Genomic DNA, 71,829 nt, shown 5'->3' on the forward strand with positions numbered 1-71,829 from the left:
ATTGTAAGTGTGTTGGAGTTACCCATCATTCAACACAGACCACAGTTCTCAGAACGTGGCTATGCCGATGAGTTCACTTAAATTTTAATGAAAGGTGCAACTGAACTCCTGGTTTTCCCTTGATCAATGTTTATCACTTTACCAACTTCGTACAGCAGTTTGACTCCACTAGAACACCAAAGTCAAATTTTTCTGAAAAACTCTTGAGATCCTGTTCACCTACCTCAGCAGCCTCTTTTTCAAACTTCTCAATAGTTCTTTTATCAATTCCTCCACATTTATAGATGAGATGACCAGTGGTGGTTGACTTTCCAGAATCAACATGGCCAATGACCACAATGTTGATGTGGATCTTCTCTTTCCCCATGATGACACAGGGCAGGAAGAAAGGATGGGAACGGGTGGAGCTTTCTTCTGTCTACAGTCGTAGCAAGCGAGGCAAAGAACATTTGTACACAAAGACACAAACATACTTTCATCTTGGAACACAATTCAGTATTAGACAGTCTTCACAGCAAAGCAAAGCCATCCAAGGTAATTTCTGACCAACATAACATATGACCGATGACTATTTGATCTCATTAAATGAGATCAATAGTTTACCAAGAGATAACAACCTTGCAAAATTACAATCTCAAAACATTTTTTTATTATTATTCAGACCAAAGAATCCTAAAATACCATCTCCTATCATTTTATTTATCAAGTAAATAAATATGGACATATCCTTGGTTCTCAAGATATATTTCTGCATCTACAACAATTATTGTCAAGCAGGGTGTTTTAAATCACACCATTGTGGGGAAGAACTCAAATGTGCAGAATACGCAAATAACTTTCAGGCTTCTTGTCAAAAACAGAGGGTAGCTTCACTGCTAAGGACAAACTGGGGACTCATGCGCAACTATCACAAAAGCCGACAGTCTTAGATGCTGAAGGAAACAACATGAAATTAAGATGCAAGGGTATGTGAACTTTTGAACAGAATGTGTCAATTCTGTTATTCATGTCTTGTGGATTACATATATCAAATGACAAGTAAACATCATGTCAAATAGCTTCATCAGTTAAGTACAAAATAAAAACACAGAACAGAAAAAAAGCTGTCATCTGTTATGAGTATAGTTAAAGTCTATCAGCAGGAAGATGTTTGTGGCCTCTTACCTGCAGTTGACAGACGGACCCTGTTCTCCTCTCAGCAAACTGACAGTCTGTGCTCCTGTAAAGGTGGCGGCACAGTCCAAGTCCGTGTGCGTAATCAACTCACCCCACTTTGATACAGCAATGCGGCACTCAAAGTGGGGGGGGGAGGCTGGTGGTGATGAGGGACTGCAGTGAGACGGCTGCAACAGCAGCAGAAACGAGCTGAGAGGAAGAGCAGGAGAGATGGAGGAGGAACACACTGGAATAGAGCAGTGTTCCGTGACTCAGCATGATATCCTGAATTATCTCCTGCTGGAGAAGAATCGGATTGGTTTACTGTGTGGGTCTGAATGTGCGTCTGAAATATGACACGTCCATACAAATTCATAATATAATTTTGTTTGTATTATCATTGAAAATGTTTATTACCCATTATTCTAGAGGGAACACCATTAAAACGATTTCAATGATTAGTTACAACAACATCTGAAATTGTATGTCCATGTATATTTATCATAAGGGTCTGATCAGTTTCCTAGTCTGTCCTTGAGACTTTCTGAATCTGATAATTTCATACTAAACCTCAATCATGAAAACAGTTGCACTGCTTAATATTTGTGGAAACTTTGATATTTTTCAGGATTCTTTGATGGATTAAAAACAGCATTATTTGAATTCGAAATATGTTGTACTTGTAACAATGTAAAAGTCTTCACTGTCAATTTTTTGTGTTCCCTTGCCGAATAAAAGTCTTAATTTCATTAAAAAAAAACAAAAAAAACTTTTGAATGGTAGTTTAAGTATCATCTGTTGACAGGAAAGAGAAGCCAATGTTCCTTGAAGCACCACCAGATAGTTAAAAAAATAAAAATAAACTTCTGTGGCATCATGAGTTAAGATTTTTTTCTATATGGCATCAGGCTGAGAAATGGGAATTAATAATTCAAATCAGACCAACATTGTTCAGTCAATTTTTTTAATCAGGGACAAACTCCTGATGCGCTCAACACACATACGGTCAAATAATTAAATCAAGCATGACTCAGAAACAGTGTAAATATCCATAACTATTTCCAAAGCATTTGATCAATGACCGTCTAATAGAATCAGCTTATTTCTTACAGTTAATAACAGACGTTTAGCTCAACTTATTTGCAGTGCAAGTCCTAATACATCACACAACAAACTAGTTGATTCTCAGGTCCATCTCAAAAAACGTTGGCTTGGACAAAAATAAAATAAAGCTACCACTTAAAATTCCCAGAAACGTTTTTTTTTTTTTTCCTTTAAAAAAAAAAAAGTTGCTGTTATGTTTCCAAACTCAGCAGAGGAAAGCTTATTAGTTTATCATACTTTCCCCATCAGTCTAGTCTGATCCTACACAACCACCAAAGACTGTCCTTCCTCTATATTTCTGCCGTCTCTGTCTGTGAACAGCTCAGAACGCTTAAAGCACAGGAACGCCTCGCAGTGAACCCCTGGACTGCAGATAACGCACAAGAACATACCACATCCCCTGCACGTCATGTCATTTCACTTTGACTCTAGCGCGACCGATATTAGCTACGCCTTTCTCAGTCAGTTCTTTTCAAACATCTGATGTCCCAAGTCCTCCTGCTGCAAGCTGCGGCTACGTCCTGCGGCGCTTGGCTCCTCCAGGGCTGGAGGGGTTGCTGGAGTTCATCACCTTCTCCACGGCTCGGCTCCTCTTTCTCTTTTCCCCGGCTGATTCTTTCGACCCGCTGCCCGTCTCACCGGAGCCCCCCCTCTCGGCCCGCTCTCTCTCTTTCTCGCGCCCGCTGCCCGACCTCTCCGACATCTTCACGGAGGAATTGCTGCCTGACGAAGGGAGAAGGGAAGGATGAAACGGGGAAAAAAAAAAGGATGGGATAATGGAACACAAAGAAAAAACAGATTAATAACATTACAAAAGAAAAAAGGTTACACTTTGTTTTACGGTGTCCTTGTAACACGTCACATGTACTTGCTGTAGTTATAACAGTAAATTATGCATAATTACATGCAGCTACCCTAAACCAAACCCTAATCCTAACCCTACAGAAAGTGCATGTAGTTAATTATTATTACCAAGTACTTAAATGTATAATTACACTGTAATAAGGACACCTTAAAATAAAGTGAAACCAAATAAAAGTTATTTCAACTTTCTATCCTAATTAAAAAAAAGTGTTGTATGTAATTTCTGCACCACTAGACTACACTAAATGAAGCCTGACATTAGTGTAACCAATAGTTGCAGAACAACCTGTTTGTCCAAACAATGGTAGACAGAGAGGGAAAACTGTGCAGAAAAGCATTCATTTTGCAATACAGTTTGGTGATGCCATAATATTGACATTTATAGTTTGGAAAATCATATTTCTCTGATCTAAAAATGCAATCCCAGAATGCAATGAGCTCTGTGAAAAAAATATCCTAGATAGTGGACTAAGAGAAAAAAATGGTAATGGTTTTATACCCATTCAGGATTTTACCCTATATTTTTGTGTACTGTTTTGTGCCCAATCACGCCGTGTCATAATTACTGTAATTATCAGTCTGTTGGTGTTATAAATAAGTGATCAAATCCATGGATTACTTTACCCGACTGCTCGTGATTATTCTTTGTTTCCCCATGTTCATAAATCCTATACACGTATGCATTACTTTATTGACTCCAAACTCATTCAAGGGGTGACCAAATATCATAATATTCTAATTTCTGATCATAGCCCTATTTCTATGGGTCTGAAAATGTTGCTACCAAAGGCGGAGTATTTTTGGCGTTTCAATCCTAAATTATTAATGAATAAACAGTTTCAGTCTTATATGTTTAAGCCAATTTTTGGAGACTAACGACAAGAGGGATGTTTCAGACTCTTGTCTGTGGGAAACATGTAAAGTAGTTTTAAGAGGTCATATTGCATATGAATCTTCGTTGAGGAGGGAGAAGCATAGGGGTCTGTCTGAGATATAACCCATACTTCCGTCTTTAGAACAAACGTTTTGTTTATCTAAAGCTCATACTGAACTTAATGCTATTCTTTAGTTGAAATATGAATATAACTATTTTGAGCGATCAGGTTTCTAATATGTTGATTAAACTTAGACACAGTTTGAATTGGGAGATAAGGCAGATAAGCTTCTTGCAATGCAACTAAGGAGTGTGCAGGCTAGTAGGGCTATTCATCAAATACAATCTCAAAATGGTACTTTATTAACACATCCTAAAGAAATTAATAATTGTTTTGCTGAATTTTATAAGTATCTTTATTCTTCCAGCTGTTCTAAGCTGTACATTACAGGACACCAATTTCTTGATGCGGTGGACTTTCCAAAACTTAATGAGTGTGCCAGAGAGGAATTAGTGGATCCGTTCACTTGCCAAATTTGAGGCAATTAATTCCTTTTTTTAATTGGGAAAGCTACAGGCCCTGATGGGTTCGGTGTGGAATACTATAGACCTTATGCGCCAGAGAAATGAGGGCGCCGCCATCTTTAGAATATTGTCTTTTAACTTCCGTTTTTGCGGTCGCTCTGTATATTTCTATGGCATTGCTGTCCAGGAGTAATTAGCTTTTGAAGTGGATTTACTTAATGTAAAGCTAATGAAAGTTATCATGAGGACTGTAATGTTTAAAGCAGATGTTTTAACAAATGTCAGTCGACCGGGAATATTTTAAAACGAGCCGTTCATTAATAAACACGCAGAATCGCTGTGAAAATACAGACCGGAAGTCAAAAGACAACGAGCGCAGCGCTGAAAAGGGGCAGGGCTACATAAGGTCTATAGGGCCAAATTGATTTCCTGACTCTTTTTATGAGGCACATATATACCTTTTAAAGAAAAAAAAAGACAGAAACGGAGCCCTCTAGTTTCAGGCCAATAAGTCTTCTCAATTGCAATCAAAAAGTGATTGCCAAGATTTTGGCCACCCATTTGAATAAACATGTGGCCTCATTAATTCACCCAGATCAAACTAGCTTTGTCTTGAGGAAGATTTTCATTTTTTAATTCACGTGGCCTGCTAAATATTTTGTAGAGTAATCGGAGTGAGAGTTAAGGCAGCTGTGCTTTTTCAGATGCTGAAAAGGCCTTTGACCGAATTTAATGGAGTTTGATGTTTTCTGTGCTGGATCAGTTTGGCCTAGTTTCCCCTAAATCTGCAATACTTACTAATTCGGATAGGTCTGCTTTCGTTCCTCTTCAGCGTGGTACACGACAGGGCTGTTGTCTAAGCCCACTGTTATTTGATCTAGCTTTAGATCCCCTGGACATTCATCTTCGTAATCATTCTGTGATTAGGGGTATATCATGTGGTCATTCTGAGGTTAAGCTGTCCTTATATGTGGAAGATCTGCTTTTATATTTGAGTGATTCTTCTTCTGCTTTGCCATTTTTAATGGAATCACTTGAGGTTTTTGGCTCTTTTTCTGGTTATTCTGTTAATTGGGAAAGTTGTTTACTTATTTAGGGTTAGTATTTCCTAAAAATGTTAAACATATTTTCAGTCAAAACTTCAGAGAATCCATAAATAAGCTAAAAATATACATTGATAAATGGACAGTTCTTCCGTTATCTTTAATTGGTCGAGTCAATGCTATTAAAATAGTCTCTTTGCCTCGCTTTGTTTATCTTTTTCAGAACTTGCCTATAAATTTGCCACATTCTTTTTTTAAACAATTAGTTTCTGTCATTTTGCCATTTATTTGGGGCTATAAAGCGCATCAAATTTCTAAGGCCCATTTGCAGAAGCCGAAAGAGTTGGATGGTCTAGCGCTACCTGTTTTCTGTCATTATTATTGGGCTGCTAATGCCAGGGCTAAGATGTTCTGGCGGATTAGCGATCAAGCTGCCGATAACTTGACGGACACGCATCCCAAGTGGTTGTGCATGGAGGCTCGGTCAGTTGTTGGTAGCTCCCTAACTGCTCTAACCCTGTATCTTGTATCGAATTTTGAATCAATTGAAGACCATGTTGAAAATTACATGTCCTTCGGTGCTCCAGCCCATTTGTGATAATCATAATTTTTTACCTGGAAAGTCAGATAAGGTTTTCACTGTGGAGAGGCAAAGGTCTGACCAAGGTAAAGGACTTTTATATAGATGGAAAATTTTCCACTTTCGAACACCAGTATAAAACCTTTGATCGTTCCCAATCACAATTTTTCCGATATCTACAGGTGCACCACTACATAAAACATTATTTTACTGAGTTTCAGGAGTTGCCTCAGGATCATTATATGTATGATCTTTTGGGTCAACCTCCTATGGCCAAACGTGACGCGGTTTGTTTCTTATTTTGCAGTGTCTTCAGATCAACTCAAAGTAGCATGGGAAAATGATACTGGAATTAATATCTCAAACAAGATTCGGGAAGAAGGACTGAAGCGAATTCATACCTGCTCTATTAATGCAAGATTACAACTTATACAGTTTAAAGTATTGCATAGGTTAGACTATCCCAAAACTAAACTCAATAAAATGTACCCTTCAGTTTCCCCGTTATGCGATAGATGCAAGAGCTCTGATGGGATGCATGCTCATACTTTTTGGAGAAGATATCAGTCCAGATCTTGAATTAGCTTTGTTTGGATGTTCTGACCCTATATATGACCCTGACCCTATATACTCTTTTGTGAGACTTTGATCTGTTTATTGTTTGTATAAAAAAATAATAATAATAATTTACCGCTGGAGTCACTGTCTTTTTGAGTGTTTTCACACAATGCTGTAGGGGTCAGGTGATTGAAGTTTGTGCTCTCAGAAAATGCAGAATTCTACGAGGACGTGAAGTCAGAATCTTGTAATTACGATAATTCAACATGGTGTGAATGCACCTAATGCTTATTAGCATCCTGTGTTGTTAGCTTAGCAATATGCTAATGCAACATTATTTTACGCTTTGCATGTGTTATTTGTATGTCGTTACCTATATAGAGGGTTCTTAACGCATTTTAAAATGACAGTACAATTTGCCTTCTTAAATGGTTAGTTCACCAAACAATGAAAATGATCCCATAACTTACTCACCCTTGAGCCATCCTAGGTGTATATGACTTTCTTTTCATCAAACGATATTAAATAATATCCAGCTTTGTAATGGCATTAAATAGCGCCAGAGTTTTTGAAGCTCCAAAAAGTGCATCCATCCAACATAAAAGTAATCCATACGGCTCCAGTGGGGATAACAAATGCCTTCTGAAGCGAAGCGATGGGTTTTTATAAGATCAATATCTATATTTAAATATAAACTATAATCACTAGCTTCAGGCAATGGGCGTACGCGCGTTCACAAGAGAGTCGAGTTTCGGCAGAAGGGTGACCTTGGGCACTAGTCAATGCCTTTAAAAATCTGGGAAAGAATAGTCCTAGGATGGCTTTAGGGCGAGTAAATTATGGGATGATTTAAATTTTTGAGAATTTTTTTTTCTGAAGCAACTGAAACTCAAGATCCAAGAATGTGCTGACTTCCTAAATATAATAATTTCTTCAAGAAAATAGCTTATTGTGTTGTTAGCTTAGCAACATGCTAACACAACACTACTGAAATTGAGTTGAGTGCGCTTTGATTGTGCTACTTGCATGTTGCTGCCAAATCAGTCATTTATAAAGTTAGTAATGCTGCCTATGTAGGCTATAAGTATGGGGGCAAAACATCTAGTTTTGGAACAGAACTTGTATCTGTGATTCTTTTAAAGCCTAGAATTATGTTTAATAAGCACATTTTACTTTCTGCTTCAACAACTAACAATTTTCAAATTGAAGGACGAAAGCATGTGTATTATTTCTTCAACCTTGCTACCAGAAATATTTGAAAAACTGGTGAACCTTTCAGCAAGTTATTTCATTATCATACAGTATATAGCGGTTGCTGTTCAACAAACCTGTCAAAGCAAACCCTCAGCATGCCATGCTTCATGCCCCCCATACACAGAGAACCACAACAAGCTAGGGTGCACATAACACAAAAAAAAAAGACAAAAGAGAAAGAGAAAGAAGGACAGCGAAAGAAAGACGAATAGACGCACATGGTCAGAGGTCTCTGAAGGCTGTCTACAGAGGCCTCTGGTAATGAGCTGGTCTGTACTGAGCTCAAGCTGGAGTTTTGGAACAGAGCGAAACGTTTTCTTCTGTCCATACCTCGCAAAATCCTGGCCAGCCATACTGGGACCCAGACCTTTGAAAATGAGACACAAATGACCAGTGTGAGCCACGCTGAGCTTCACGCCAACGGGAGAACGATCCAGAAAAAAAAGTGATGTAATGACGCAGGTTTTAATAGACGTTTTACGTCAAAAAGAAAGAGAGAGAGAAGGAAAGGAAAGGAAAAAGAAAGGGGTGAGTAGATGAGAGAAATAAAGAGAGTGAAGGAGGAGAGAACCTTCTTCATGGGTTGCAGGCGGGTCGCTCTCTTCTTTAAACTCCTCCTTCACGTCATCTTCTGATCCCACTTTACCTGCGCAGAGACATAAAGAGCTTTTAATGATCAGTGAAACCAAACGGATCAACTGTGGAGGATCACAACACAGAAACTAAGAGCAGCTCACCTTCCTTGACATCCTGTATGATCTCTTCAGGCAGCACAAAGCTCTTTTCTGAGTTTGGAAACGGGAGTATTTCCGATTCATGCTGCAGCAACAAAATGTGATTTACTGATTAGCTTCGAGTAGTATTGCAGTAGTAAATGTTATTTTTCCCCACTGGAAATTGCAGCAATAAAAAAAATGAAACATTTTAAAAATAATAGAAGTCACGTTTTCTCATTTTATCTGTCTTATCTTATTTTAGTGTAGAATGAGTAAAGCTGTTTGTTGTTAGGATGACAAAATGTCTTGAAAAGTAAACATTTTAGGCTGATTATATATTTAGGCTGCTCTGCCTCAGCGGTCTAACAGCGCTTGTCAAAATGATTGAGATGGCCAATTAAATCAAAGGCGGCGGGTCTTAATATCTTACTGTCACTGTAACAACGCAATGTGAGTTTGTGGAAAGATGCAAGTAGATTTAAGTATTAGACAACTGTTCTATGATAAAAATGTTCAGTGACCGACAGTAATAGACTATCTAGTGATGCGAACTACTCAACTTTTTATGAAATTTTGCCATTTTAATTTACACGATCATGCCCTCCACACTCCGCCTATGGTCGGGGTTCTGAATCTGATCACCCTGCCAGGGTTTATTTTGTGATAATTTCAGACCTTATATTATACGTATGTATATGTAAGAGATAATTAAATTATAGCATATGAGAAAAATGTATGAAATATTTCTATACAATATTTAAACTAGGGTGACCATACGTCCTCTATTTCCCGGACATGTCCTCTTTTTGGACCTAAAAAAAATGCATCTGGCCTGGATTTCTAGACGGCCCAAAAAATTATCTGAAATTATTTTTTACTGAAATAGTGGTTGTTTTTTTTTATGGCAACTGATTTTTTGAAAAGAAACAGTGTCATGTAAAAGGTGTTAAAAGCTAAAAAAAATGTTTTATTTGTTTGTCATTCTGTTGTTGCAGGCCAAAAGTTGAATGGAAAGGATGTATTTATAGTTGCAAGGTTATAATATATATATATATATATATATATATATATATATATATATATATATATATAAATAAACACACACACAACTATGAGAAGCTGAATTGAACGATAACATAAACATCCTAGTATTTGGACATCTGACTATCACAAATGTGTTTATTTGATTAGTGACCTGTTACATTATAACGTTTCATTGTTTTAAAAACCCAACAACTTCAATTCCAGGATTAGGAAATAATGTAATATTGCTATTGTGAATCCCAGATTTGGACTTTTGGATCCCATATATAATATATCCCATTTTATTATGATAATGTACATTGCATGCAATGAATGAATCTCATAAAATAGTTGAGTAGTCTCTTACCAGCGCCTGCATGTCATACATGGTGCTCAGGTGATCCCAGATGACTTTAGACGACACCTGCCTGCCGATGTTCTGACTGAACTTATCACGAATACAGATCATGTGGAAATGACGATTCACCCCTGAAGACAAGAGACAGTTTCACAAAACACACTCACCTTCCAGCACAGAAAAAAACCTTTGTGTTGATGTAGATTAGCCTAGCCATTATGCTATCATGCTAGTTAGCAGCCGCGCTAACGTTTGCTAACATGTCAACCGATATAAACTAGTCTATTGCCTCCGTAAACACAGTATTATTCATTATATTAAATAGTCAAATTCTCTAATGTTACAATAAAAAAGCCGCCTTACATGAAATCGTTAACTATATTAAATTGTCTTAAACAATTAGCGATTGGACTCGATAAAGCTAAAGATCACTAAAACCCTTAGATTAACTAAAATGCTTTAACCAAGCAAAATCTGTTTGGTTGTTATGAAATAAATGCATTATCGATTTTTAGATCTTTAAAAGGCGAAAATGTCCTTATTTATGATGTTACATTGTTTCACGCCTGAGGTCCATACACAGAGATAAGGCCTGTTTTTCAAATCACTCACAAATTAATGCATCTTACCTACGGGTTTGTGACCTAACATGGCGTGAAAAAGACACACTTCTACTTCTTGACTCCATACTATCGATTCCTCGGCGGTACAGATGCCGGTTTCTGCTTGTTTTTCGTCGGATGGCACAGCCTCAGCCTCCCCCATGTTTCTGCACTGACACACTCGCAGATGAGAATGAAATGCCTCAGTCACTGCTGCAGCTCTTCATCATCACAACCATCATATACACTTATTGCGTGCTTTCATTAAGTGCCCACCTACTTGCTTTGTATCACTCACTCACTCATACTCTCTCTCTCACACTCACACACTTTCATTAAGTGTCCACCTACTTGCTTTGTATCACTCACTCACTCACACACTCACTCATACTCTCTCTCTCTCACACACACTCACACACACACTTTCATTAAGTGTCCACCTACTTGCTTTGTAACACACACACACACACACACACTTAAATCATAATGGCACTCTGATAACAGGTTTGTCTGTTCATCTTCATTGAAAGCGAATAATTATTAATGTTTATATTAAATAATTTCAGGTATACTATTTACTGTATATACAGTATACATTTACACACAGTATGTATATATATAATATACTGTATTTACATTATATATATATATATATACACACACACACACATTATATGTATATATAAGCAAGTGTCGTTCTGTTGTGTTGTATATACACACACACATCAGAATGACACTTGCTTACAGGGGTTTGTTATTAATTCTAGGTTCACATTCTTTTAATGCATTGTATATTTTATTGTTTATATTATAGTTAAAATATAATATAAACAATAAAAATATGCATTGCATAATTCAAGGTTTGCACTTTTATTTCTTTATTTATATACCTGAATGGCACTCTTTTTTTCTTACAGGGATTTGTTATGAATTGTTACTAATATTGTTAATTTTTATGTTATATTAACCGTTTAGATCAGAATGACACTCTTTTGCTTACAGGGGTTTGTTATGACTTGTTATTTTAATGTTGTTAATTTTATGCTATTCATTTAATACATGGATTACCATGAAGCAATAGACATTAATGCTAATCGGACAATATTTGCTTATTTTAAGATTGTCTAACAGTAATGGATAAATGCCATAAAAAAAAAAAAAGAAAAAAAAAGGAATTTCTAGTTTATACTAAAAAAAGTAAAAAATATAAAAAAATATGATACTAATATTTTTTATAGTAAAAAAAGTTTCAATTCATTAATGTAATTAAGTGTACATCACCTCTGTGTCTCATTAAATGTTATGAGCCTTACACCTGCTGCACAGCACAATCACAGCCAATAAGAACATATTTGATATGTTTAATATGCAGTAATGTGGTGCAGAGTTTCAACCAATGAGATTTCACCGTGGGCGGGACATTGGGACAACTCACAACGCCTCAGAAAAAGAAACCAAGCGATTCACAAAATGTAATTTTGCTCGTCGCATTTGTTAAAAAGATTTACATTAAAGAGAACCTTTTATTGCTTCATTGTGTCACTACTGGTTAAGAAACAGTGTTAGCCTATATCACTAACATATGGCTAATTATTAGCCATCGGCCACCCTTCTGTTGTCAATATTAGCAATGGCCAGTGAAAAACCCATATTGGTCAACCACTAATATATATATAAAATACAAAAACTTTATTGAAACTTTTTTGACCTTTCCAGAAGTGGGAATTACCTCTGAAAAGTTCATTATTAAAAGATTCCACCAAGTGCACATGAACAAGAGTTTAAAGCAGTGGTTTCAGGCACAGCCGTGAATCACGCCGCCGGCAGGACAGTTCCACTGCTCGTCATCCACCGGCTCATGCGTACGCCTGCACTGCAGGTCTCCAGACGCAGCTTCGCTGAAGGAGCTCTTAGAGAAGCTCACCCACTCTCCGCTGACGTTGACGCCGTACACCCGGCACAGCTCGGCCGCCAGCGGGGCTTTGAGAGAGAGGAGGCGTGCCAGTCTCTGCAGAGGGTAGCGGCAGTTGCGGCTGCTGTGCCCGTGGCTGTAGAGCAGGAGCAGGTCTCTCCTGCAGGGCAGCAGGTGTCGGTGGACGGCACAGACCTGGATGAAGTCCAGTTTCTGGGCTAAACGGAGCAGCCGAACTGGGTTGCGCTCCGAATGTGCCCTGCTCACGGCCAGAGCGAGCTGAACAGCAGGAGAGCTGCGTATTCTCTCCGGCAGCTCAAGAACGTGTTGAAGGGCATGAGTTGAACCTGAAAGCATGAAGAAAAGATATGAATTTTTACACTTGAGAGCAACAAAGTAAAATATGGTAATGTGGAATGTGTGTGGAAATATGAAAATAAATTAGAAAAAAATACTAGTGCCAGTGTTATTTTAGTATTATTTAAATGCTATTATTGTTATTAATATTTTGAATTGGCTTTTTTTTTTTTTTTAGCTTACTTTTTAGTATTTTTCTTATGCTTTTGTAATTATTTAAAAAAATATTTCTAGGTTTTTAATTTTTTTAGTTTTAGTTGAATTTCATTTAGCAATATTAGTACTACACCTTAAATTATAAACTATTATCTATTTATAATTTTTCATCCATTTATATTTTATCTTTATTTCAATTAACAATTTTTTTTTAATAGTTTTAGTTAGTTAACGATAACAACACACCCAATCCCATTTCAAGCTATTATTTTGCTGCAAACTATTATTCATTATTCAGAAAAAAAGGTGAAATATTCCGGATATTTAAAGGTAGTGAACCCATTTTCAACTTTTTCTAAGAGTACCTGTAAAACAATTTCCAGCATATGAAGGCAAAATATAGGGCCCATTTCATTTTTTTCCCCCATAATCAAAAAGCATGTCTAATTAATTGAATTCATATTTATTCATTTTAAAAAAAAAAATATTTATTCAGGATTTATATTTGTCTTTTTGAGGTTTAATATTCAAAGACACTAGTCTATATCGCAATTTGATTTAAGTGACCTGCTGTTTATTTCTTCATCAAATTCCGTGTTATACAGTAAATTCTGTTTTTATGACTGGATTCCGCGATTACGTCCGCGTTTTCCTTATCATGGAAATCATAGGACCCTTAAAAAAATCGATATTACCAGTAGTAGAGCCGCTGGAACAGCTTACCCCAAAGCATCTGACACAACTTACCCCACAACTACCATTTTTGGATATTTATGAATATTTATGAGGTAATCCTTAACCAAATAATTTACATGATTTTGTACATGTAAATTCCTGGATAAATTTGCATGGACATAAAAATGATTTGACCTGTCATGTATAAAATTTACTTTGACGTGAAAAAAAGAGTTTTTAGCATAAAATTCTCATTTACTTTCATGGACATCTCCCAGGCTGCTGTACATGATGGACCCTAAAAATCTAAATATATGGTTCCAAGACTAAAAAAATAATACAGCTCACCTGACACATCCTTCCCCATTCTCATATAATACATAAGATATAAGATTTTAGTCATCCATGTAGGTATGGATTAAAATCAAGAAAATTAAACAGTCAACCTAGCCCTAGCGTTCACACAGCTTACCACACGTTTATCCACATTGTGTGCACAAAATAGATGCAGTCAAAACTCATCATTGAAGAAGCGCTAATTAAATGTCGCTGTTTCTGTCAATGTTTTCGGCTAAATATTTCAGATAAAAATGTTTTGGTCGCCAAAATTTCGGTGCATAATATAATATAATGTACTGTAATATAATATAATTATTGTTTGAGTTTTATTGTTTTTTGTTGTGTTGTGTTGCGCTGCTTGTGTCCGGTGTACACGCAGTGAGATGAACAAAGTCAAGGCAATCACTACAGGGAACTACACTAGCCTTTTCCACTGGTGGCACTTGCGCTACTAACTTTTTCAGTTACTGGCGCAAAACATGATTTGGTCGCACAAATTATTTATAGTAAGCCGCTCTGGATAATAATGAACAATAATGAAACTGTATTGCATACAGATGTGCTTTTTATTTTACTTGCCATCTTTTAAACCACATGCCTTCTTGTTTTTGTTTTCTTTAACATTGGTTGGGATAGATTTACTGCAATAGAAAATACAGTACACAATAAAGTGCAAAATGGATTTCAACATGCTATGGTTGGCACAGATGGGCAGACTCCTGAACTCTTAAGTAGTGATGCACCGATGTGAAAATTGTGGCCGATACAGATAACCGATATTAATATTGCTGTTATGGCCGATACCGATATTTACCGATGTCGATATCTCTGTATAGAAAACAAATTTACTGATAATCAAATAAAGAGATATTTTCCAAAACACTTCTTTCTTTTTTTTACTTTAAAAATGACTGATATTGGGCACCTTTACCTGTGTGCAAAATATGTCACACATAGGACACACATGCATTATATTGCATTGCATATAATGTGTGCTGGTCAACTTGTCTAACATTAAGAAACCCCTAGAAAACAGTAAAAAAAAAAAAAAAAACAGGAACATTGTGTACAATTAAGATAGGCTACTTAATTTATTATTCCAATATCCAAATATGATACTAAATAGCACAGGGAAAAGGGCTTCTATTTGTGACGTGCTGTCTTTGCGTTTGAACATTGCACATTTTAAACAGGACACGCATTAGCTGAATAAATGTTAGCCAGTACAAACATATTTATAGAAAACAGTTGACATTGAATAGACAGGAGTCCAATAATAGCATAACAAATCACTTATTCTAAAAATAATATCAAGTATAAGTTAGACGAATCCGACATATAACGAGGGCTGTGTTAACAGTAAAACGTCCGTCATTTAACGAATTTTAAAAACACGGATGGATAATACAAAATGCTTTCTGACATTTTGACAGAAAAAAAACAAGCAAGAACAAAATTTAAACTATAGCCCGTCAATTTTCATTTTACAATTATCTTCTCTCTGTGTGCGCGTCCGTGTTTGTGAGTGTGAGAGAGAGAGCTCGCGCAGCACTGATACAATGGTACGTTTTAGTCTAAGTAACGGTCGCGGGGCTGAAGCCAACTTGATGTGTTGAATGCTCAGAGCACGCTATAAAACGTATTCTTAAAATACACATTTCTGTTTTAATAAATGCTCATAGTAAATCATAGCATATTGCCTAAAACATAGGTGCAAAAATAATCAGTGATACATTTGCGACCCATTAAAAATTAGGGTCGCAATGGCATTTCAAAAGGTCGCAGTGTAGTTCCCTGCACTATAATACACACATTACAATAAAATCAATATACTGACACTAACCAGCACTGAGAGCTCTAGCAGTTTCCACTCACTCACTCACTCACTCACCCAAGTTATAGAGCAAACTCAAGGCCTGGAACTCCTCTTGATGCCGGTGTTTCCCATCTCTGTAGCTCTCCAGCAACCAGCTCAAGCTTTCCTGCAGGTGAGTGTCATTGATACGCGGGTCATAATATTGAAGTGGCTGCCCGCAGAGTCTGTAGGAGGCGTAGAGAAGGAATCGCACGCTTTTCTCCAGCACAGCCACACAGTCCGGCCCCGACGCACGCTGGATAATCATGTCCTGCCGAACGCTACGCAGGCGATCAGACACAAAACTGTACACCTGTGGATCAGAATGTAAACAAGACAGGCTTCAAATGGCCATCATATTACAGATAAAGATGACAAAATGCAATTTCCATACCTCCGTCCACGGCTGAAATGTAGAGGAAGCTGCAATGTCATCAACTAGGTAGCACACAGTCTTTAAAAGCACAGATGGAGGCCGAAGGTCACTGGCCCTCGTGGAGTCTTTCCCCGCGGCAGGTCGCGAGTACTCTTTGACAGCACGTGACACATCGGCACACGGCAAGCGATCCCGCTCTGTGCCCGCCAACATCTCAAACCTGTGGAGTCGATTCTGGGCCTCCCGCTGGCGTAATTCATTGGCAGGGCACATAGTCATACAGGCGCCACGGGGCACTGAGTCTTCAGCTTTCTGCTCAACCGTCCGCTCTCTGTTCGGTCGACCCTGCTCCTTATGCCTGTGTCCTCGACCCCTCCTAGAGTGATGCCACCTGAACACACACACACACACACACACACACACACACACACATATATATATATATAATATTATTCCTGTGATGTCAAAGCTGAATTTTCAGCATCATTACTCCAGTCTTCAGTGTCACATGATCCATTCTGATATGATGATTTGCTGCTGCTTCTTATTATCAACAGTTGTGCTGCTTAATATTTTGTGGAGACATATAAATTAATACTTTTTATTCAGTAAGGACACATTAAATTCATCAATAGTGTAAATGCATTTATAATGTTACAAAAGATTTTCTATTTCAAATAAATGCTATTCTTTTAAACTTTCTATTCATCAGTGAATGAAAAAAAATAATTATTTCCACAAATAATTAACCAGTAAAACCTGTTTTTATCAATATTAATTATTAGAACCATTATTAATAATGGAGCACCACACAATTGATAAAAACAGCATCAAATCAGCATATAAGAATGATTTCTGAAGGATCATGTGACACTGAAGAATAGAGTAATGAAGCTGAAAATTCAGCTTTGATCACATGAATAAATTACACTTTAAAATATATTCAAAAAGAAAACAGCTCTTTTAAACAGTATATATAACATACTAGTGCAAAATGCCCGTGCAAAATCAGTTTTTGTGTGTGTTTTTAGTAATTGTTGGTTTGGTGCCCGTGAAAGAGACTGTGAACGCATTGAATTCAGGGAGCAAGCTATTACTACAATTGATGGCCGTGAATTAAATATAATATTCAGAAATAAACAGTGTAGCTGACAGAGTGTTTATGTCAGAATGATATTTAAGAAAAGCTATGCTTGAGCAAACAGCTTGTGAATAGGCAACTACAAATGATGCCCGTGAAAGAGACTGTGAACGCATTGAATAGGATATGTTTAGCAGCTAGTTGGTGAATAGCATAGGCTACTATTACACAGTAGCGATAACGTTAAGCGCACCAGAATCTATCTATAAATTACAGAAGTAAACAGCATAGCTGACTTATAGATTCAGTTTACATCCACAAATGAATATGAATTACATCCACATCTGTCGATTCAGGGAGCAGTGCAAAGTGCCCGTGCAAAATCAGTTTTTGTGTGTGTTTTTAGTAATTGTTGGTTTCTTGGTAAAAAAAAACTATAATATTCAGAAGGAACCAAACTATAATATTCAGAAGTAAACAGTGTAGCTGACTGAGTGTTTATGTCAGAATGTTTATTTTTAAACCACAACCTTTTAAAAATTATATATTTAACGATATCTTTAGCATTTCTCATCCAAACAACGTCAAACTTGACACTGCACTTACTCGTGCCCGTGGCGAGACACCTGTCTAGGCATGTGCCGGTATCAAATTTTCATGCTGCGATTAATTGATTGAGCTTTTATCACGGTATACGGTATTATCACGATATTTGAATTGCTATAATTATTAAAGGTTAAAAATTAACAAATTAAATTAAATACAATTTGGTTTTCATTATAATAAATTATGACACGAGTAAAAATATAATACAAATGTAATATAGTGCACATATTTAGCAAAATACTCCTCTCTATAGCTATTTTTTCTAGTCAACTAATGTGTTTGGTCATTAAATGGCTTTCCTGAGGTAAATGTAACGTTCTGTGACATAATTGTTCACCTGCAGTTTTATTGTGTTGAAAAACACTGATTGATCGATATTAATGTATGAGGCATAAATACCTTTCGGTAAGTTGTAGTGTTTCTTTAAATAAAAAGTAACAGAGGATCGGTTTACTTGAACTGAGGCGCTACAGCGATCGGTCATGTCACATTTACAAGCGCCAAAACGGTATTTATTGTCTGAATTTCGTAATAAAATGGACAGAACATGAGAGCTGAGATTTTTTTTCATATCAAAAGTAACCTGCTCTGTCTAGTCTGTCGGTGTCAGTGTCCTCTTTGCTCCGTGATTTTTCTCTGCGTGAGAAAATGGATGTGTGGCGCGAGAGCATGTGAAAAGTGTCGATTGCGTGAGTCTCACGCTGAATGCGTAGAGTTGACAGCCCTGCTTTTAGAAGGGGGATAATGGTGCGTTCAAGTCCTCCTGGGAAGTTCGTACGTACGAGGTGGGAAGTCGTGCTTACGGCATGTGCGTTCAAGTCACTTTCGTCGGAGCAAAATGGCGGAGTACTTTCTCTTAATTAATTACACAAAAATACAGTAAGGTTCTTAAACTCTTGTTCTAGAAAATGAAGAACAAAGAAATGTGCATCAGGTGTACTTTGTATTTTTGTGTTTTTAATTAATTTATGAAGCCACTGCCAACACATCGTTACATGTTGCATTGTTATATTATAATACTATAGGAAGACGCTACAGAGCACTAAAGACTCGCACTTCCAGATTCAGAAACAGTTTTTACCCAACAGCCATTATTGAATTGAATTCCCTCTCCCGTGCCTCTATCCTCCCACAGCTGCCTCAACAATTTTGAAGGGACGTGTATGCAATATTGTTCATGAAACATGCACAAGACACTTTAAAACACTTTAAGCTATTTTTAATGTTTTTATTGTTTTTTTATGTATGTTGGTATATTAATATGGATGAATACAGTTTGTGTTTTTATATGAGAGATGTCAAATTTCGTTGTATACCATGCAATGACAATAAAGTTAAAACTTAATCATATTCTGTGTTGGCGATTAGCTAACTGAGCTGTTAATAGAAAAGCCTGACAATATCACAGCTAAATACCTTTACGTACTGTGTATTCCGCCATGTTAATCACTGACACGCCCCCCACTCGTAAAGAAAATCCCGAGCTCCCCACTGGTATTTACGACATTGTGGTGGCGTTCAAGTGCGTTCAACTCGTAAATACGATCTATACGAGATGACTTGAACGCACCATAAATCGTCAGCAGCGTTCCTCCTTCCGCCATGCTTCTTCTCCATGTGAGGATTGTTTACATTAACTAGAGTGCGCACTGCGCCGCATGCACACAGTGCTTCATGTGGGGATTGTTTACATCAGAATGCGCACGTGTTTCGCGCAGCATATACGCAGTGTTTGTTTAAGCGGTTGATGGAAAATAAGCTAATGCGCGTTCTATAAATATAAATTCTGATCTATTATTTTTCACGGTATTTTGAAGTGCCCGCGATAACAATATCGTGCATATTCATTACCGCGATTTATCGCATTACCGAATACCGGTGTTGTGCCGAATTTCGACCCCCTGCCAAATTATTACCCCCCTAGTATTGGTAGGTTTAGGATTAGTTGTGGGGGAGGGGTAGGATTGGGGGAGGGGTAGGATTAGGGGAGGGGTAGGATTAGGGGTGGGGTTAGGATTAGGCAATCAGGTACTGACTTCAACGAGGGCACATGTCTACACCTGTCGAATTTGAAATCCATCGGACTAACGGTTCGAGAGATATTTGGTTAACAGACACAGACAGACAGACATACGTTTCTGTAATTTATAGATAGATATGAATATATGAAAATGATGAATTATTGCAAAAAGGCGGAAAATAAATAGGCTCTATCATCTCTTGTTAAGTTTCTGGTATTGCACAGGTGTGTAAGATGCTCACTGCAACCTTTCTGAGCAATTATTTTCTATTTATTGACAATAATTTATCTCGTTTAAGATTCAAAACTAGTTATTTCCAAGCCACATCGCCAAAAGACATTTTATGCAATTATAACAACAATCTGTCATGTGCAAGAGGTAGTAATCTGCTACTAGTTATATGCTTTATACTGTTGACATCAGCCCTGTTCTAACAAAGACTGTTTCTGTCTGCGGATACTCTTTGTATCAAACGGGTTGCAGTTAAACTTTTAAAGTGGTATTTAAATATAATATGTTCATGTCATATCGTCGTGCATTGATCAAAATAAAAACAAGCTTTCGGAAGACTCACGCGTTACTCATGGCTGTGTTGATCATTGGTCGTGTCTGCTGATCACAACTGCAGCTGCTCGCAGCCTCGCACGTCACTTGTCGTAAAGACGTCTCCGATTGGTCGCCTGTTTCCACGACACTGTACGTCATATCCGCTAAATTCTTATATATTATGCTTTATGTATAAATAAAACAGAACATTGTTTATGAACATAAAATAATAAACTGTTCAATATTACCGCAAAATTATTTCTAGTTAAAAGCTGCAGTTTCTATTCATGGATTTTTTTCTTCTTGTTAAGACCTTTTACAGTCTATGGTTAAGACCATCAACTTTAAAATTCACAAAAAAAAAAAAAAAAAAAAACTTTTAAAGTGTTCACAATATCTTTTTGAAATAGGGCACACACACATTATTATGGTTATTTTATTTATTTTTTCTAGGAAAAGTGAATCACATATCTGAAGCAAAATCTAAAGGACGTTGAGTTATTGATGAAATCAGTACGGTATCAAATATTTCTCTCTCTATATACACATACATAATGTTTGGTGTGTTGATCTCAATTTAAGAATTTAGACAATAAAAACAAATCCAACAGAAACCTATCAATTTCTCAACCAAAATGTTTTAATTTGTAATACAAATATGAATCACTGTTTTCTAATAAAATACACACCATCACCAGACCAATGATTATGTTTAATTCCTTAAATCCTGCTTCAGTAATGTATGAAATAAATACCTACAATTCATTGATTATTTACATTCTTTAATTATTTCATTGTAAATAGATGCCTTAATTATACAGCATATCATGTCATGGAGGGGCAGAAGAGTGTCTGGGCTGTGCTCTGTCCGATCTGGCCTTCCTCCAGGGACTGTTGGACCAAAACTGTCTCCCGGCTTACTAATGAAGACACCTCCAGAAGATCAGAAAAAGTCCTACAAGAAAATATGAAACAGCAAATGGACATGCAAAGTAAGTTAAAATATAGACCAGCACAGATTTGATGCACATCAAGCATTGTGAAATAAGGTACATGTTTCAGTACTAGGGGCTTCACAATGTGCAAAGTCTTTCATACATGGAGACTGAATTGCTCTTACCTTGTCAGCTGCTGGCTGATTTCATTTGCTGTATTCTTCATCTCTCCAAGACACTCTGTTAAAGCCTCACAGTCAGTGGGAATGTCCTTTGTATAGTGTTGCAAGAGACGCTCGCTCTGACTCAGACATCCGACCGCTTTGTCTGTGTAAGGCAAATATTTTTCATTAGATCTGATTGGAATTATTCAAAATCACCAGTTGGATTCAAGGCGCACTGACCAGTCATTTCAATCCCTCAATAACACACAATGTCTCCACGTCCAACAATATAACATGTTTAACAAAGACATACCCAAAAATTGCACAATATAAAATACAAACGTCATAAAATACATAAAATAATATGATGAGCAAACCTCACCTAAAAACTGCTCTGGGTCCTCTCCAATGTGCACATTCTTCACAGGAAGCTTGTGTCTCGTGGCATCGACGGCTGTGGCAAATGACTTGTACTCCTCTGCAAATGTGTTTGCTGCAGCAGCAACAGGACTTAAAGCCTCAATCTGCATTAAAAAAATGCTCAAATGTGAGATGTGTTAACATTAAGATTTAAGCAGAGTAAAATGTGTGAAGATGACCTCACCTGTACGTCCAGTAAACTGTTGAGTTGTTTCTGCTTTTCCAGCAGCAGATACTGTCGTTTCTTTTGGTTAACTTGTGCTCTCAACTGCTGCTCTTTCTCCATGACGGACAGAATATTCCTCTCAGCCTCCTCTCTCATTTTTCGGGTATTATGTTCAATCTAGAAACAAAAACATTATCAAATAAGGGCTTTAAAAAATGGAAATGTTTATGCATCAACTAACTATTTTGTACTAATATGCTCAATATTTGTTCATATTTTGTTTATGCTCTAAATGCAGTTGCTATTTCACCTAAACAATCAGAGCTGAGTAGACCAATCACAACAGACTGGGTCATCTGACCAATCAGAGCAGAGTAGACCAATCACAACAGACTGGGCCATCTGACCAATCAGAGCAGAGAAAACCAATTACAACAGACTGGGCCATCTGACCAATCAGAGCAGAGTAAACCAATTACAACAGACTGGGCCATCTGACCAATCAGAGCAGAGTAAACCAATTACAACAGACTGGGCCATCTGACCAATCAGAGCAGAGTAAACCAATTACAACAGGGGCACGTTCAAGTTCAAAACGGTGCGCAATGTTTTGCTACGGTTTCCGGGTTGAACGCCATGTTTCCTGGAAACGGCGTGCACCGGTGTGCAACGGGGTTTGAGATACGTTTTCTCTTGTTTGGTGGGTGTGTCAGAACTGCAGTCCAATCAGCAGCAACATGTATATAAAGCACGCGGTATTAAAGTGAACTCGCACAATGGGTTCAAGGAAAGTAATTTACAAATGTGTTCGATGCAGCTCGGTATACGCAACAACTGAGGATATTAGAAGACATGTTTGTCGTAAGTTTTGTTGTAAAAATATAGGATATCAATTTCAGTTTCAGCAATCCCTTCACTCGATTGGGATGTTCTCTTTTGTTCTGGGCGGCAAGTGCAGTAACTGTAACATCGGGCATATTTTGTAGTATTAAACACATATTTATACCGACTTCATCAGGCTCCGAAAATTCTTCACAAAGAACACAAAGAATGGCCTTCTCAGCTGCCATAGTTGCAACTCTTGCGTCATCAGAACAGTGTGTTCAACGCATCACCGTTTCTGTTTAAAAAACGTTGTGCAATGTTTTGTTGGGGCTGAACGCAGCCCAGACTGTGTCATCTGACCAATCAGAGCAGAGTAGACTAATTACAACAGACTGGGCCACCTGACCAATCAGAGCAGGGTAAACCAATTACAACAGACTGGGCCATCTGACCAATCAGAGCAGAGTAGACCAATCACAACAGACTAGTGCTGTGTTCGAAATCGCCCCCTATACCCTCATTCACTATTCCCTACGTTACTCCACTAATATAGTCCACTTGAAGGAGTGAATGAAAACGAGTGAGTGAATTCGGACACTGAGCGCGCCGGAATGGCTGCCGTTTCTGCATAGATTGTACTTGCTGTTTAATAATCATTTGAAACTTGGTAAACTAGCAGCTCCAGTAGTAACGAAAAGATTTATCTTGAACCCTGACATGGAAACTAGCATATAAGCCTTAATTAAACAATTTAATTATCAATTAAAAAGGAATTTATACCTGTATAATATTTAATGATATTATAATATAAAATGAATGGATGATTGATTGAGCTGTGGTCGCCATCCCACTGGCGAGACGTGGGAATTCATTCAGTCCACGACTCTCACAGGGCATTATGGGTATTCTCTAGCCATTGAGCGTACATCAGTTGTACACTCGTTAATGTGGTGCATTGTGGGATTGAATGAGTGCACTCGATAACGTCCACTATGGTTTCGGACACCACTACAAATGGCTATCCCCTTAAATAGTGCCCTATTTAAGGGTATGGGGTGATTTCAAACACAGCCTGACCCATCTGATCAATCAGAGCAGAGTAGACCAATCACAACAGACTGGCACATCTAACAAATCAGAGCGGAGTAGACAGAGTATCGGGAAGATGGGGTTTAGAGAATCCTTGATAGAGCTTAAAAGTAGTAATGCTGCAATGTATATTATAAGAAAATTAAGAGTTTTTTGACGATGGATGCACATAAACCTTTTGTAGGAGGCCTCCAAAACAAATTAGGAACATAATGGGGCACTTTAATCAAATGCTGGCAAATTAAATGTTTGTTATGCAAGGATATAGATATGTGGATTTGGGGATATATATCTGTGTGTATGATAATATGTACAGTATGCAAGCATATGCACTAGACTGAGCATATCTGAATGTGTAATGTGGTAGTAGCAGTACATAAAATTAAATTGGGGTGATGAAGCGTGGTGTGGAGTAGTCACAATTGGTATGCACTAGCAAAAACATTATAATAATAAAAATAAAAATAAAAAAAGTAAAAGCCTTGCTTTTTTAACAAAACAAAAACAAAATCACAGGTAAAGTTGTGGGACATCTTCAATAACTATATTGATCAACTTAACATCAGACCTTAGCAGTGAGGAAGGCCAGCAAAAACGTCTCCATCGCCATGTCCCTTTCTTCATTCTTGGGGTCCACTGTGCCTGGCGGCGCAACTTTGTCTGGAAAATTTAAACTTGTTATGCAAGCCGTTCAAACGACCGTTAAAACAAAATCCCATTACTGCTCTACTCCAGACCACATGAGTACCACACCTTTAATAACGGAGACATCAAAATCTGGACGTATGCAGTGGCCATCCAACACAGTCGACTGAAAAACACTTCCTCCCAAATTTGAGGATTCCAGAATGCTGGAGGCCACTGTGGGAAAACATCACATTCATCAGTCATCAAGTAATTAATCTAATAAAATAAAGCCTATACAACAACTGAACTAGTTTAACCAACACAGAGACCCTATATAGATGCAGATAGTGAATATTTAATCCGATTAGCCCAACACTCACAGGTAGAGTCACTGTATGCCGGAGTGCTTATTGTACGTCTCGACAGGACGCCGTCCCTCGGCTTTCGTGTGTTGCCTAGTCTGGGAGAGGACGGTCTGGGTGGCATCAGAACTGATTGCTGCTGTACACTGCTCTACAGAACACAGCAACACTGATGTCAAGATTTAGTATGGAAACATAATGTACAGGTTATTCATATTACTTTGCAGTCAGTTACCTTTGTAGGAGCCTTTGTTTCGGTTTGCATGTACCGAGACTTTACAATTGTGCCTGACGCTAAAAATCAAGAGCAGATGAAATGGTCAGAATTGTCATTATAATAACATTAATGAGTTATGAGAAGTTGTAAGTCATGCTCTTACTTTTGGTTTTCCTCCTCGCACCACTGTTATTTCCACTACTGACTTCATTTTCGGTGGATAAACTGAAAAACAGAGGCTGTCTGAATATTTGCATTCATGAAATTGACTTAAAGGTGCAATAGGTGCGTACGTGAACGCGCTGATGACGTATTTAGACCACTTAACAGTGATTGCTATCAGGATATGAGGAGACTTTCAACCAGCATAAAAAAAAAAAGAAGATTTTGGCAGAGAATGACCTATTGTACCTTTAAAGAGTAAATTTCAACTGTTTTGTGAAATTAGTATCACAGTCTATGAGTTTGAATTGAACTTTGACCCATACTTCAGCTTATGTAGCAGAAACAGATATCACATGTCTTTTAGTAATTATTAGACCAAATAATTCATATTATTTAGTAGTAGTAATAATGTCATCTTATCAAGCCTACTTAAGTTAGTTTCATTTCCATCATGTTTCCTTTTTAAATCAAGTCAATAGGTTTATTCATTGTCTTTTTCAAAATAGAGTGTCTAGTGGGCCACAATTTTTGAACATATATTTACATTAATAAATTAGATATTTATATTACTTATATTATCTTAACTATTACTTTACCAGATCAACACTGGCGCAAGAGTAAGGCTAATACACATGACACTTCAAAGAAAACAAATAATGCAAAAAGATATTAGTGTGTACATTGTACAAGCAGCAAGTTCATAATTCAACAGTTCACAATGAAATGGTTTAGAGAATTGAACTTGAAATAAAATATAAAATCTTACTTTTTTGAGTCACTTGAAGCTATTTTCTCAACTTTACGTATATTTAACGGCTGCTTTTTAGATGCCATTTCGTTACACAACTCAGAATCGGATCGAGGACTGTTATGATGTTTTTGTAACCCGCGTTTTATCGATTGTCTTCCTCTGTGTGCTTGAAGCGCTAACTAACATGAGTTGCGTTCAGCGCCACCTCTCAGCCTGGAGTGTAAACACACACAGTAATACTAATAACAGTCTCTCTGCGAATAGTTTCGCTTTTTTCCTGTACATCGCAATATGATGCAATGATTTTTTCCCCATTGTAATGAATCACTTATGAGTAATTAACTTCCTGAATTTTAAAACATTTTGTAATAAAAACAATCCATGATAGTTTCGACGTAATAAATATGTAGCTTTAATTTATAGATCATAGAATCATATATTCTTATACTCTGAATGCAATATGCTCCATGTATGGCGGTTAAATTAAAAACAGTTAGAAACGATTCGCATGTAAAGATAAACAAAATAATTCAGAATTAAAAGTTAAACACAAATGCACCAAGCAAAACTGCACAGATCTGTACATAAATGTATTATGAAATACATTTTTATGAAGGCATGTAAAACGTTTTCTCCTGTTTTGTGTCTGTCAATCAGATGTCAAGCGCGTGTCTGTCCGTCCGCTTCTTATGGACAGGGAACAACTCCCAAATCCTATCCATGTTTACACAGCTCCTTCTCTTTATTTGCACGTAGAAATGATTTATCCAGCACCATGAAGAGCTGATCATATGTAGTTTAGAGGTCTATAACTCGGGTAAGTTGAGATATTCATGTTTCATATGTTTGTTAATCATTTTGGAGTCGAAAATGTTAGATTAGCCATAGTTAGCAAGAAAAGTTAACCTCAAACTTGGTGTCTGACAACTTGTAGTGCTGCTTATCAGATATTTGATGGATTTAAGTGATGGTTTTGTTTAATTATTGTAAAATGTCTTCACTTTTATAAGTTGTGGAAGTTATGCTGATTAAGCGCGATGTTATTATTAGCACGTAGCAAGCTAAGAGTTATAATCCACTTTCTGCTGTCGCTGCTCCCACTTTCCTAACGTTAGATGTTTTCAAAAGTTTCTCCATTTGTAAATGACAAAACGTGAAAAATATAACTTGTTTATGCGAATTATTAGGAAACCTTTAAATATGAGCCTGAACGTGCTGTATACTTATGAGAGTTTATGAAACTTTGTGCATAATGTGTTCATAAATGTATATCTAACGATAAATAAGTATGACGCCTGTTTTTACTCATCTTTCTTCCATGGAAATTACAGAAATTCAATGCTATTGTGAGGCTCTTTTCACCAAACCCCTCAATAAATAATAAATGTTTATGTGACAGATCAGTTTCCCTTAAGGTTTGCGCTCTTGTTTCACAGCTCAATGAAAGTTCATGAGAGGTTTGAACTTTAGTGTTTCCATTACTGCCTCAGACTGTCAGCAGGCTTGTTAGACACATTTGATAGTCAGTGGTTTTACAGGACATTAAAGCATCTGCCATATGTAATGTCATGATTCGAATGCATATTATATTCAGGAATCCTTCTCTTTTGTGCTCTTCAGGGTTGGAGCAAAGCTGGGATGGCCTCTAAACTATTCGACAGACTTCGCCGTTCACTGTTCAAAGAAGGGGAGCTTCCTTCAGAGACAGACGGCCACAGGACTGATGACTTTCCAGAAAGTTCTGAGCTTGAGGATGATATAGACTGCGTGTCGGCCAGGCTCGGAGGGACCCTGTGCTTCGAGGGTGATGGGGTCCTGGACTCTGAGGATCCGGGAGACGCGTCAGGGCCAGATAGTGACTCTGACTTTTTTGGAGAGTCCATAGATAATGCATGTAGCAGCACAGGTAGTCATCAATCATACATATCTTTTAAAAAGCTAACATATTATAATTTGGTAGTGTAAAGGACAAGGTATATGCTTTATAGAGGAGTAGAACAGCAAACTTTGTTGGTGAGTTGAAGTCCAAGCTACATGTGCAGAAGCTATTAAAGGAGTAGGCTTGTTTGTCCAAAAATTTAAATAGTCATTTACTCATTCTCATCTTGTCCTCAACTTACACTGTTCAAAACTTTGGGGTCTGTAAGATTTTTTATGTTTTTCAAAGAAGTCTCTTGTGATCGCCAAGGTTGTATTTATTTAATCAAAAATACAGTAAAATAGTAATATTGTGAAGTATTATTATTACAATTTAAAATAACTGTTTTCTGTTTTAATATATTTGAAAATGTAATCTATTCCTATAATAGCAAAGCTGAATTTTCAGCATCATTACTCCAGTCTTCAGTGTCACAGATCCTTCAGAAATCATTCTAACATGATGATTTGATGCTCAACAAATATTTCTTATTATTAGCAATGTTGAAAACTATGGAAGTTTGTTTCTGCCATGGAATAAAACTAATCTAAAAGATAATTCTTTTTTTTCTTTTTTTTTAAATGTTTTTTTTTTTAATCTCACAATTCTGACATATTTTCTCAGAATTCTGTTATAAAGTTATAAAGTCCAATTCTGAGGGAAAAATCAACTCTCAATTCTGACATTTTCTGACAATTGCGAGTTTATATCATGCAGTTCAACTTTATATCTTGAAATTCTGACTTTTTTTCTTGCATTTGCGAGTTAATATCCCACAATTCTGACTTTATAATTCACAATTGTGAGTTTATATCACACAAATGTGGAAAAAAATCAGAATTGTGAGATCAAAAAGTCACAATTATTATTATTATTTTTTTTTTACATTTTATTCCCTGGCAGAAACATGCTTCCATAGTTACATTGATGGTGCAGATAAAACATTTTCAGGATACTTTATGAATAAAAAGTTCAAAAGAACAGCATTTGAAATAGAAACATTTTTAACATAAATGTATGCAGACATTTAAATAAATTTATTTGCATCCTTTCTGAATAAACGTTTTAATTTCTTTAAAAAAAAAAAAAAGAAGAAGAAGCTTATTCACCCCAAACATTTAAATGGTAGTGTATATTCTGTTATTTTATGAGCAGAGCTGTCAAGCTTTAAAAAGGACAAAAACACCATAAAGGTAGACCATCTGCCTATATTATACGACATATTGCAAATCTTATGGATAACTGTGTCTGAGGAACATACTCAAGTTTAGGTCAGAATTCACTGAAAATCATCTCAGTTCTTGCAGTTCTCGAATCACATTCCTTATTCTGCATATTTATGTTGCCAAATGATTTGGACACATGGAAAACAGTAACTTTTGGTGACAATGATTATATTTTAATCTACATATGAATGAGATTTCAGATCTTCAGTGATATGAAACCTCGTTAGTAATGAACAAGTTTCTGTTCACAAAGCTATCACATGACTTCAGAAGATTTACAGTTACATGTTTTACATTTATTTGTTGATTTAGCTGACGCTTTTTTTCCACAGCAGCTTACAATTGAAAGACTTGTATTGTAGCACAGAAGTTGAATGAACCACTTTGATGGTGTATTATTTTTGGAGCTTGAAAGCTGTCATTACTAAGAACTGCTATTGAATGGAAAAAGAGTTTGCATGGAAAAAAAATCCCATTCTTTTAGAAACAGTATTTGGGATGAGCTCTTCCTTTAAGCTTTAGCATATGTACATGGTGTTTGTGAATTTACAATAATCTCTTTGTAGGCAAATTTCACTTCTTCTTTTTAGTTCACTTTTAGCTCACTCGATACTTCACATTTGTAGTTAATTTTGTCTTTGCTTTATAGAGACCAGCCCAATAGGCCCTTCCCCCAAAACCTCAAATATGATCACCAGACAACTACAAGAAAACTACAAGAGCTCAAGAACTCGTTGCATTCCTGAAAAACTCATTTTTGAGGTGACAGATGCCAGTGTTGTCCATGATACAAATTCCAAGTATGTGGTAAGTACACAAGACACAACTGTGAACCATTTCAATAATTTTTTAGCAACTTTAAAACACATTACATATTCATACAAACATTCAAAACAGCATTTTATATTTGGGCCAATGACAAACAAGATTGTCCAAATAAAAGTCATTTTTACTAAAAGACTTTTCCTGTCTCAAAGTTTGCGTACACTGTTATGCTTTTTCAGATATTACCTTTCATGTAATGTGTAATATAGCTGTTTGAGAATGTAAAAGGTCTGCAAAGTTTCTGTCTCCAAAAGAATCGATTCTGAACTGCCTGAAATGAGACTTTAGTAATACCAGTCTTACTTCCTGCTAGAATTTGCATAATGCCAGCCTATAGTCTTCATTAGCTGCCCGTGAACAGCATCTACTTTGACCCTCATACAGTGTAGTTGTAGCTGAGACTGGAAGAGTTTGTGTTGTCGAGAAGACACTGTTTTCTGCGCTGCCAAAGCAAATCCAATTTGCATGAACTTTCCAAGGATGAGGACTCCGGCTCGAATAAAAAAGACACCATCATTACTGTTTATCTCACTTTGTATCAAGTGCAAAGGATGATCCGGAACCGAAATTCAGATATGGTGCGTTTCGTTTGGTGGACCAATCACAACAGACTGTTATCTTACCAATCAGAGCAGAGCAGGCTCTCGGAAAGGAGGGGTTTAAAGAGACCGGATCCTTTATCGCAGGGGTTCTCAAAGTGGGGTCTGTGCCACATAGCCAGGGGGTCCTTGAAATAAATGTAGGGCCCTATGATTTCCGCAATGCGGAAAACACAGACGGAATCGCGGAACCCAGTTATAAAAATGGAATTTGCAGTATAACGCGGAATGTCACAGAATTTGGCAAATTTTGGATTAATAAATCAAAAGTAGGACTGTACACTTTATCAAATTGCGATCTGCACCAGCATCTGTGAATATTTAAGAGCAGAAAGACTGCTATTTAAATATGAACTCTGCATGTTCTGAGCGTCTCTGTGTGAATGAGCGGTTTCATCTGTACACATGCTCAAGCACGCGAGACGCTCATGGTGTTTTTTAGCGTCTGCTGTCTCACTATATCAGGACATGAGCACATGAACTTAATCTCCAGACCTGCTCTGAGAGTCTCTTCACCAGCGTTTCACTTGATAAAACTATCATCATATCATATGCAGTCTTCAAACTCATCAAAATAAAAGTTCAGTTTAACTTAAATTATAACAGAAATATATTACTCTTGTACAGTACAATGTAATTCTCACAGTATAAAATGAACATTTAATTACTGCCTTTTTTGATACATTTTTGTTAAAATTTGTGTTAAAACATTTTTTTTTTTATGTTTTAGTTAGTGTTATTGCAAACATTTCAAAAATTAAGTTGTTACCCAAGTTTAATGAATTCAATTGATTAGACATGCTTATTCATTATTAAAATTTAATTCAATCCTTAAATTGAAAAAAAAAAAGAGAAAAAAATCTAACGGATTCCAAATGGCCCTAAATTATTATTATTTTTGCTAAACGTTTAATGCATCTTTGATAAATTGTAAATGTTGTATAATTTCATTTTAGACATGCTTTTTGATTACAAGAGTACAAACTGTAGCAATCACTTAAACACTGTTATAATTATGACTTTTTCCCCTCTAAAGGGTCCCTGGCCCCAAAAAGTTTCAGAACCCCTGCTTTATCAAACCATTTCAGACATTGAGAAAAGAAGTGATGCTGCAATGTATATTATGAGAAAATTAAAATGTTTTTTGACCTTGGATGCATGTAAACCTATTAAAAACAAAACAAAATTAAGAGCCTTAAAGGATAATTCCGGACGGTATTTAGCACTTTGAGTCTCTTTTCTGGTTTGTTTTGCATGAAGTAGCCTGGGTTTCCCCATACTGCCTTGCTCGCAGCGCGATTTTATTCACGCTGCTAGGCAGTCTGGACACCATGGACCAGATTTTCCCCTGAAAAAGGGAACCAATCACAGAACGGGGAGGGAGCAGCAAGACGATGACGACACCGAAGCAGTTTGTTTATATCTATAGATCCAACATGGCATCAGACGTTATCTTCTACCCTCATGTTTATCTTGCACAAATGGTAATATTCGCTAAACGCCATCGTGTACAAATAAATCTTTGACCCATCGTCTTTTTCCTCGTCGAATTTCTGTCACTCTACATACGTCATCTGGTATAATTGAAACGATTGGCTATGAGCTACGTACAGGCGCATTTGATAGACATTCATAGCGCTCAATAAACGGCTCTGGGCATTCGTAAACCACGCCTCAAATACGAGAAAATGTACACATGGTTCCCAGACCAAGTCTCAAATGAGAATTGGTCTGATGTTAGCCAGGCTAATGAACTAGAGTGGTGGACACAGAAATTTTGACGATGGGTCCTGTCTCGACTTTTTGACTCGTTTAGAACCGCCTTTGACCGCTTCAGAGTGGCTGACTACGGGCATGCACGAACATGTCCTTAAAGGGATAGTTCACCCAAAAATGAAAATTCTGTCATCATTTACTCTCCCTCAAGTTGTTCCAAACCTGTATGATTTCCTTTCTTCTGCTGAACACAAAAGAAGATATTTTAAAGAAGGTTGGTAATTAAACAGTTGCTGGTCCCCATTGACATCCATAGTATTTTTTTTTCCTACTATGGAAGTCAATGGGGTCCATCAGTCGTTTGGTTACCGACTTTCTTCAAAATATCTTCTTTTGTGTTCAGCAGAAGAAAGAAAGTCATACAGGTTTGGAACAACTTGAGGGAGAGTAAATGATGACGGAATTTTCATTTTTGGGTGAACTATCCCTTTAAAGCAACCCTTAACGTTTGTTTTCAAAACTGTGCAACTCACCGAGTGGTTAGTGGTGTTCGTTGATGATTAAAAACAAGTAGCCTAGCGAAATACAGTTTCTGTCGTGTTTTATGTGGCATTTTGTAAAATCCCATTGATTTCTGTTGGAGGACTCATTGCTCGTTGATATTACTGCGCTTCAGACTCAAATATCGAGCGGAAGTTTATACGCAGTTGTGAGGTATCTGAAAAAATAGTTCCACTATAGCAAATAACACGGATTGAAATCATACATTGCGCCGATATATTTGTTTTTAATCATCAACGAACACCACTAACCACTCGGTGAGTTGCACGGTTTTGAAAACGAACGTTAAGGGTTGTTTTAAGGACATGTTCGTGCATGCCCGTAGTCAGCCACTCTGAAGCCGTCAAAGGCGATTCTAAACGAGTCAAAAAGTCGAGACAGGACCCATCGTCAACATTTCTGTGTCCACCACTCTAGTTCATCCAAAACAAAACAGAAAAGAGACTCAAAGTGCTAAATACCGGAATTATCCTTTAATAGTTGCACTTTAAAGAAAAGCAAAAGTCTTTTAAAAGAAGAAATGTAGTCTTTGTATAAATGTTAGTTTAAAAGGTTATGCAAACATTTTAATTAGGCTTTATTCCCCATTATTATATCAGGACAGTATAATCACATTTTTGTAATTTATGCCCCAGAAACGTTTAATTCAGAAATTAAAAACATGCTCATCATTTGGTCACTGTGTATGCATGAACTGCATTTTTAAAGTATTTTCGGGAACAAAAACGAGCGTCATTTCATGGATCAATTGAACAGTTGCTGGTTTTGTTTCTCTGGTTTCTCATCAGCTCTACACGATCCATGTCATCCTCTCTGGCATGTTTGACAAAACTCCCGCTGTCATCACGCGGCGCTACACTGACTTCGAACGGCTACACAGCCGCCTGCGCCGGCGTCACGGAGACGAGATGGACGGCGTGCACTTCCCTCGCAAGAAGCTGCGCAAAAACTTTGCCGCCGAGACCATTGCCAAGCGCAGCCGGGCGTTCGAGCAGTACCTGACCCACCTTCACTCCCTCCCTGAACTGCGGACCACACCTACGTTCCTTGAGTTCTTCTACCTGGGTGATCTGCGCGCTGGCCAGATGCTGATGCGAGTGGGCCGTTACCAAGATGCCCTGGGGCCTCTTCTCAACGCTCTGAGACTCCAGGAGAAGTTAGGATGCCATCAGATTCTGCAGTTCAACCAGATGCAGAGGGTTCATTGGTTCTTCACGCTCTCCGCCTTGGTCATCTGCTTCCAAGAGCTGGAACAACTCGGTGAGGCTCAGGAACACTGCGACCGAGCCCTGCAGGATCTAGCGCCTTCCCAGGAGGCTTTGCAGCAGCACCAGTTGCACCCTCTGCTCATCCCCCTCCTGCAGTCCAACGTCAGGCTGTCCTGGAAGATCTCGAAGGACAAGAGGCGCTGGGAAGCTCTTCTGCTGGAGATCCAGGAGCAGGGCATTGATCTAGGGAATCAGCCCAACCTGAAGGAGTGTCTCTTTAAAGAGAGCATCGAGGACAGCGAGGGGCTGGTCAGGGCTAAGAGCAAAAGTGAAGATGTCCCATAAGCATTTAGGATTCTTTTTTTAAATATATATATATATATGAATATGAGGGATGTTTCTGAAAGCAATATGTAAGATTAGGTCACTAAGGAAACCTGTGGAATTAATATTAACTCTACACATGCATTTCATGGGCACATTTCAATAGCGTTTATTAGCCTTATTCTTGAATTGGTGACACTTTACAATAAGACTCAGTTTGTTAACATTACTTAATGCCTTAAGACTTAAGTATTATGAATTAACAACAAACAATACTTTTAAAGTTGAAGTTAATTTCTAAAATACACTAATACAATTGTAAAGACAAGTATAAATTAACATTAGTGAATTATGAGTTAATTTACTGTCAACAGTAGTGTATTTATTACATTCACCTAGATGCATTAATAAATGTTAACAAATTGAACTTGTAAAGTGTTACACTATTTTTTGTATCCTGTTAATATTCAACTGGGAATCGGGTTTTGGTGTGACACCAAGAGCATTTATTTTCAGCCGTCATGAATTTCACAGAGATGCAACACAGTTGTGTTTGTCTTGTTCTTTAGGGGACTTCAGCACCACTATCACACATTATTTCAAATGGACATGGGAAAGTATTAAGCGAGGCTGTTGATTCTGAAGGGTGTTGTTTACATTCAGCTGCTGGCTGATTTGCCTTTTCAGTAAATTATGTAGTATAAATTCTTAAAATAAAGGGAATATCCACTTTTGGTGTAAATTATAAATGAATTTGTCAGATACTGCTACAACAGAAGCCTTCAAATGGTAATACTGTACAGTTTTAAATGTATGTTTTGTTACTGAGCTCAAAGTAATTTTAAATAACTCTTGCACAAATGTCAAATCTGTTCATTTCTGCAGTGCAAATAACACTACACATGTTTTAACAGATTTTTTTTTCATATAATTAAAAGGATGCTTTTATGTGTCATAGAGAGCCTTTTTATTGAATGATTTTGAATATATTTAGAGATATTTAGAGAACAATATCATTCTTTCAATACTACATAGTTATTCATTTCAAAAATTACATTTTTAATGTCTGAGCCCAATCTTTTTTGTAAAATCTTGCATTGTTTTACAGATTGCTGCACACAAACTCAGATATATTTGTTTACTGGTTAAACAGAATACTGGTTTTCCCTCTGTTACTTACTAAATTTGAATTTGAATATATTTATTTATGTGTTCATTTATTTGTTGTGGAGTATAGTTTTAACATTAACAGCGTAATATACTCTGCAAAACTTGAGATTTCCAAGTTTTCTCAAATGTTTCCTTTTTTTTTTTTTTTTTTTTTAAATGCATTTTGGCTAAAAGGCCTTTACAATAAATAAATGCTTCCTGGTTTTTATTCAAATTCTGTATTTCAAATGGTTTTATGCACTGGAATTGTTCAAGAAAAATCCAGTTCAATTTACAGTATATCAATAAACTTTTTACACTAGTCTCAGATGCGTTAAATTTGAACTGCATTTTGGTAATGGAAAAATATTATGTGTGCTTCTTTTCAAGGTCCTCGATAGAAGGTTCCTCTGAATAACAGGATGTGATTTTCTTACACTCATTGGTAACAAACACCTACAGCTCATTTTTATACATCTGACATCTAGTGGTCATACAAAACTATACAGCATTAGATGCACATTACTGTGATAAAGCATAATCTGTTTCAAAACAATGTAAAGAATAGCCTATGCCAACAACAAGCATGACTGCTGCCAAATATTAATTTTCGTATCCACGGAGGAAACGCCGAACATCTTTCTTTCTTTCAACCTTCTTTAGAGGAAAACTGTTTCCATGCACAAATGAGCGGTTTCCATTCAGTTTACTTTGGGAAAAACTCCTTGGGTCTTTAAAAACGTGTGGACGTGTTCAGATCATCCCGCCCCAAAACTCACGCCATTGGTTGAGTGCTAACTTCAAGTTTTCTGATTGGCTTACTGGCGTGGTCATATACTTTTTTCGTTCTGAGAAAGGTATGATTTCTTTGAGCAATTTTTTTATAAGAACATTTGACAGACTGTAGGGCCAGCATATTTTTTAATGTCAGCTAATGTTTTGATGGTAGGCTCGTCGTCCGTGTGTACCTCGCGCAAGGACCTTGAAGCCTCACGGACTCTGTAAGCTCTCTCCGCCCCTCCTGACTCACGAACTCACTCGGAGTCAGCGCATATTCTTTCCAGCAGAGTTCATTGTGTGATCGCAGGTCGAAAGGATGACAGCTCGAGTGTACTGCACTGTGTTATTGTGTCTGTCTGGATGCTGGAGCTCAACAGAAGCTGCTCCAGGACGAAACTTCACAGGTGAGAAGTTCTTTTAACTTCATATGCAGCCCGAATAAATGCATTAAACAAGTGCCTTACATCTCAGCACATTACAATTCTCAAATATACATAGTATAGATGTCCAGTGAAAGATTTACTTTGTACATCAGTTAAGTTTAAATAAATGTGTGTGAGTGTGTGAGTATTTCCCATTGTACAAGAAAAACACGTATAGACAATTTTATTTATATTTAATATTAAAGGTATATGTAAGAATTTTGTATCAAAAGATCCAAAAACCACTTACACAGTGTTATATATTTCTTTCAATATGTTCTTACATTATCCTAAATGTTTCCAAGAATTTGTAAATTCAGAGAAATTCACAATTTTAAATAGTGCCCGTCCCATGTCACTTGTCGCCTGTCAAAAACGTAATATCCACATTATCCCTGGTTTCCGCTTGTACTGCCATAGTAACCATGGCGACAGATGTGGACAACTGTGTAATGTTTAGAGGCAGTGGAGCTGCCGGGGCTGAAGACCCCCACCGTAGAGAAGGCAGAGCTGATGACCAGCACAGCGGAGCTGCCGGGGCTGAAGACCACCACTGCGTAACTGAGGACCACCATGATAGAGCAGACTCGACAGAAGATCCATGGCGTTTGGAGACTATGGCATGGCGGCCATGACGGTTGGAGACTCTGACGTGGCGGCCATGACGGTTCGAGACTCTGACGTGGCGGGTACAGCGGAGCTGCCGGGGCTGAAGACCCCCACCATTGAGAAGGCAGAGCTGATGACCAGCACAGCGGAGCTGCCGGGGCTGAAGACCACCACCGTAGAGAAGGCAGAGCTGATGACCAGCACAGCGGAGCTGCCGGGGCTGAAGACCCCCACCGTAGAGAAGGCAGAGCTGATGACCAGCACAGCGGAGCTGCCAGGGCTGAAGACCCCCACCACTGAAAAGGCAGAGCTGACGACCAGCACAGCGGAGCTGCCGGGGCTGAAGACCACCACCGTAGAGAAGGCAGAGCTGATGACCAGCACAGCGGAGCTGCCGGGGCTGAAGACCCCCACCGTAGAGAAGGCAGAGCTGATGACCAGCACAGCGGAGCTGCCGGGGCTGAAGACCACCACCATTGAGAAGGCAGAGCTGATGACCAGCACAGCGGAGCTGCCGGGGCTGAAGACCACCACTGCGTAACTGAGGACCACCATGATAGAGCAGACTCGACAGAAGATCCATGGCGTTTGGAGACTATGGCATGGCGGCCATGACGGTTGGAGACTCTGACGTGGCGGCCATGACGGTTCGAGACTCTGACGTGGCGGGTACAGAGTGAATGTCGCGTTCTTCCTCCACGACACCCACAGTAAATGCGGATCCACTCAGCTGCAATGCCAGGATGACATAAAATCCTAGAGTCCAACTAGGGTCCCATAGTGGCATGATCGAGCTGAGCGGCTCAGATGGTCCCCCATGGTTAAAATGAAATAAGGGTGTTCAAGGGGTTGGCATAATAATTATTTTGACTGATACAATTGGTTACAACTCTTGTTACACACTTTTTTATATGACATTAATTGACACAGTTTAGGGATACAGTAGATTTCTAAACTACTTTAATTTGAAGCAGATAAATATGTTAAAAAAGCTTGTGACACAATTGCAAAACCACTAATTTAAAGATGCTGAAACAAACTATTTAAAACTAATGATGCTCTTTCTGTAGTGGTCGATCACTGTCCGGCGAAGCTGATGGTCGTGCCGTCCAGCCGAGGATGTGTTTCTGATAGAGACTGCTCTGGAGGACACAGATGCTGTGTATTTGACTGTGGGGCTGTGTGTGTGCCGCCTGCTTTCAGTGAGTTTAAATGAATATTGGATAATAATAATACTCAAGGTCTTTCATAAGGAACATGGGGGAAAAAAATGAAAGTTTGAAAAAAAAACAACCTTAGATCAGAAATTGCTAATAAAGGTAAAAAATAATTACAATAAAACAGCAAGTAACACATTGAATAAAACATGGAATTTTAAAGTGGAAAGACTGAAATAGTTTTTTCTTGTAAAACGTATTTCAATAATATATATATATAGATATAGATATAAAAAAATGCAGTCAGCAATTAGTGATATGGTTTCTCTGTCATGTGTCTGTATAACAGCAAAGCCAGGAGTGTGTCCACGCAGAAAATTTGGAGCAGGAGTGTGTGCTGAGTACTGTGTCAATGACAGTGACTGTCCCAACAATGAGAAATGCTGCAGCAATGGATGTGGACATGAATGTACTGCTCCATATACAGGTATTATATTATATTATATTATATTATATTATATTATATTATATTATATTATATTATATTATATTATATTATATTATATTATACACTTTACAATAAGGTTCCAATACATTTGTTACAGGATTTATTTAACATATACAACTTTTGATTTTAATAATGTAATAGTATATGGTAAAATTAACATTAATAAATGTTTTAGAAGTATTTTTCATTGTCAGTTCATGTTAGCTATTATAGTTAAATAATGTTAACAAATGGATTGTAAAGTGTTACCATATTATTCTTTTATATTCATGTTTGGGTCAGCTTTCTCATTGCCTTTTAGTTTGTCTTATTTAATAATAAGTATACTTAATAAGTATTAACTCTGACAAAAGTACATGAATTCGGCCTATAGCACTGTTTTAGGCACAAGGTGGTTTTACAAAAGATGAATAATAATACTTAGAATGCAATTCACTAAGTAAAACTAAGAAAACTAGCTATTTATGCCCGTTTTGAGTGTTTTGTATGGAAGCTTGTTTCTCCCACTGAATAAAAAATAAAAAAGGTAATTGCGATCTCTTTTTTTCCCGGTTTAAATCTCGCAATTGTGACTTTTTCTCTCAGAATTACATAATATAAAGTTGCAATTGCGAGTTATAAAGTCAGAATTACATGATGTAAACTCGCAATTGTGAGTTATAAAGTCTTTCTTTCCTCAGAATTGGATTTTATAACTCACAATTCAGACTTTTTTCTCGCAATTCAGACTTTTTCCTCACAATTGCCAGAAAAAAAGTCAGAATTGTGAGACAAAAAGTCCTGATTATCTTTTACGTTTTTTATTCCGTGGCAGAAACAAGCTTCTATTTTTTTGTGCTGTACATCTGAGGCTGAATGCCACTAAATGGCCTGACTAAAGCTCAATATCTCCATCCATGCAGTGAAGCCTGGTCGATGTGCCCTACCGAAGGGGACTCCAATGTGTGCCGAATACTGTTACCATGATGGTCAGTGCCCTGCTGAACAGAAATGCTGCCCAACCACCTGTGGTCATGCGTGCAGTGAACCGTGCTGATTTAACCACCGGAAAGTGTCCTGAGATAAATTTTGCATAATAATACATACTTGAGTTATTTTACTTAAATCAATTCAGTGCTTTATTCATAGGGGGTGTTTTCCCTCTTTGTAACCACCAAATAAAACATCATAGTTTTAGTAAACCTTCTTTTAGTGTTGAGTTTTTTGGCCATGAAAAAAACAAAGAAATTTGCTACATTGAAGAGTTGGTATTTTTTGGTATGCCAGTGTTCATTTGGATGTTCTCTTCTCACATAACAGCTCATTGGCATCATTGCTTAGGAATGTACAAGTTCCCCTCCCCGAGACCCAAACACGTGCAAAACATTTTGTAATGAAAGAGACCTCTGTTACCATCCTCTCCAGGAGCTTGGCAGCAAAAGTGTCAAAACAATTGTCACTGTCAGCAAAACATGACAGTGATGGAAAAGCCTTGGAACTAAAAGTACTAAGCTACCAGAAATTAATCGATCAAAGAATGCAGGTTAACACTGTACTTTTGGTAATTTAGTCACATAAAGAGAAAAGAAGTGGAAAAATGAATGGAATTTGTGCTGAACCGAGGTTAGCTTGCATCAGCTTCCAGGAATGTGAACAGACTTTGAATTCTGTCTGGAAGGAAACAATGTTTACATCCTGTGTTTAAGAAAGACAACATTTGAGCCAAGTCAAGTCACCTTTATTTATACTATACAAATTGTTTCAAAGCAGCTTTACAGTGATAACAGGACAATTATGCATTTCGGCTTTTGTTCAGCTTAAGTCAGTTCAGTGTGGATTCAGTTCCGTTGTAAAGATGATCAATTATTAAATTAGTTCTCTAGAAAGCAGTTCTGTAAAAAAAATTATGTCATCGCCCAGCTCAGTTCAGTTCTCATACAACAGAATCAGTACAGTCAGATCAATAATAGTTGAAATTAAGTGTCCCCAACTAAGCAAGCCAGAGTCGACAGTGGCAAGGAACCCAAACTCCATCATCCCAAAAAAAAACCTTGGGAGAAAGCAGGCTCAGTCGGGGGGGCCACCGAACACGGTGTCATTATGATTCAGGCTGCATCACAAGTCAGAATTCAATTATTCATCCAGTTCCTTTTGCTTGAAGATCGATTCTTCACCCGGTATGGAGCTGAAGCTGGCCATATGGTGTGTGAGGAGGACCTGTATGGTTCTTGTGGTCTCTGCTGAGGATCTGTCATGCCGACGAGTAGGCGCGTTTCCATTACAGATTTGCGCAAAACTTTTGCGATTTTTTTAAAATATCAATAAAAAACTATTGCGAAATGACGGCGTTTCCATTAACCGATGTTATGCGACTACAGCGTCATTTTTTCCTCTCGCGATAAGTCATTCCAAAAATCATGGCAACAGACGTTGGTAGGTTTATATATATCACAGCCATGTACCGCACTAGACATTATTATTATTAATGGAAGGAAACGTAGGCTTGTTATCCAAGCATTAATGGCAAGGAAAGACCCTTACTCACAGCACATATGAGGTGTTTCTGGGTGTTTCTCCCTCATTTCTGCTCCGAGGTCTTGATTGTGGCACCTCTATGAGGTTTAGAATCCATTATTCCTGTAATTCTTTTGTCTTTTATGAATTTAATAAAGAACTCTGTCTCGTATTCTGTCCAAACACACCAAGTCAGGTGACCTGTAAATGCGCAAAAACTGTTTCCATTGCAGTTTTGCGAAATATTCCTTTTTCGAATTGCCTGAAAAACCACCTCATGCGAGCGTGAAAACTTTTTTGCGATAAATGGGAGTTTTTGCGAAATTGACGTGTTTCCATTGAGCATATTTCCAATTCGCAATTTCAATTTGCGCAATTTGAAGGGTAATGGAAACGCGGCTATACTGTCTCTGCTGACATTCAGGGCTGCGTGTTTGTCGTGTCTAGGTGCAGGTCCACCATCTGATCTGGATCCGGCTGACTACATCAGTAACCTTGGGATAAGAATGAGACAGACAGACTAAAATTAACGTATGCCTTTCTTCTTACAATGCAATGAGTACATCAGGTGTTATAGGAAGTATTTCCGGTTACGGTTGACCTAATTTATGCGCCATAACAATCATTTAGATATTTGATATTTTATATATTTGATTCAAACTTAAAATTTGATCCTCATGTCCAGAACATGGTTAAAGTATAATTTTTTCACCTCAGAAACATTGCAAGACTGCGCCTCATGTTATCTTTCTCCTTGGCGGAAAAACTGATCAACACGTTTGTTTTTTCTCGCATCGACTATTGTAATGCTCTGCTCTCTGGGGTCTCTAAATCAACTCTAAATAAATTGCAGTATGTTCAAAACTCAGCTGCCAGAATCCTGACAAGGTCCAGAACAAGTGAGCACATCACTCCAATCTTGGAGTCCTTGCACTGGCGTCCTGTCAGGTTTTGCATAGATTTTAAAATTTTTATGCTTACCTACAAGACCCTGCATGATTTATCGCCAGAATACCTGTCTGAACTTTTAACTGTCTACACCCCAAGGCGTAATCTCCGCTCTTCTGAATCTGGCTTTTTAACTATTCCTTCAACGCATTTACGCTCTATGGGTGACCAGGCTTTTTCTTCTTTGGCTCCAAAATTGTGGAATTCTCTCCTCACTGAGATTAGACATGCTGAATCCTTTAGTGTTTTTAAATCTTCTCTTAAAACGTATTTCTTCCAGCTAGCATATATGTGATTTTCTTTTCTTTTTTTCAGAATGTGTCTGCTTCCCGAACAAGGCTAGGGAGACTATTCCAGAGTTTGGGTGCTAAATAGGAAAAGGAACTACCACCTGCAGTTGATTTTGATATTCTAGGTATTATCAGCTAGCCAGAATTTTGAGATTGCAATAGACGTGAAGGACTATAATGCGTTAAGAGCTCACTCAAGTACTGAGGAGCTAAACCATTTAGTGCTTTGTAAGTAATTAGCAAGATTTTTAAATGTATGCGATGTTTAATAGGGAGCCAATGCAGTTTTGACATATATATATATATAGAGAGAGAGAGAGAGAGAGAGAGAGAGAGATAGAGATAGAGATAGAGAGAGAGAGAGAGTAGCCCTGGCATCTACAAATCCCACTTGTCCAAAATCCCATTCATAACCATAGATTGAACATCAATCTCTTCTGATTGGCTGGGACTGTATCATGTTTACAGCAGTTTCACACACTTGCGTCTGCAGTGAAGTAAAAAAAAAAAATAGGTAAGCTGATGCTGGTACTACTTGGATAGTCTGATTTAATCAGTGGTACTTTTAGTTTAAGAACCAGTGAGTTACTACAAATCTGTTCAACAACATTACCTACATATGTATATATACAAACTACCATGTCAAATAACAAGGATTTACAGTCAGCCAATGCAGAGGCTCTTTCACATACATTAATTCAAACAGAATGGCACAGATGTGTGGAATAAAAAACATTACATTCTTCCTCAAAATCCCTCGCATACTCAAAAACAACAACAAAAAAATGCTGCAAATCGTTCTCAACACGTTATGGGTGTCCAGTCAGTTTATTATAGGAAAGTTAACAAGTGTTAAAGAGCTTCTTCAGGATTTGAATTTAATAACACCCAGTCTGGAGGTCATTATGGGGTCAGCCCACAGGCAAATGTATGAAAATAAAGGCAAAACACTAAAAACAGTCCATTGCTTCAAAACAACACATATTTGAATATCAGTGATTTACAGAGAGTGGACAATACTTGCCACATTCTTAGACATCCATTTTCAGCAGCTGGGTTGTAGTGTCTGTGTTTCTGTGAAACTTGGTCACGCTCTCAAAGGGGTGGTGTAAACTGAGATGACAAAATTCAAGCTCTTCCATGTATATTTCTCCCAGATGCCTGAACCACACAGTTCCTTTGAAAAAAGTTCACATGACAGCAAGCTATGGTTTTCTAAAAATAAAACATAAGTCTTTGCTTATGTGTCTCGACAAAACAATAATAATAATAAAAAGTGGCTAATCCATCTGTCTTGGAAGCTCATTTGTTCAACAAAAGTTCAGAACAGTCACTTGGCATCGAGTTCTTCCAGGGCTGACAAGAATCTTTAAACTCCAGCAGATGCCGTTTTAGAGTCATTCTCTCAGCTGCCTAATATGGACATTTCAGGCATCAGACCTGCTCTTGGCAGTTAGGTCAGCAGTTGCACTCCCCTTATACGGTGAACGAGGTTGACCAACTGTTTGGCCAGCGTAGGACTCGGTTCATCCAGGAACGTGCGGGTCAGCAAGATGTAAAAGGAGCCGCGACCACCGTGCAGGTGAGGCAGATGACGTTGTAGGGCATGCTGAAGTCAGGCGTGGGTAGATTTACCAGCAGGGGTTCGGTGTACACTCGCACAAAGTAGCTTGATTCTTCTTTATCTGGGACACTGGAAGTCAGAGGTGAAACATTATAAAGAACCAAAACAAATAAGGTACACTTATTTACTATTAACACCAAGGCCAGTTTATACTTACAAACTAAATGCTCCACAATGAAACACAATGCATTAAGAGTGCATTGCGGGGGTGAAAACTTTTTGAATTTGAAGATCAAGGTAAATTGTACTTAATTTGTCTTCCGGGAAACATGTAAGTATCTTCTGTTGCTTCCGAAAGGCAGTACTAAATAAAAATACAATTATATTTAAACAAAATATGAACATTTTGAACATCTTTGTACGCAATGCTTGTTCCCGTTATCTCAGGGAACCAAGGTTACGTTAGTAACCGGAACTTTCCCTTTCGATATAGTTCACTCACATTACATCAGAGTTTTTCTCTTGACGCTATGGAGTACGCACTGCAAAACGCTGTGCTACTAGCGCAGAACAGAAGCCATCCTGCAAGACCGTAGCCTGGGGGCGCTTGAGGACAAGGGCCCAAGGCAGGCTACTAGAGTCAGGGACTTAGCATGTCCAAAAAGGGCAGGTGGGAATGATGTCACTTAAAGAAACCCCAAAGGGTGGCAGACTAGGCAGAAAAAATCCATGCCTGAAGGGCAGGGATGTCTAGGTTATAAAACCTGGCAAAGGTGGACGGCAAGGCACTATCGCATCAACTATCCAGTGGGACAGCCTCTTGTTCGTAACTGGCAGCCCTTTAGAGCAGCCTCCGTAGCATACAAACAGCTGCCCTGTTTCCCTGAATTGGCTAGAGCGCTCAATGTACACCCTAAGGTCTCGAACTGGGCGAAGTGGGTGTGGCATCTGCTCATCTTTGGTAGAGGGGAGAGCAGAGAGCAAAATGACCTGTGGCCTAAAGGCTGTGAAAAGCACCTTAGGCACATAGCCTCATCTGGGTTTAAGGACAACTTTGCTGTCGTTGGGCCCAAACTCGAGGCAGGAAGTGTCCAATGACAGATCTTGCAAGTCACCAATTCGCTTGACTGATGCCAAAGCCAGCAGAAGGGCAGTCTTTAGCGAGAGAGGCTGTAGGTCAAAAGGTCCCAGGAAGGGACTGTGTTGGTGCGAGGTGGATTTAGCCTCCTGGCCCCTCTGAGAAATCTGACCACCAGGTTGTGATTCCCAACCGACTGGCCAGCTATAGGAGCATGGTATGCTGCCGTGTATACTTTGAGTGTGGACAGGGAGCACCCGCCGTCCAACAGCTCCTGCAGAAATGAGAGAATGGAAGTGATCTCACAAGACATGGGGTCTATATACGCCGGGCTGAGCACTAGCCGGAAAAGATCTACCAGGTGTCTTTACGCACAAAAATGGTCTAAGGTGCCCTAGCCTCAAAGAATGTATTCATGACATTTTGGGAGAGACGTGAAGGCTCCTGTCAAGAGGCCACAGATAGAGGCTCCACAACTCGGGTTGGGGATGCCAGATTGACCCCTCCGCTGGGAAAGGTGGTCCATCCTCAGTGGGACTGGCCATGGTGCTGCTGACAGCAGCTGAACTACTTCTGGGAATCATGGCTGGTTCTGCCAGATTGGTGCCACGAGTAAAACTGAGCATCTGTCCCCCCTGAATCGGATGATGACCTCTGAGGGAGCAGTGCTACTCCAAGGAAGACATGAAGGCACAGAGAGAGCCACCCATGGATAATGCATCATTTCCTTGCAGAATATCGGGCAGTGGTTGTTCTCTTTCGATGCAAAGAGATCCACTTCTGCCTAGTCAAAAATGCTCCAAATCATACAGACAGTCTGGGTGTGGAGTCTCCACTCCCCTGGAGGTTGTCCGTCCTGGGGCAGAATATCTGCTCCTATGTTCATGGCGCCCGGCACATGTATCACTGAGCACACTACTGAGAGGAGATTGTCCTGTCCCCACAGGAGGAGGGGGCCTTCTGGAAACCAAGCCCAATTCCACTCCCATCTGATACAGATGGGGCAATTTCCAGGGGACCAGGGCTCTGGTGCAGCTGTAGGTCACCTTGAGAATAATAACGTGGACCTTCAACCAGCGTTGTAGTGGCCACATGTGTAACAGGCCCAAGGGAACTACTTAGGAGGCTGCCCATGATGCCCAGTAGCTTCTGAAACATTTTCAAGGGGAGGGGGTTGCTCCCTAATCTGAATGGCGTTGCTAACTTCAGAATTTTAAGGGAGCATTCTGGCGAAATCCAGGCCCGCATTTGGGACCAATCAAATACCGCCCCCAGGAATGTAATGCGTTGGCTGGGAGCAGCAAGCTCTTGCTCAAGTTGATCATGAACCCCTGAGATCTGCATGGAGCAGAGATCTGCATGGGGCTAGGGACAGTCCGAATGGTAGGGCCCAATCCCAGTCCCCTGGGCAGATCATCAGGAGGATTTGTTTCAAAGTTAACATTCTGAACGGCCATCTTATCAGAGCGCGGTTCAGACATCTCAAGACAAGGATGGTCCTGAGTCCGCCATCCTTCTTGGGGATGAGAAAGTAGCGGCTGTAAAGGCCTGACTCGCTGTGGGGACTTTTCTTGCACGCCCTTTGTTAGCAGAAGTTTGTTTTTTATTTGACTCGCTTTAACAGCGGAGGGGGTCTGGGCGTGCATACCACTGGTGGGGTGGACCCAGTACCGACAGCTAAAACAGCACCTCCATTGCCCGGAACTGAAAAGAGAATTGGGAGGTGAACACATGGTCGATTTGAGGGTGGTCCAGCCTTGGCGATGACATAGCCCCTCCTCCTTTTGCCCAAAATATTAATGACTGCTTGGGCTGCTCAAAATGGGATGCGCTGAGCTGGGCGGAAGCACTGAACTTGCCTGCTTCAGTAGGAAGTGGCGCACCCCTGCCAGGCCGCCATGAAATGCTCAGCAAAGCCGTGCAGAAACGAATAGGCCTGAGGGAGAAACAGGGGAATCAAGGGGGGCTGCCTTGTCAGCGTCCTTGATCTCCAAGTTTAACCATAGGTGGCGCTTTGAGCACCACTAAACAGGCCATCATACGGCTGATCACCTGGGCCATTGTCTTAGTAGCGCACAGAGCGAGGTCGGTCGCACTGTGCTGCTCCTTGAAAGCAACAGGGTCTGGGCCGCACTTATGACTTCACTCCTATTGGTTGTTTCTCCCAGAAGTCGCTCTTCATTTGCATAAAGTTGAACAGATCTCAACTTTGACACATCACTAGACATGCCCCATCCGGTCGTCAATGTTCGCTGTCGCTCGTGTCACCTGAAAACACCCACTCTCCAGTGAGATGAAGGGAATTATGTCGCTTTGTCACTGCATGGTGCTGGGAGTGTGAATGCATCTTCAGGCTCCTGAGAGGGAGAAACTGGCAGAGAACGAGGGGCGAGCTGACTCGCGAGTGAGAACGTCCGTCTTTGATGAACGTGGCTTGGCGTGGGTGCGGCACTGGAGGCGCAGCATTTTGAAACAAACGCCGGCAAAAACATGCTCTTTTTTTGAGTGAAATATGCTCTAATCGTCTCATCTGATAAGTCACAGGGGAGAAGAGCCATTTTCAGCTGCTGTTGTCAGTACGCTTATCAGCTGCGGGAATCCCTTTGCTGCAGGGAGAGTGAGGGACGCGGGACATGGACCAGCATGAGCTCACTTAGTCCTGTCTGCTCAGCCCTGTGACTCCATTGTTTCTTCCTCTTAGGCTCCAAAGAGGGAGAGAATGGTAGAGAACGAGGGACGGAGCCATTTCTTTAGAGAAAGTGGTCTGCGAGCGCAGCAAGGCGAGACTCATGCTCTTGCAGTGAGAGTGTTCGTCTTTGATGAGACTGCCCCAGCAAGCAACGCGCTCAGAGGTGCAGCATTTTTAGACAAACGCCAGAGAAAAATATGCTCTATTACGCGTTACGTTCTCGTATTTTGAACCTTTTATGTTAGTTTCTCGATTTCAATTTCTTAATTACCTGCTCTCAAATCATTAAGCACCATTTTGTTTTGTCCACCTTAGCAATTAGCAATATGGGTGTTACAGTGGCTGGCTGTTTTAATCAGCCTTTTTAATTCCTTCTATAGCCTTTTATTTAAATCGATATTGTTGGGTTCTTGGTAACGGTGATCCTGGTCTAATTTTAATTGTAACTGGATTAATAAGCTTACACCAGTATCATGATGAGACCACAATTTAGTTGGTGCCTGTTCTTCAATTTCTTGTAGTTGTTTTTGTATCCAAAGTTTTTTTTTTTCTTTCTATTCAGTAATCACCACTCTCGGGATTTCTGTCATAATGGTAAAACAATTAATTCTGAGGAATGTTTTATGGTGATAATAAAAGAATTGTCTGTTGCTTCCCACTTATACTCTCTTCAGCTCATTACAGCATTGGTCCTAAATCTTTTGAATGGTTTCTTTTATTTACATACACTTCCTGTCTTTTTATGTCATTTAACCATTTGGGTCAATGCCATAATCATATATTATTGTACAATGTAATTAATTTTTTAGTCATGCTTGGCTCACAAAGTTGCTCATTTATGTACTTTTGCCCATTTGTTACTTGTCTTCTCTACGTCTTTCTCTACTGGTAAGTTTCCTAACCAGTATATGTTAGCTTATATATTTGCTTAGCTCCCTTGTGATCGTGCCTTCTATTTTTACCTCCAGCATGAGTTCTTGATCAGCATCAGATGATAGTATTAGAAGCTGAACCCTCCCCTTATGACAGGTATTTGCTTCCCATGTGGCTCATAAGGCAGTGCATAGGGAGGGGGTCTCACTATTTTTCTTGAGTTTTATCATCATTCCTCCCTTTGAACTTCTTTTTCTCTTTTTGCTTCCCTCAGTTTGCTCTTACCCTGTAATTTTTTTTATATCAATGATTCTATTTCTCTGCACATATCTACATCAAGTGTTCCCTCTGCTGGCCATTTTGTGTTTGTAATATACTTCTCTTTTTCTTTTGGTTAGAATCACCCGTTAATGCTCTTTAAAAAAATTTCTTTTGCTGTTGGTTTGCTATTATCTTCTTAGTTGCTGTTCGGTTATTATTTTTCCTTTTCTTTCTCCAGACTCTGACTTTTCATCCTCTCAGTTTGTCTAAGCCCAATTCCACTTCTCATAATTGTTACTATCAATTCACTTGTTTGAAAGTATCAACTGGGGTTATTTCCCCACTCGCTGACCTGTGAATTCACATCTTTCTTCTTCACCTCACTACTCGTGTTCATGGAAATATGACAATCTTTGGACTGCACAGAATTGTTACTCTTCCTACTCCCTCTATCCTGTATCGAATTCCGTTCCTTTATACTACCAATAGATCAACTGATATTTTTAGCTGATACTAAGTGTCTCCAATATAGTGATTTTTTTGGGCAGCAAAAATAAATAAATACTTATAGCCTTCTAATAATATGACATTTATATACTGTATCTCTTCACCATTGCTCACCAGTCCACAAGAGACCACTCTTATTCTTCTTCATTCAAATTTGGGAATGAGGTCAGTTGTTCTAGAAACATGTTTTACTCGTTCTGTTAATTTCTTTACACTTTCTGTAATATCTGTATATTCTGCTTCACTTCAGAGGTGATTGCTTTCGTTTCATTTAATGTCCTATAGCGAATTCTCTTTTGTTTCAAATCTTCTTTTAGCAAACAAATCTCTTTTCAGCATCCATGCATGTTTTCACAACTTCTATCAGACAGGTTTTAAGTGGTGACTATAAGGAGCAATACATTGTGACTGGGAACTTCTCTCTGTCTTCCTTTCTCTCTGCTTCACTCTCACACACTCTCTAGCAGCGGCCACCTTTTTTCCACTCTTACTCTTCTTGCAGCCCTGCCTCACTTTTAAGGAAGAGGAGCGTGGCATCCCCAACCTTTTCTTCTCACTGATACAAGCAGTCAATGCTTTTATTTTAGCAAGGGTTGCATTTCTTCTAACTGTATCTCAACAGTGACAATTTGGAAGATGTCCAAATAATCTGCAAAGCCAATTCTTCTGAATGTTTTTGGTTTTTGGGAGAAGTTTTCTAGTTCTTTTTACTGAACAGGGTTCATATGATCATTCACAACTTGTTTGTTTTCTTTTTTGCTTCTATTAATTACTTTTCTCTCTTCTCCCCTTCAAATCTCTATCTGGCAAAACATTCTCTCTCAAAGTCCACAAAATCTCAGTTAGGTCTCAGTTAGGAGCAATGCAGAGAAGAGGCTCCCATTCACTCACTCTTGCTTGCAAGGACCTTTCTTTCTCTCTGTCACACACCCTTACTGCTATCATAGACATGCACACAGACACATGCACACCACTCACACAGCATTACACACACTGTTACTTTCAACAGCAACACAGACACAAAAATGCAGACATTTATCTTATAACATCAACATCTACACTACCTACAATGCACAATTTGATACATACCAGTCACACTTATAAAAAACACATATAACATATAACTTAGACAAACAATAAACAGACACAACACAGCCCAGGTCAATAGACTAACACATTAAATGTTCCAACACGTGACCTGTCCATCAGTCCTCTCCCATGGTGATATTTCGAGAACAGTGGAGACAATCAAAATCTCCCCCTGTAAAACCATCAGCTGTCCCCACACAGCACCGGCCGGTTACTTCATCAACGCTGGTGTCACCACAAGAGGGCGGTATACACAGGATATTGCACGTGCCCTATGCACATAAACTGTACAGCTCTATTCACTTATTGTGTGTCAGCAATTAAAAGTAACGTTAACCTTATTTCTGCATAACTTAATTCTTAATATAGGCTTAAGCTATGAATTTATGGCATTTGTGTTTTACTTTAGTGCCTTTCGAGTACATGACGGTGCACAATATGTAAAGTTGTTGACTTCTCTTTTAAACTTTAAAAGAGACAAATGGATCTAAGGAGAAAATGTGAGCTATAGTGTGTGACGTTGTTGAGGTGTCTTCTGAAACTTTAAAGGAGACCATTGTGAGAATGGTAGATTTTTTTTTTTTTTTTTTTTTTGCTCAGGAGACAAGTGTTAGAAGCAGGAGACTCAAGCTAAAGTCTCCATTTGATGTTAATGTAACATTTTTTATGTCTAGCAGAAAATGTAATGTGAAAGACCACTTTTTTTTCTTCCCTCTGGGTAGCTTCAATCTCATTCATCCACACCATTTCAGTCAAACACAATACATGCATTGTCATATTTGTTTTTTACACAATGATTTACAGTTTTTCTCGATTGCTAACACACAATTCATGAAACTTTCCACCATTTTCTCTCAACTATAAACACAATCTCAAAACTACACACCAGCTTGTTCAAACCTCAAACTTCCACTTCCAATTCAAATATTTCAGTCAAAAACATATTCTTTAAACTTTGGCCTCAGATGACACACAAAACACAACAAATACATAGACTGCGTAAAAAACACACCAGTGAGATCAATTCATAACACTGTTACGAAAACCTTCTTTTGGCAATCAGGAATCATTTAACAGCTCAATGTCTATAATAGTATACAACATAAATAGAGGGGTGCAGATACACAAACTCAACAGTAAGCTTTGCGAAAGTTTTTTTTGTTCATTACTTCTGAGCTATGAAAAGCACTACAAAAGAAAATATGAACTTGGTATGCAATACAATACAGTACTGTCAATTATAGTACAGTAATAAATAAATAAATTCAGTATCCTCGGCCAAATTACATTACAGTATTGGTGACCATATTTGCCATATAGTAGCCTATAACAGTTTCTTAGTCTTCTGAGAAGGCTTTCTCTCCCTCCCCTGGCAGTCGTCTCGCAGTTCTGCAAAAATACCACATCCAAGTAGCAGTTTGACATTTATGAGTTTGAGGGTGTACAACATGCGCTACAGTATTTACTGTATTATGAAAATTATCTCATCTAATGTACTGCTACTGTAATTATACTGTATGCAAGTAATTTAAAACCCTGTCGATGAGCCTGTAGGCCAACTTTCCTCATGGTCATTCACGCACAAGAACATGGTCAACTACAGTGTCCAACTTTGTATATCATCAGGAACATTCCCTTTCATTTCCCATCCTCTTCCTCTTTGTCTCCCACCACTAGGATTCATTTTCCAATGCACACAATCACCTGTGTATTATCCTGATATTCTGATTAGTGTGTCATCAGTGATGCTACTTAATGTTTACACATGGATAAATGTGTGCTATTTGAGTTCACAGTGTGACACTTGAGGTAATTATATTGTGTACTTGTGTTGTCTGAATGAGAGCATGAACCTGGGTAAAATTAGGAAATTTTGTGTAGAGCTTAAAAAGAGCAACCTCTGAGCAATAAAATATTCCTATAATGGAGTCTTGAAAGAGATTGCAGCAAGACAATGCAATAAGAGATCTTTGTTTCTTTTACCACAATCTCAGTTTTGACTATTTTTCTCTCAAATATTTCTCATGTCTCATTTGTGTCTACTTTTTCTTTTCTCCTAAGGAATTTTAGGAGAAATACATTTGAAAGGCTGTCGATACTAAAAAGAGAGATACTGTATATGATAATCACAAGCTCAGGGAAAACTCGAGCTCGAAAAAGCAACCACTGAGCAATTATTTTTTTCTCTGGGGTAGGCAATACTTCAACATAACAGAAACTCTTTTAAATGTCAAACATAACTGCACATGAAACATTAATAGGTCTTTCCCTTTTCTTGAAATTTTTTTTTCAACATTTACTCTCCTTATCCAGTCCTTTAAAAAAAGTATGCTGGGTATGCTACAGCACGCTAGATCTGCCGGCCTTCCAGCTGTTCAGAGCGGATCGCAACGCAGAATCAGCAGGGAAATTGCGTGGCGGTGGGACATGCTTCTACATCAACGAAAGGTGGTGTACAGATGTAACAACATTACTAACTACAAGACACCATACCCCAGCACTGTGGAGAATCAACAACTGGCCTGATGATTTTGAATGAGTTTTATTGAAAAACCCTGTCTCACACCCCACACCCGTTCTGACCTTCTCTCCATACACCCATCAACACCTCCAGCAACCCCCCTCTCCTCCCTCTTGCACTTCAGGTCTGCGAAGAAGATGTGTCGGGTCTTCTGGAAATAGAAGACAAGGAAAGCACCAGGCCCAGATGGTGTTACACCAGCCTGTCTGAAATCCTGTGCTGTCCATGAGACAGGGAGTTCATAGGCGAACTCCGTGGTCATGTCAAGGCTAACAGGAAACTCAGGGACGACCTCCATGGTCATGCCAGGAGAGGCAGAGGGTTCTAGGGCGACCACTGTGGCATGAGCATGAGCACGCTAAGCGGCTCAGATAGGCCACCCGAAAAAAAATCATAAGGGAGATTTCCTCCATTTAATTCAAATGGGTCAGTTCAATAAAGTCTCTCACATACTCCTCGATAGGATGTTTTCTTTGATGGAGGCGCATGATCCTCGCTGCTGGATTCATTGTGGTCGGTTGTTCTGTTACATGCAGGCAGAGAGGTGAGAATCCAGTTGCAGAAGTATTTACTGAAAACAAAACAAAGATAATCAAACAGTGGGTTAAAACTAGTGATGGCAATTTCAAAAACACTGCTTCATGAAGCTTCGAAACCTTTACGAATCTTTTGTTCTGAATCAATGGTTCAGAGCGTGTATAAAACTGCCAGAGTCACGTGATTTCAATAAATGAGGCTTCGAAACACTTCGAAATTTCAATGGTTCACCGCTGGGGGCGTGATCTCTAAGTCACTAAGAACCAATGACCTAGTGTCTGTGGGTTTTACCCATGGTTTTACCTGATCTCTGATCATTTTATACATTTTTTAGACGTTTTAATTAGACATTAGTATAATTAAAATTAATAATGGTAGATAATAGTCTCTTATTGGCCTGTTCAGCTGAGCCTTTGTGTTGTGCATGTCTGCATGACTTAGGAGCAGGTTGGCAGCAGAGAGGTTTTCATACAAATACAGGTAAGACTGAAGAAAGAGACCCTGGCTGACCAGGCAGCAGCAGTTGCCGTCACATGAACAGCAGAAATCTTCACTGCTCAGGCATGTCATTTGCACGTTGAATCACCTCACTCACAGCTCACAGATAAACCCAAAGTGCAAAATCTGTGGATTTGGATTTGATCTAAATTATCAGATGGATAATACACTCCAAACCTTGCTTCCTTATCTAGTCACATAGATATACAGTGTGTGTCGGACACTTAGGTGTTTTTAAATGTGTTCTTGTTTAAATAATGTGGGCAAAGGGATTTTAGAGGAATGTGAAAGAAGTTAACGGATGCATGATGTCAAAACTTGATTTTTTATTTTTATTTTTTATTATTTATATAGCACACATAATACAACAGACGTTGCCCAAGGTGCTTTACAGACAGTAGAATAAAACACTTAATTAAAACTATACATACAAACAAGCAATAGAAAGTAAACATAAGATATAAGACCAGGAGACAGCTACATACTATATCACTTTCACACAAAGGGCCAAGCCACTTCAGACTGCACCCCATGCTACATCTAATAAATAGGTTTTTAACAACGACTTAAAGACAGCCAACGACTTTGCTGATCTGACAGAGTGCGGGAGGTTATTCCACAGTGTAGGACCGACTCGAGAAAACGCTCTGTCACCTTTACGTTTAGAATTTGTTCTGACAGTCACAAGGAGATTTAAATTTTCCGATCTCAATGACCTAGACGGAATGTATACAGACAACAACTCAGAAAGGTATGGTGCTGCCAAATTATGTAGTGCTTTAAAAACCAAAACAATGATCTTATAATGCACTCTATACTCGACTGGCAGCCAATTTAAGGATCTCAATAGAGGTGTAACATGATCCGTTTTCTTCGCTGACTTAATCAATCTGGCTGCAGCATTTTGTATGTTTTGCAAGCGTGCCAGAGCTTTTTTGTCAATCCCACCATACAGTGAATTACAATAATCCATTCTCGAGAAAACGACCGCAGAAATAGCTCTCTCAAAATCTGTTGGAGATAAAAATGGTTTGGTTTTTGCTAAAAGCTTTAAATGAAAAAAACTAGATCTAACCACCGAATTTATTTGTTTATCCATCTTTAGCTCAGAGTCCAAGATAAAACCAAGGCTTTTAACCTTTTCAGAGATTGCAACTGCCAGGGGGGTATCTTTTAGTCGCTCGGACACTAAGTGGGACTTTGGGCCAAAAAACTATAACCTTAGTTTTCTCTTCATTTAGTTTTAAAAAATTAGCTGCCAGCCAGTCTTTTACCTCCTGAATACAGGCTAATAGGTTACCGAAAGTATTACTGTTTGACTGTTTTACCGAAAAATAAATCTGTACGTCATCCGCGTAGCAGTGAAAAGACATATTGTGTTTCCGAAAAATAAACCCAAGGGGTAGCATATGCATGATATGGCATCCGATTCCATTTAGTTGGGAAAACCCTGTACCCTCAGGATGGTTTTTAGAATTGCAATGACATGTTATGACTCTTTCTAAAATGCAAGGGTTATCAGAATGTTTTAGTCATAGTTGATAAGCTCTTAATGTGGGAAAGAGTTAAATGCACTCTGAAAACAAGATTGGCAAAATATGGAATAACAGGACTAACATGAGTAGATGCTCTTCCATTAGTTCTGCGAAGTATCCGTTCATCAGCTAACAAAGAAACTGGGCTGAGACATTTCGAGATTAGAACAGCTTGAACAGTGTCATTGCCAGGCACTCCAGATTTTGCTGAGGCAGATAAATTTAATGTCCGATTCTCTTTTGATGCATTGTATGGTTTTGACTGAAGCAATACAAAAGGCACAAAATCAAGTTCAGGATGCATGGAAACTAACCTCTAGAGGGGGAAGATAGTATTGTGCCTGGAAAATGATTTACGGAAAGAAATTGCAGCATTCAAGTTTAGAGCCATGATGAAATGGTTCCTATGTAGTTTTATAAGTCACCACTTCAGCTGTGAAATTGTTAGGCAAGACTAGATGGACATTAGTCATTATAAATGAGTTTGTACGCCCAAATTTTAAATGAGACCAGCGAAATGCTGTGGATGGAGACATCCATGATGTTTAGTGTGCAGTTATGTTTAGATGTTTAGCCTACAGTTTAGTCGCCAGCTAAAAGGTTTCTGTGGTCTTTGTTTATCTCTAGATGGAGACAAAATAATTCCAACAAAGTTTAAACAAATTTTTATTTTATTTTTTCAAAAAGAGCAGACTGTTCTCTTTTTATGTTTTCACAGATCAGTGTCGGTGGCCTTCAAGAAGTTTGCTGAGAGAGCCCTATCAAGGTCCGAGGACACTGTGGAAACAACACTGGCAATCAGAATAGCATAACTTCAGTCAGAGAGACAAACTTAAAAATCTTCAACTTAAAAATGGTTCCTCTGAAGGAACAGACTACTGAGACATTTCAAGAACAGACTATGGAGACATTTTAAGAACTAACCACTGATATGTTACATTAACAAGATGTGACATGTGACCAGTGTTGGGAACGTTACTTTAAAAAAGTAATTAGTTATAGTTACTCACTACTTGTTCCAAAAAGTAACTGAGTTAGTAACTGAATTACTCTATAATAAAAGTAACTCGTTACCAGGGAAAGTAACTATTTGCGTTACTGTTAAAAAAAAAGTTGCTATATGTCAAAGAATTTGGAAACACTTTGCAGTTTGAATGTCCTGTATAAAAAAAATTACTGAGTATGTTTTTATGTTTTCACTGTTCGATCGCGTCCGCGCCTCGCACACACACACACACGCGCGCGCGCGCACGCACACAAATGTAAACACTTTGCGACTTTTCGATCGCGCCCGCGCCTCTCTCCCTCTCTCTCTCACAAACACACACACAACACATTCCAGCAATCTTTACATCGCAGCCTGCTCCAGAGCCATGTTCAGAGCTAAGGCGGGCATACAGATAAAGAACTTGCGTATCTAACAGTAGTTCCGCATTACATTAATTAATTTGCACGCGAGTTTTATTTATTTTTATACCGTGTATTCTCCGTGTAAATGTAGGCTATGCACCGAACCGTGACGCCCGTGCCGTTTCGGTTCAATACGAATGTACCGTTCCACCCCAAGTTCTTGCCTTTGTTTGACCTCAATGAATTTGAAGTAGTATATCTCCACCTTGAAAATGACAACTTTTCATCGGATTGCTCCTGACTCGCCATCTCTGCTGCTTCCTCTGTTTAGCTTGTGTGTGTGTGTGTGTGTGTGTGTGTGGCGCGTGTGCTGGCATGTGTGTAAAAACACTGGCTCTGATTGGCTACCATGAAACACATAACTCTGCCTTAGCCAATCATAATCGCTTACCTCGTTATTAACCCACCTCCTCACTAGCTGAGCGAGCCAGGGGTGCGTTCGGATTACACAGTTTATCGGAGAATGTCTAATAGAGTTTATTCAATCAATGCATAGTAACGCACCGCATTTAACGTCCAGTAATATTAACGGCGTTGTAACGACGGGAAAAGTAATTAGTTAGATTACCCCGTTACTGAAAAAATAACGTCGTTACCTAACGCCGTTGTTTTAAACGGCGTTATTCCAAACACTGCATGTGACAGAGACATTTCATCTCTGTGAAAATATGACTTCAACTCCTGCGAGGACTACAGATGATGCAAACTCTGAAACTAGGACTAATGCTAAATTTCTATAAATTGTAATCATTATGTTCACAACTTGTAATAATGACTTAAATGAGCTCAAATTAATACATTGTTAGCTAACTTTGTGATTTGCACTTGGACACAGTCACCTCTGATAACAGGTTGCTCTAAATTGTAATGTAGACACATGCATTTTAACTCATTAGTCATAATGCCAAGGTGCTCAATATATCCAAATGCTGGGTGTGTTAATATTTCCCTCAAAACTGGCTTATGCCTTGGCCAAGGAGGGATCAGAGGCAGCCTTTTAATACCATATTAGTAATAGCCTTACTATTGTTACTGTTATTGTTACTTTTGTTATTATTATCATTATTCCTCTTCCTTGTCATCCGGCCTCCCCCTCATTCCTGATGAAAAGTCTAATTGCTGTTATTATTGCTACTACTATTAATATTATTAAATTATTATATAAGACTATATTATCATTTCTTCCTCAACGTCATGTTATTATATTTACTAATATTATCTTCATCAATATTACTGTCATAAATATGTATTTTATGTGTTTATTAATTTTTATTACGTCTGTTGTACATCTGTAAAGTTACTTCCACTCACACACCCAATTACACTTGCACACATGCACGCACACACTCACACAAACCATGTTGGTTGTTATGTATGTTTTGTTTTTATTGTATCTGTCACCTGCTGTTATGTATGTTTTGTTTTTGTTGCATATTAATAATAATAAAAAAAATTCCCTCAATCATCTAAATCATGGCCACTGTATTACCACTATATGATTTATATCCTATAGTTGGACAAGTAACATGGGCAGAATTAACAGCACAGTAACTGATTTGGTGATGGACAGCCACCCTGCCATTCAATAGGCTGTGTTTCCCATACAACAACGTAACTCGCTGCTTAACTACAATAGTTAGAAGAAATCAATTAGCTGGTTACGACTATTTACCAAAACCGTACTGTCGCAAATTTGTAGTTCAACCACGTTAGTTTATGATGTCATGCTGAAAGTTGAGTATAACTTCTTTTAATTAATTAGTTTGAGTTTGAATTAATGCCAGATGATCATTTATGGACATGGCTTCTAAGGATTAATTCTCATTTTTCTCAATCCTTCTTCTTATACTAGAGCACGTACACACATGTGCACCCTTCAAAACAGGCCATTTCAATTTCTTGACAAACTAAAAGACATGAATGAAATTTGTATTCGAAATTAAAGATATAGATTGTATTGAACATCAGCTTGCTTATTTTGCTCAAGATAAGGATTTATTAAGTCCACATGTCATACAAAATGAATGCTTCTAACCACAGGAGGAGAGCTGTAATTCCAACCACGCAACTTTGCGATGCTGTTTGCGAATGTTTGTTGGAGCTATGGTCTGGCAAACAAAGACTACTATGCTGAACTGATAAAGAAGGAATTTGTGACCATAGTTGGCTAACAATGCTTTTTGGAAATGCATTGAATGATTTGTGCAATCTGAATGGTGCACCCAATCTGACAATATCAAAATGATAAACCTGCCAGACAACTTCTTTACGGTATTATATCCTATACCCTACGTTGACGTTTCTTAACATTAAACGTCGATTTAATGTTGAGACGAGAAATGGCAAAAGTTTTAAAGGGAAAAGGGTAAAAAAAACACACAAAAAACACATTGGTGCCAAATGCACAGTTTTAAACCACTGAAAATATTAAATCCTTACAGATGTGTCTTTAAGGTTGTTGATTATTCCTGGGACAACAAACTGTTGTACACAAGCAGTGTATGCCTGTCACGATCCTCAGTCACCAGTCCTGTCATCACTGCACTACATTTCCCATGATCCTTCCTGGCTCCCACCTGCACACACTCATCATCCCGTCCCGTCCACCAGCCACTTCTCATCTCTGCAACAGATAAGACTCATCATTCACATGCCAGTATCACCATCACATTCTGCAGTCCAGAGACTCACCTGCTACTTCCCGTGTGTCATTCAATAAACTCCATTCAGATTTTACCTTTGTCTGCATTCTTCTGTTCCATGACAATGTCAGTACAGAACGTATTCTCATTTACATTATAGTTCATGGCCTTTGACTGCATACATCAGTACTGATTTCAGCTATCAGTTTGACCTTAATATGAAATCTGAAGCGAATTCTTCCTGGTGAATTAAAGGGAAGAATGTAGTAAGCAATTCTAAGCCAGATGTGTGAATTTTCCAGATGTGACAAAGCTGTTCAAACAATGAGAAATTGAAACGCTTGTTGTTCTAATGGCACAAACTTTGTTTTTGGCAACAAAGTGTATCTATTCTTTTTCTAAGGGGTGGAAATATAAGTGTTATTTGGTTTATCTTGTCAAATAATTGTCTATGGGTTGATGGTAATTCACTAATAAGTACTTGACACTTACTTATTTAGTGTCAGAGGATGGTTATGTGATACATCATTTAATCATGACACAATTAATTAAATCTGAAACTGTTACGAAGGTTTTTTACCATTTCTATGAGTGATCAATTTACAAAATGAAGTACAGGCACTACACAAGACATTTGCGGCCATAGTAAAAACTACACTTAGTTCTATCGCTAACATTTCAGAGGAAGTGCATGTAATGAAGATTGTTTTACAAAATCTAATGGCTCTTGATATACTAGCCTCCCAGTGATAGCATGTCCAGATTTCTCATGGTGGACAGCCCCTCCCCCCTTTCACATATTTCATATGATTTTATTTCAAGATAACAATATGTCACAATCCTCAGTCACCAGACCAATAACCTTGCACTACATTTCACATAATCCCTCCTGGCTCACACCAGCACACACTTCACAATCATTCACACCTGCCATCAATCACCTTCATCAGCTCCAATCTATTTAAGCCTGCTTCACTCACTCATCAGGGTCTGGTCTTATTATTCTATCCTGAATACTTACCTGTGGATTATGATCGGTACATCAAACTGTCTCCTCTTCAGTCTTTTGTGTGTCATTGTCTGCCAGTCCTTCAGCCACTTCTCTCCATAACCTGCAAAAGATAAGACTTTCATTCACATGAATGAATGAAACGGTATCACCAGAACTATCTGAAATCCAGATACTCACCTGTTGATAACCTGTCTTTCAATAATCTTGAAATCTAATGCTATCTTCTGTTCCTTGACTATATCATATTGTTGTTTTATTTTTGTCATTTAAAAAAAATAGGACAAATATTATAGTTCCCAATTAAATAAACAATTTTTCAGGTACAGTATAGATTTATTTAACATGTATACATTTATTGAACATCTTTTGTTGTTTGATTAACATTAATGACACAGACAGGTATTTTAGGCTTATCTCACGTTAAAGGGTAACTCTCGCCAAAATCCAACCTAGGGTCTTTTTGTTAATCTACCCGAGGCGAACTTTCGTTTAAAAGCATAATTAGAATGGAAACGCCACTTTTAAGTTTGACCGTATTTTCATTTTTGGTCAAATTGCCTTTTGAATGGGAGTGCTTGGGGCACTACTATGATAGCATCAAAAATCGCTATTTTTAAAGCACTAAGAAGGCTCGACACAACATGAAACTTTGCTCGAAGTATCACCAGGGGCTCGACTATTTTTGACTGTCGAAATGCTGGCGGACACAGCTAGTGAGTTGTTCAAAATCTTTCTTTTTAGTAAACTCTGTGTACACAAACAATGTTCTCAATGCTCGAGTTCATGTGTAGAGCCCCTGGTGATACTTCGAGCAAAGTTTCATGTTGTGTCGAGCCTTCTTAGTGTTTTAAAAATAGCGATTTTTGATGCTATCATAGTAGTGCCCCAAGCACTCCCATTCAAAAGGCAATTTGACCGAAAACGAAAATACGGTCAAACTTAAAAGTGGCGTTTCTATTTCAATTATACTTTTAAACGAAAGTTCGCCTTGGGTAGATTAACAAAAAGACCCTATAGGTTGCATTTTGTCGAGAGTTACCATTTAAAGCTGAATGCTACGAATAACACATAGGCCTATTCAGTTTTCAGCGAGCCGTTTACGTTCCGCGACTGTATTTACGTGAGATGCTCCACATGATTGGCATTCCGACAACTGTCTCACTGTCTATATTTGACTATTCAGGCGCAAAGAAAACTGAATTCGGGATTACGCGCTGTCTGAAAGAGTGCTTCTGGTGTGTCATTTAGCTTAATACTAAACTGAGTATTTTTTTCACAACTTACTGCGCATAATAACTTGTTAAACTCTTTTTGCAGATCCTCGTTAAACACACAGGCTTTTCTTTTTTATATATATATATTGCACGCTCTCCAATATCCCACCTTCACTAACTGCAAGTTAATCGATAAAGAATTGTGACTGAATAGTAATTTTGTTCTCCGAAATACTATGACGAAATTCTCGTGTGACAGAAGACTGCAACTCGCTTTTATGATCACCAAGCAAAGACAATTTAGGAAAGAAGAAATACAGGACAAAACATGATTTTAACTACAAATAGAGCTGAAATACGGGACTGTCCCCGGAAAAATGGGAAGTCTGGTCACCCTACCCAGGGAGGAACTTGCAACTGAGTGTTGTTCACATATCCCAGACAACACTGGAAGAGCAGTGCAAAATTTAGCTTAAATTCTGCATGATTAGGTAGCTAAACTTAATAAGGATCATGGTCTTTTCTCCTCTGATGGGACACATGGTTTGGGTAAAAATTGGGGCCACTTAGGTATCATTTGAAAGGGTGTTTATTAGTAACAGTTTCTCATCTTACTCTTGTAGCCTACATTACCATAAGAGTGTTGATTTGTTTTGAGACACTTGACTGCCGTAAGTCTCTCATCCAATATCAGACACATCACCTCTACCGACGCTGGTATGCGATATGACAGAGAAGACCTGTTCTTTTAAAGAGCATGTGTGGTTGTGGGTAAGGGTGTGGACTGGCCATCCAAACTTTTCAAAGCATGTTTTGATGATGATGATCATAAAGGTTCGGTTGCATTTACTATGTAAATCAAATGTAATCAAATGTTTTCATATATGATTAAGAGAGGGGGGATTTAAGGATCTAAGGGTTTTCAATAACCTGTTTTATTTTAAGAAAGCAGCCATAGATATTGGTGTTTTATTTTCTTTGTTTTTAATTTAATTTCATAATCATTTATAATCATTTGATTGATCATTTATTCATATTATTCTTATTTGATTAACAGAATTTATTTATTCATATTACTTTACATCATTTATTAATCATTTTATTATTCATAATAAAATAATTATTCATAATCATAATTATTTTATTCATTTGTCATTTGTTTTTATATTATTTTAATTGTGTCCTTGCTCTTGTTGTCTAATCTTATGATTGTGTGGTTTGAAGGGGTGTTTTTCTTCATGAGTTGGAGATAAGAGAGTGTCTCCATTTCAAGGTTTTTAAAGTCACAGGACGATGTTGTGAAGCAGTAATTTTCCATTGTTTTCCCTTTGTATAATAACACTTGTTGGAATTGTACTCGGATGAAGATAGATCATTGAGTGGTGTAACATCTATTCTAGACGAAGTCTGAGCATTGACAAAGCATTGAAACATACGCAACTAAGATTATTCAATAAACTCTGTTCTTTTTAGTATCACTGTCTCCTGCTTCTGCTCTTCCCTGGCTTACTCAGTCAAACTCTCGGGCTGATAGATAAAACATCACAGCACAAATCCTATATTATTAATCAAAAAAGTTAAAAGCTATTAAAGTTTTAATGTCTGAGCCAAATCATTTTTGTAAAATCTTGCAGACCGTTTTACAAATCCATTGCACACAAATTCAGATACTTTTGTATACTGGTTAAACAGTAGAAGTCAAACGATTGATCAGTTTTGCCGATTAATCCACACCGATAACAGATTGCTGGAACAATCAGTTATCTGCAAAAATCCATACTGATTGTTTTTCTGCGTCGAGTCTGTTGCTGGAGAAGATGGTCAAGAAGGGTTCACTACAGGTCAATTTACAATATGAGAGTGGCCTCTAGAGGTGAAATGCCTTGTGGTGTTTGTTTTGACGCGAGTCTGTCCGCTGCACAGAGCAACACTTCGGATTTTAAACATAGACAACGAAGCAATATGTGTACAGTACACTACCGTATGTGTTTTCATATCATTATAATGTAATTAAGTTGTTGACTAGATGCTGCAGTGGAGACTAAGAGGATGCTAACCTCAAGCGGTTAAAACTATGTGACAAAAACACACAAGGCGACCCAAATGTTTAATGTCACGATTGATACCATCTATTTGAATTAGTTTATATCATGCTGGTCGCTTTTATGCATTTGTTATGCAGTAAAGTTGCATATTTAAAGCTAGTGACATGAGAAAGCAAACTTTATCAAATCAGAAATGCATTTGATTTCGGTTCTTTTTTATCGTCACTATAATACTTTTTTTTATTGTATTAGATAATCAAGTGTTCTAAAATAGAAGCAAATGTGTGGGTATAAAAATATACATAGGTGTCTAACATCAATGATATGGCCATTTTTAATTTTAATTTTCATTATTAATTTCAACATTTACTAATACATTTTAAAGTTGTATCTCTTAGCATTATTTAAAGCACTATGAACTAACATGAATGAAGATATAATTAATTAATAATATTTATTCATATTTAAAATGTACATTACATTTTCATGGTTCAGTACTGGTTTAAATTTTTGTAAAAAGTTCAGCACTATTTTATGCATTGTTTGTTTTCATTCTGTATCCATTTTAAAAAACTATCGGTTGATTAATGGTTCTTGGCCAGCATGGTCCAACCTAGTTATTGTCATCTGTAAAATCCACTATCGGTCGACCTCTACTAAGCAGATTTTTCCCTCTGTGTTATTTACTATATTTTAATTTCAATATATTTATTTACTCACATACACTCACATTCACACACACACACACACACACACACACACAGCGCTTGAAGCGAGCGGCCTTGTCTTCCCTGCGCTGCAGTCACAAATCCTCTCTGTCTAGTTGGAGTTGACCTTAGAGCTATAGCTCAACCAGCCATTACCCTTCCAGAGGCTCCGACCCTTAGTTTGAGCCCCTTTTTTTTGCTGGGCATATCTTTCCCTTCCCTAGCCCTACCGCCTATGTACCTCCATTGGACTTCTCCATCCTCCTGGTTATTTAGCTGCAAATACTCTATACGCTCTCACACGTTTAGTTTTTAGCATTGTTGGGAGGAGTAAAATTTGGTTCCAACAACCAGATGCATTTACACTCGGCCACTTTTCGTCTGGAAAGCGGCCCAGACCACCCTCCTGATGTGGTTTGAGCGATCGGATTTAAATCAGTCTCAAATGCGTTTAGGAGGGCATTTGCACCTGGTCTTTTCACGATCGGATAGCTATCCGATCACAGAAAATGCATGAAGTGGCCAGGTGTAAATAGCCCCATTGAGAGTCAGCATATTGAGGCCTCCGTTCTTTGAGCTAGAATTGGGCAGTAGCGCTGAGTTTTAGGTTCTTTTCCCAAGTCTCCTCTGGTGCATCTAGTTTGGGAGAACTTTTAACCATTGTTTGATTGCTCCCCTGAGCTCCATCTGTTATATTAGTGTCAAGTTGCAAGGCAATCTTTAGGCCTCCCTGACAGACGTTGGATGTAGCTAGGCCTTCTCTCTCTTGTTAGTCGTTATCAAAAGGCCTCCATCTTCCTTGGTCACTGCTCTTGAACTAGAGCATTGTTAGCCCTCCTCTCGCTATAGAGTCATTCTATTAGAGGCCTCTGCTCCTGAGCTCTGCCCATTATTGTGTCAGGCTGCAAGCCCTGTTATGTAGCTTTATTGACAGGCGTAGGATGTAGTGTATTCATCCTATGAGCTCAGCCATAGGCTAAGTGGTAAGGCTCTCTGTGAAGCTCCTTGGCTACTGCGAGCGTTGCTAGTCCTCCTCTCGCTAGAGAGAGTTATCTTACCGAGGCCTCTGCTTCCCAGAGCTCCGCTAGGATAGCAATTGCGAGTGGTAGGCTCTCTGTGAGACTCCTTTCAAGATGTCCTGAGCATGGGGCATCGTTAGGTCTCTCGATTTAAAGTCTTCCCTTCCATGGTTACATGCGCAACCTAATATGTTTCATGCACTGGAATTGTTCAAGGAAAATCCAGTTTAATTCCCAATATTTCAATAAACTTTTTTACACTTCTCTCAGATATATTAAATTTGCACGTTTGTAATGGAAACATATTATTTGTCTCTTTTATTCCTCAATAGAAGGTTCCTCAGAATAATAGGCCCCTTCGATGTGATATTTTTTTTTACACAGCATTGATAACAAATACCTACAGCTCATTTTTTTATACACCAGCCATAGTGGTCATACAAAGTTATGCAGCATTCAACTAAATGCACATTACTGTTAATGCATGATCTGTTTTAAAAAAAAATGTATAGTGTATTTTATATATTACAAAGGGTTCAATTGAAATCACATGGTGCTGCTAACCAGCATGACTGCTACCAAATATTTCTGTTTACCAAATCCACTGAGGAAACGGAGAAAAAAATATATTTCTTTCTTTCAAAATTATGTGTGCAAATGAAGGGTTTACATTCAGTTTACTTTGGGGGAAATTATCATTGCTTAATTAGTTTCAGATTTGGGATTGTTTCAGTCCGGTGGGATTGTATTGGATATAATCTAAATCAAACTATTATGTGGGGAGAAGTATTTTACCCCATTGAGGACATTCAAAAGTAGTTTGTGTATTCTATAAAAATAAAAAACACACACACAAAAAAAAAAAAACTTATGTAAGCAACTTATAGAGTTCTTTGAATGTATTACACAGACCTCCTTGGATCTTTACTTTTTTTTTTCCTTTTTTTCTTAAGGTGCCCTTGTGTTTTGTTATTGTTTGCCAAAACAGATAATCCCGCCCCAAACTTATTCCATTGGAATGCTAACTCAAATACTTTCTCGTTTTAAGAAAAGTACAATGTTCCAGCAGAGTTCATTGTGTGATCGCAGGTGGAGAGGATGACAGCTCGAGTGTACTGCGCCGTGTTATTGTGTCTGTCTGGATGCTGGAACTCAACAGAAGCTGCTCTAGGACAAAACACAGGTGAGAAGATCTATTTTCTTTTAACTTCATTACACAGTCTGAAGAAATCCATAAACCAGTGCCTTACAAAATATGGCATCTCAGCACATTACAATTTACAAACACACAGAACAGACGTCCAGTGAAAGATGAACTTTGTATGCTTTATCTATTACTTATATATATATATATATATATATATATATATATATATATATATATATATATAATTTTTTTCTTTCTTTTTTTTCATCGTACAAGGAAATATATATATATATATATATATATATATATTGCAGGCCAAAAGTTTGGAAACATTACTATTTTTAATGTTTTTGAAAGAAGTTTCTTCTGCTCATCAAGCCTGCATTTTATATATATATATATATATATATATATATATATATACACTTTTATACAGTCAAACAAGAACATTAATGTAAAATGTTTTATATTAATATGGTTACAAAATATTACCACATATGTTTGACTTTCCCGTTTTAACAACTATAATATGATATAACTTGGGGAGCTAATTATAACTTAAAACTTAAAGTTCTGAGGGTTTTTTTTGTGGTTTAAAATGCTTAAAAATGAATTTTGACACGCAATTGGTTACAACTCTTGTAACACTTTTTTTTATTTTTTTATCTGACACTAACACAGTGGATAAAGTAGATTTCCGAACTAATTTAATTTGAAGCAGATAAATGTGAATAAGCTTGAGACACATATTGCAAAACCACTGACTTGCTGAAAGATGCTTCAAGTCAAGTCAAGTCATCTTCATTTATATAGCGCTTTTAACAATGTAGATTGTTTCAAAGCAGCTTTACAGAGATAAGCGTATAATTTAAGGTAACAGAGATTGTTTTACAAACTATTATAACTTGGTCTCCCCTAATGATGCTCTTCTGTAGCGGTCAGTTACTCTCCGGGGAAGGTGACGATTGTGGGGTCCAGTGGAGGATGTGTTTCTCATAGAGACTGCTCTGGAGGATACAAATGCTGTGGGGCCGTGTGTGTGCCGCCTGCTTTCAGTGAGTTTAAATTATGCATAATAATATTAGAGGTCTTTCAAAAGGAACACTGAAAAAAAAATGGTGTAGAAACAGTTTTAGTTTAGAAATTGCTAGTAAAGTGTAAAAATAATTACAATGAAACAGCAAGTAATTGAATAAAACATGACATTTTAAAGTAGAAAGACTGTTAAAGTTATTTCTTTTAAAACGTCTTCCAATAATATATAGGTACAACTTCCTTTTTTACAAAAATATTTTTTTACAGTGAAAACTGCATTCAGTGATTTGGTTTCTCTGTCATGTGTCTGTATAACAGTAAAGCCAGGAGAGTGTCCAAACACAAAATATGAAGCAGAAGTGTGTGCCATGGTACGTTTCGTGTCGTGTGCCGATGACAGTGACTGTGCCAAGAGGGAGAAATGCTGCAACAATGGATGTGGACGTCAGTGTATGGCTCCAGTTACAGGTATTATATTATATTATTATATTTTATTATAATATAATATATAGTGCTGTCAATCGATAAATATATATATTTATATATCTTTATATATTTTTATATTGTAATAATTTCACATTTAATCTCCAAATTAATGTAGAAACAACATAAAGATAGTAGTCATTTTTTTAACTTTTGTTTAATGACATCTTTTTATTAAAATAATAATAATAATTTTAGCCATTAATTATAGGCATTCAGCATTACAGTATAATTGAAATCTATTAACATTTATTAGGCTTTAAAAATATAACAACTTTTAATTTATATGAACTTAAAACAATCTTCACATAAACCCATTATAATGAATGTCACATTTACCAGCCCTTCAATATATCAGACCTCAAATTTTTATATTGGGCCAGTCAGACCAGCTCAGATTTTTACTTGCCCTGCTAAAATGCACAAAAAGTTATTGTTTTCATTGTTTTTGACCCATGTAAACTGTTAAACAGTGCTTTAAGATTTTCAGGTATAGGTTTAATAGGTAGGATATACAGAAAATGAAAAAGTTATCAAACACTTCACAGTCTCCACTGCATTAATTATTAATTAAATATAGATTCATTCTTATTAAAGCTACAAAAGTTATTCAGTCAAGAACAGTGAAAGATTTTCTCTCTTTTGTTCTTTAACTAACGATAATGACAGACATTAAGCAGCAGGTTTGTTAGGCTGCTGTCACTTTAAGTACTGCCAGTACCGCACTGCATTTTCTTTTGTGTCTTATCGTGCTGAAATGTTTTAAAAGCATTTGCATGAATAAGACCGTGATTATATATTGTAATGCAAGCCAAAGAATGATGGGGGAAAAATGGATTGCATTCAATATTTTTAACTAGATTAGTTAAAAATAAATAAATAAATAGATTAATCACATATTTTTTTCTGTGATTAATCACGATTAATTGCAATTAAAAACAAGTTTTTAATCTATTTTATAATGTAATAATTTTAAAGTTAATCTCCAAATTAATGTAGAAGCAACATAAAGTCAAGTTAAATCAAGTCAAATTTATTTATATAGCGCTTTTTACAATAAAGATTGTTTCAAAGCAGCTTTACAGAGATAACAGAAAAATAATGCAAAAAAGTTTGTTTCCGGAAGAAAATATCGTCACAGTCCAGCGTTCAGTGATGTTTCATTTTTGTTTTAAAAAAATTATTAATTTAGTAATAATGCCACATTTTGGCATAAATGTGTGATACTGTTCATTCAAGCGTGAAAGAGAACTCGATTCTGGTGCGATGTCTGTGTGCTCGATACTGGCGCGCGTCTTTCTGTGAGTTGTGTGTCACATAGACAGGACATTCACGGGCAGCGCGTTCTCGTTTGTCTTATCGCGCTTGAATGGTTAAAAAGCATTGGATGAATACGAGCGTGATCATATAATGTAACGCAACCAAAGGATGACAGAAAATACGAATGCTGCGTTCATTGCGTTAAATATTTGAATGCCTTAAGGCCCTTTCACACCGGATGCGAAACTAAAAAGCGAATAGTTTGTGTGCGAATAGTTCGCGTCGAAACCATTCACATCAGCCGCGACGCAAATTTGCGACGTCTGTGACGTTCAGAGAGCTTCAACATTCCAAAACTTTTGCGCCGACAGTTGAGAAAACATGGACACTTCATCATCATCATCATCCAGTGAAGACGAGCTTTTCATTTTCTTTAAAATATGTGCACCCAATCTTAAAGAACAGAGAGTCTGAAGGGGAGTACACTAATGTGCACAGGTTTTTTTTTTTTTTTTGCGTCTTCAACTAAACACAGTGCGTTTTGTAATGTCACTACACATTACATGTATTAACACACGAAGTAAGTAAGTTAAAATCATTTGACTAGAAACTGTAGATATCACACAAAGAATGTATAGTAGCCTATACTAAAAGCAGCCCTAAATAGTCTCACTACATTTTGTTACAAGTTCAAAGTAAACACGGTCTCTGTCTCTATCTTTGACAATAATAATGTTAGCTTTCTATCCCAAATGTAGTTTAGCCTGCTAGCCTACACAGCACCAGACTATACAACGACTAAAACTATCACACAACATACTCACAGTCAAGATAACCGAGTTAGTTGGCCATGCTACGCCACACATTAGCCGTTTCTCAATATGCGTTCTTGTCTGTACTTGTGTTCTTGTGGACTTGTGACACGTCATCAGTCGCTGCCCAAGTACTGTTCCAATTCAAAGTTCACATCTAGCCAAGTCCAGTTCAAATCCCTGGATGTGTTCTTGATCCGCCCATTTTACAGAGGATGCATCGAGAGGTGACTTGTGCGGACTTGAGACAGCCAGGTATCCCAGAATGCATCTCACACCAACCAGCAAGCGTCAATAGCAGAGGAGAAACCCCGCGTAATTTAAAAATACTGCTGTAATTGTGCCACGAAATGTAGTTTTAAGAGTATTTCAGGAGAGAATGTAGTTGTTTTAAGCTCAAATCTTTTGAGTTGTGAGAACCAGCCAATCAGACGCTCTGTGCTCATGTACCCCGCCGAGAGCAGCCTTTCCTTGGTTAGTGTTGCTCACGTTTGCCGCTGGCTCGGATGTCTCTAGTCTAGTGGTTTAACATGAGATATAAATCGTCTTTTGTATATCTAACGGACGATTTATTTATTTATTTTATTTGTCTCATTAATCTATAATTTGTTCCCTGGCAAAACGTTAAGCTGAGGGCAAAGTGAAGTTTCATAGCTGTATTTAGTCTTTTTAACTTTAAGGTTGTAGCAGAGAGCTGACTTATGTTTTACTGAATCGTTTGCTTTATTATTGTATAGCTTGTTATACCTTTTAGGCTACTTATACTTTTATAATGACTATTATTGATCATTAAAACTGACATTTAACAAAAAAGGTTATGTCATTTTATTTTATATATTTAAAACATAAAATATTTT

General features: G+C 38.0%; 6 protein-coding genes across 10 annotated transcripts in view; 2 read left to right on the forward strand and 4 right to left on the reverse strand.

The window, feature by feature from the left end:
* Positions 1-2,114, reverse strand: part of eef1a2 (eukaryotic translation elongation factor 1 alpha 2) — a 7,051-nt gene extending 4,937 nt beyond the window's left edge. Inside the window, exons 1-2 of the mRNA XM_084097945.1 lie at positions 1,165-2,114; positions 224-418 (exon numbers count right to left, since the gene is read on the reverse strand). Coding sequence (XP_083954071.1) covers positions 224-367 — 144 coding nt within the window. The 5' untranslated portion in view covers positions 368-418; positions 1,165-2,114. The remainder of the gene's footprint in view (positions 1-223; positions 419-1,164) is intronic.
* mrgbp (MRG/MORF4L binding protein) lies at positions 2,103-11,090 on the reverse strand. 5 transcript variants are annotated; one of them, XM_084097949.1, is made up of 6 exons: positions 10,684-11,051; positions 10,064-10,185; positions 8,695-8,776; positions 8,529-8,603; positions 8,176-8,324; positions 2,103-2,982 (listed from the first exon to the last, which is right to left on the reverse strand). In XM_084097949.1, exons 1-6 carry the CDS (start codon positions 10,817-10,819, stop codon positions 2,965-2,967), a joined length of 582 nt encoding a protein of 193 aa, XP_083954075.1. In that variant the 5' UTR covers positions 10,820-11,051; the 3' UTR covers positions 2,103-2,964. The 5 variants fall into 5 exon arrangements, with proteins under 5 accessions (XP_083954075.1, XP_083954076.1, XP_083954072.1 ...); XM_084097950.1 differs by having other exon boundaries at positions 8,288-8,324; positions 10,684-11,049; XM_084097946.1 differs by having other exon boundaries at positions 2,103-2,978; positions 8,288-8,324; positions 10,684-11,043.
* Positions 11,091-12,129: 1,039 nt separating this feature from the next.
* sac3d1 (SAC3 domain containing 1) lies at positions 12,130-20,690 on the reverse strand. Its single transcript, XM_084098156.1, has 4 exons — positions 20,609-20,690; positions 16,345-16,717; positions 15,987-16,263; positions 12,130-12,915 (listed from the first exon to the last, which is right to left on the reverse strand). Exons 1-4 carry the CDS (start codon positions 20,632-20,634, stop codon positions 12,452-12,454), a joined length of 1,140 nt encoding a protein of 379 aa, XP_083954282.1. The 5' UTR covers positions 20,635-20,690; the 3' UTR covers positions 12,130-12,451.
* A 339-nt stretch (positions 20,691-21,029) lies between these two features.
* haus8 (HAUS augmin like complex subunit 8) lies at positions 21,030-26,476 on the reverse strand. Its single transcript, XM_084099648.1, has 10 exons — positions 26,317-26,476; positions 25,549-25,610; positions 25,404-25,462; positions 25,187-25,319; positions 24,933-25,040; positions 24,748-24,839; positions 22,284-22,442; positions 22,062-22,203; positions 21,701-21,842; positions 21,030-21,535 (listed from the first exon to the last, which is right to left on the reverse strand). Exons 1-10 carry the CDS (start codon positions 26,382-26,384, stop codon positions 21,406-21,408), a joined length of 1,095 nt encoding a protein of 364 aa, XP_083955774.1. The 5' UTR covers positions 26,385-26,476; the 3' UTR covers positions 21,030-21,405.
* A 473-nt stretch (positions 26,477-26,949) lies between these two features.
* Positions 26,950-35,633, forward strand: snx21 (sorting nexin family member 21). The gene is made up of 4 exons (XM_084098680.1): positions 26,950-27,118; positions 27,922-28,207; positions 30,095-30,252; positions 33,935-35,633. Exons 2-4 carry the CDS (start codon positions 27,940-27,942, stop codon positions 34,697-34,699), a joined length of 1,191 nt encoding a protein of 396 aa, XP_083954806.1. The 5' UTR covers positions 26,950-27,118; positions 27,922-27,939; the 3' UTR covers positions 34,700-35,633.
* Positions 35,634-36,655: 1,022 nt separating this feature from the next.
* Positions 36,656-40,484, forward strand: LOC311073192 (uncharacterized protein). The gene is made up of 4 exons (XM_084098681.1): positions 36,656-37,011; positions 38,709-38,840; positions 39,145-39,282; positions 40,206-40,484. Exons 1-4 carry the CDS (start codon positions 36,924-36,926, stop codon positions 40,337-40,339), a joined length of 492 nt encoding a protein of 163 aa, XP_083954807.1. The 5' UTR covers positions 36,656-36,923; the 3' UTR covers positions 40,340-40,484.
* The last annotated feature ends 31,345 nt before the right edge of the window (positions 40,485-71,829 follow it).

This window comes from Abramis brama, assembly GCF_963993115.1.
Source record: "Abramis brama genome assembly, chromosome: 22".
Classification (NCBI taxonomy): domain Eukaryota; kingdom Metazoa; phylum Chordata; class Actinopteri; order Cypriniformes; family Leuciscidae; genus Abramis; species Abramis brama.

Coding starts and splice junctions, on each gene's coding strand:
- mrgbp (XM_084097946.1), bottom strand. CDS start 10,819: ATGGGGGAGGCTGAGGCTGTGCCATCCGACGAAAAACAAGCAGAAACC. Junction 8,325..8,528: donor GCCTGCAACCCATGAAGAAG/GTTCTCTCCTCC, acceptor TCATTTTCAAAG/GTCTGGGTCCCAGTATGGCT. Junction 2,979..8,287: donor GCTGGCCAGGATTTTGCGAG/GTATGGACAGAA, acceptor TTCGTCAGGCAG/CAATTCCTCCGTGAAGATGT.
- sac3d1 (XM_084098156.1), bottom strand. CDS start 20,634: ATGATCAACACAGCCATGAGTAACGC. Junction 16,264..16,344: donor CATTTCAGCCGTGGACGGAG/GTATGGAAATTG, acceptor TCTGATCCACAG/GTGTACAGTTTTGTGTCTGA. Junction 12,916..15,986: donor GAGTTTGCTCTATAACTTGG/GTGAGTGAGTGA, acceptor TCATGCTTTCAG/GTTCAACTCATGCCCTTCAA.
- LOC311073192 (XM_084098681.1), top strand. CDS start 36,924: ATGACAGCTCGAGTGTACTGCACTGTGTTATTGTGTCTGTCTGGATGC. Junction 37,012..38,708: donor TCCAGGACGAAACTTCACAG/GTGAGAAGTTCT, acceptor CTCTTTCTGTAG/TGGTCGATCACTGTCCGGCG. Junction 39,283..40,205: donor ATGTACTGCTCCATATACAG/GTATTATATTAT, acceptor CCATCCATGCAG/TGAAGCCTGGTCGATGTGCC.
- haus8 (XM_084099648.1), bottom strand. CDS start 26,384: ATGGCATCTAAAAAGCAGCCGTTAAATATACGTAAAGTTGAGAAAATA. Junction 21,843..22,061: donor GGACCCAGAGCAGTTTTTAG/GTGAGGTTTGCT, acceptor TGCCTTACACAG/ACAAAGCGGTCGGATGTCTG. Junction 21,536..21,700: donor ATCAGCCAGCAGCTGACAAG/GTAAGAGCAATT, acceptor ATTTTCTTGTAG/GACTTTTTCTGATCTTCTGG.
- snx21 (XM_084098680.1), top strand. CDS start 27,940: ATGGCCTCTAAACTATTCGACAGACTTCGCCGTTCACTGTTCAAAGAA. Junction 28,208..30,094: donor TAATGCATGTAGCAGCACAG/GTAGTCATCAAT, acceptor TTTGCTTTATAG/AGACCAGCCCAATAGGCCCT. Junction 30,253..33,934: donor ATACAAATTCCAAGTATGTG/GTAAGTACACAA, acceptor GTTTCTCATCAG/CTCTACACGATCCATGTCAT.